This window comes from Electrophorus electricus, chromosome 20 (assembly GCF_013358815.1).
Source record: "Electrophorus electricus isolate fEleEle1 chromosome 20, fEleEle1.pri, whole genome shotgun sequence".
NCBI classification, from domain to species: Eukaryota; Metazoa; Chordata; class Actinopteri; order Gymnotiformes; family Gymnotidae; genus Electrophorus; species Electrophorus electricus.
In genome coordinates, this window is record NC_049554.1 from 6,808,079 (window position 1) to 6,875,166 (window position 67,088).

General features: G+C 38.7%; 3 protein-coding genes across 5 annotated transcripts; 1 reads left to right on the forward strand and 2 right to left on the reverse strand.

Moving 5' to 3' along the window:
- Nucleotides 1–2,600: 2,600 nt before the first annotated feature.
- sp1 (sp1 transcription factor) lies at nt 2,601–24,203 on the reverse strand. Of its 2 annotated transcripts, none has more exons than XM_027016588.2 (6): nt 24,134–24,203; nt 23,041–23,120; nt 10,446–11,775; nt 6,392–6,533; nt 5,906–6,099; nt 2,601–4,199 (listed from the first exon to the last, which is right to left on the reverse strand). In XM_027016588.2, the coding sequence occupies exons 1-6, from the start codon at nt 24,138–24,140 to the stop codon at nt 3,886–3,888; spliced, it is 2,067 nt and encodes a 688-aa protein (XP_026872389.2). In that variant the 5' UTR covers nt 24,141–24,203; the 3' UTR covers nt 2,601–3,885. The 2 variants fall into 2 exon arrangements, with proteins under 2 accessions (XP_026872389.2, XP_026872390.2); XM_027016589.2 differs by having other exon boundaries at nt 23,041–23,115; nt 24,134–24,196.
- Nucleotides 24,204–28,701: 4,498 nt separating this feature from the next.
- Nucleotides 28,702–59,596, forward strand: nckap1l (NCK associated protein 1 like). Its single transcript, XM_027016596.2, has 31 exons — nt 28,702–28,846; nt 32,179–32,289; nt 32,396–32,488; nt 36,170–36,226; nt 36,344–36,486; nt 39,423–39,513; nt 41,269–41,406; nt 41,911–41,959; nt 43,745–43,901; nt 44,087–44,143; nt 44,244–44,340; nt 44,719–44,828; nt 44,922–45,054; nt 45,963–46,044; nt 46,300–46,358; nt 47,795–47,940; nt 50,023–50,155; nt 50,552–50,671; nt 50,962–51,098; nt 51,533–51,664; nt 52,233–52,451; nt 52,814–52,944; nt 53,306–53,403; nt 55,333–55,426; nt 56,393–56,475; nt 56,654–56,734; nt 57,473–57,566; nt 57,658–57,774; nt 58,446–58,555; nt 58,716–58,805; nt 58,927–59,596. Exons 1-31 carry the CDS (start codon nt 28,745–28,747, stop codon nt 59,041–59,043), a joined length of 3,381 nt encoding a protein of 1,126 aa, XP_026872397.2. The 5' UTR covers nt 28,702–28,744; the 3' UTR covers nt 59,044–59,596.
- Nucleotides 59,597–60,741: 1,145 nt separating this feature from the next.
- On the reverse strand, nt 60,742–61,518 carry LOC118240387 (long-chain-fatty-acid--CoA ligase 1-like). Of its 2 annotated transcripts, none has more exons than XM_035520603.1 (3): nt 61,478–61,518; nt 61,264–61,352; nt 60,742–61,122 (listed from the first exon to the last, which is right to left on the reverse strand). In XM_035520603.1, the coding sequence occupies exons 1-3, from the start codon at nt 61,503–61,505 to the stop codon at nt 60,979–60,981; spliced, it is 261 nt and encodes an 86-aa protein (XP_035376496.1). In that variant the 5' UTR covers nt 61,506–61,518; the 3' UTR covers nt 60,742–60,978. The 2 variants fall into 2 exon arrangements, with proteins under 2 accessions (XP_035376496.1, XP_035376495.1); XM_035520602.1 differs by having other exon boundaries at nt 60,742–61,152.
- Nucleotides 61,519–67,088: the final 5,570 nt, after the last annotated feature.

Sequence of the window (67,088 nt, forward strand, 5' to 3'; positions counted from 1 at the left end):
TAACTGAGAGTCCAAATGGGTGGAAATGGGTGAAACAGATGCCTCTGATGTATAATCCTGGTCCTGAGATGGCTGTAGGTGAGAGACGTCAAAGTCATTTATCCGACACGTCAGATATAGCAAGTTAATGGCAGAAGGGCTGAAATAAGAATAAAAATCTAACAAAAGAAAACGGAAGAGAAGCATCACAGTGTTTGCAGTAGCTGCGGGACAGGGCTATAGGGTTAGGTTAGGGTGCAACTTTATGTACAAAAATATTAAATGTACAGATGTGCATGTGTATGTACAGTAAGAGTTCTCAAAGAATTTACAATATACATATGCGTAATTGTAGTACACACACACACACAGTGAAGTAGGCGACAACTGTGCTTATGATCAGGATTAAAGACTGTTCAGAAATCTGACGGCCTGTGTATAAAAACTGTTCTTGAGCCTGTCTGTCTATGAAAAATGCTGGGAAGCCACCTGCCAGACAGCAGCCTAGAGATCAGGTTGTGTTTTGGGTGTGAAGTCTGATGATGACCTTTTGACCTTCCCTTAGTCACTGTATGTGATGGATGTCTTGTAGGGCTGGAAGTCTGTTTTTGGTAATTATAGCTACTGTTCTCACTACTCTCAGGAGAGCTTTGCAGTTGGTGATAGAGCATCTGATGTACCATGCTGAGATACAGAGTGCTCTCAATGGTGCATCGGTAGAAACTGATGAAATATTGGAAGGCAGGCCAAACTTTTCCAGCCTCTGGAGGACGTAGAGTCACTCAGGTGAAGACTTCACAATTTTGTCAGTGTGGAGGGACCAGGTGAGGTTATTGTGCATCACATGAACATAGAGGAACCTGAACCTGCTGATACTTTCCATGGTTGCTCATGTTTGCGTACATGAGCAATGCATTGGAGCTGTATCTTTTAACTCATTCATGTGCACAAGGAGTACAGAAGGGGTAGTACGCACACATCCCTGGGCTACCTCTGTGCTCAGGGTCAGCATGGTCAGTGCTGTTTCCGATCCTCACCATCTGGAGTCTGCCTGTCCAAGTCCACGATCCAGTTGAACAGTTCAGGCTTAGATCTTTGAGTTTTCAGATAAGCATAGCAGGAATTATGGTGTTGCAATGCTGAACTGTAATCAATGAACAGCATTCTCACATTTTTCTTGTCCAAATTACAATCATTATTTTAAGTCCATTAGGCATAGTGCTAATGAAGAAAGTTTAGAATCATATACCGCGTTAAGATGATAGTCTTCTGATGTCTACAAGATTGATGTGCTTTCCGCCAGTACATGCACAACACACCACAAAAACATCGAATCAGAAAATGGACCATGTATGATGCATGTTCAAGCATGGAATATGTAAGTCTACACTAGAAAGCCAGTTGCGGGAGATCCAGAGTAAAAACATGCATGTTGCACTGGACATGAAACATGGGCTAAAGGGGCATAACATGAACTGTGAACTTTTTCATTTTATTCAAGCTTGGTCAGATACTCTTGAAGAGGATAACCAGGGATGTCACTGTAAGATGGAACAAACCAGAACTTCCCTGTAGTTTTACGGCAAAGCACCTTTACGATGTGAACAAACCAGCTTCAACAGCACCTGTACAACATGCACAGCTCTCAGAAACTGGACGCAAGTGGCTAATGCAAGGCTTAATTTGCGTAATGGAAAGAGGGAGTGATGTTCATAATATAGATTTTCAAAGTTAATTTTGAAAAATGATCACAATGTTTACAAATTGTTATAATTACAGTTACATATTAGTTACAATTATTATTTATAATTGTTATTTGTCTTTGGTTATGGGGCCTATGAAATGTTGGCCATTGGTTTTCTAAAAAGCCAAAATAAATAAATAAATAAATAAAAGTAATGTGTGAGCTCAAATATCAAAGGTTCCATTTCAATTGCCTTATGACTTGTATAAAAACAATGTTATTATTATTATTATAATAAACTCTTTTACTGTTGAGTTTTAAAGTATTCTTGGAATGGAAAGTATATGGAGGTTTAAAATTTGGTACTGAGAACAACTATGAGTTAGAAGGTAGACCAGGTCCATACAGTAAAAAAGGTTAGGTTACAAACAGTATATAAGGGTTAAAAAGTGCAAAGTAAAAGAATTCTCTTATTAACCTATAGTATGTAGAATGTTTTTATTTTGGGAATATTTATCATCTTAACGGCAAAGCTTGTTAGACTATAAAATACATAATGGATATGTTAGATTCACTGCAGTTTATTGGACAGTACTGCAGCAGAACACTGTTCTTGCCTGGCAAACCCATGACGTCGCACGACTATCAAATAGCACTGATCAAACTAAGGTAAGTATCAGCTTTAATCTTGTATGGAGCAGGTTTGTCCAATTGCATATATTGGTATACTATCCAAGCGGCACTTAAGATCACCTTTTAGGGAATCAGAATGGTCCAAAATTAGCCAACCTTGTCTCAATAAACCCACAAAATACCCCTGAGGTTTTGTACTGTCCGTAATAGTTTTTTTCTTTCTCTGGCAGAAAAGGGAGTGTGTACACAGTCTCAAAGTGAGAAAAATAATATACCCCCACCCCAGGTTTTGGCATTTATGTAATAGCCATAAGACAAACCCAATTGCCCCATACACATAATTAAGAGTAACATAAACAAGGTTCTTAAGATATCCAGATTTAACTCAAAACAGAACAAACAAACAAACAAAACAAAACCCCACATCCACCCACATATCACAATCCTAACATGTCTCCATCATGACTGTGAATTAGCCCAGACTATGCTGGTTTCCATGCAGTGTAACAATGTACAATTTGCCATAAAATGAACATACAATTTATGACAGCCTCAATCGCTTCAGTGTTTTGCTGCCGTCTTGAATTCCCTGCCTTAGCTTTCCCATAAACACTGTTCTTACATTTTGTTAGTTGGGGGACAGGGTGCAGGACTACATGGCTTCAGCTTTCACATGTGATCATTCTAAGGAACTTGGAATGTTCATTAAAAATATGATGCACCATTTATAAAGGCAATACTGAACATTAAATCAAACATTTCAGTTGTTCTTCCCCCTGAAGTCTGAGAAGTGCACAAAGTCATCTGCTGTCTCCAGCTCCTTTAGAGAAAGGAATTTCCATTTGAACTCCAATACATTTAAACCACATCATAAAAATCTGCATATGGAAGTTAATGGATTTCTTTCCAGGTCAAGCAACCTTAATTAAAGGGGAAAAAAAACTGGATTTATTTTTTTTTTTTTTATAAAGAAATTACAAATATAATGGCACAGTGTGATGAACAGCCAGTAACTTCTCAACACTGAGTGAAATCTGTTCATGCCTCTACAGCAGGGTACACACTGGTGTAGACAGAGATTTATCTTAGGCAAGATGATCTTTTAAATATAAAATATTTTAAGATTGTGCATGAAAACAACAACCAAGACCATCTCAATTCACATAATTTTCATGTTTAGAAAAATATAATTTATGTACAAAAACAAAGCAAAACTCATTTAAATTATTTACTACAACAAATCTATCAAAGCATGATGTCTTACATACGTAGAATTTACCATTAAAAAAAGAGAAACTATTTATATACATTTTAACAATCTTATATGAGCAGACCTGAACATACAGGGATCCTATACTCTTCAAAGTGGAGAACAGTGAAGTGCATGCTGCCTGATCTAAAGTAAAGCACCATGCAAAGTAGAATAGTGGGGAAACAAACTAGGGTTAGGGTTAACCCCATTCCTACACTTACAATGGCCACTAAAACTAAAACCCTGATGCAATATATCCTACAGGCAGTAATTCTATGCCAAATCCCAGGCCCGTTTACCTTATTTTCATGCTTAAGTACTCATTATAGCACCTTCCTTAAAAGCCATTGGTATTTAGGCTTACAGACTGAAGATCTCCTATTTGCATTACGTTAATCCCGCTGCTGGCTAAGCGTGCGATGCCTTCTGGTGACAATGTCTCCATGGTTATGAGAGTTTGCTGGTCTGTCCTCGAGCCACCAACAGAAGGGTGTTCATTGGAGACAGCGGTGGTAATGTTGCTGTCACTGGAGACCGAGGTCAAACCACCAGTAGCGCCTTTCTTTTTTGTGTGTGTCTTGATGTGCTTTGAGAGATGGTCACTGCGCATGAAGCGTTTGGGACACTCAGGGCAGCAGAACTTCTTTTCACCTGAAAATAATGACCAACAGTGCATATACTGGAGAAAAGGAAGTCACACAATCAAGCTACATGGCTCCACTAGGATTAGAGCTCATGTTAGGAAATAATTTCTCATAACATTTCAATGACAACCAACAAGCAAAAAACCTGAATAATTTCCTTTAAAACTTGCAGTGTCCTTTACACATTTCTTGACATTTTGTCCAAGGGCTGTGAAATGACAATCCTCCATTCATTTCTGAAGATATTTGCTGTACCAAGGTTGTGCGTCACTTAAAGACGTTTTCACACAAGTATTTTTCCCCAGACCCAGGACCATTTGCTCTGTATGTTCAGTCAAGTCTCAAAGTTGTTTTTGACTTGAGAAGTGATCCAGAGACACAATCTATGGTCCCCTTGAAATTGGTGTCTGGAGTTCACTCATTCACTAATGTGGCTACTTCTATTTATTGCATCACTTCCCTTTTCAAGATGCATGATAGCGGGGATACATGATAGCAGTGTATTTCATGTAAGATAATCTCAAGTCATCATATGGCTATCACTATGCATCAGTACATGGATATTAAAACCGCACTTTCATAGGACTGAAAAGTTACGGTAACGTGTTACTGCACACCTTAGTGATGCAAGTGTGTGTACTGAGAGCACAGTGAAAAAATGCACATCTTGTGATGGCCTGCTTGCCTAAAAACTCCCTCATAAAACAATCAAAAGCTTTGCTTGTATGGCTGCATGTGGAAATGCTGTGCATCCAGAACAAGATGTTCTTCACCGCTTGAGTGTCTTGTATCCCAGCAGTACAACAGTGAATAGAAGAACCTAGTGCTTAACATTTTGCAAACCTGCACCTAGAAAAGTGAAGTATGAAACTGAACCGATCCTTGGTTCGGAAGGAATTCCTCTGTGTGAAAGCAAAACAGCAATAAGCCTAAAAATGAGCCTAGAATCGGTCCTGGGTAGGAAGTGTGAAAATGCCCTTAAATACTGCTACATAGCAAATAAACCATTATAATAAACTGACAGCTTGTGCTATATTATGTTGTATTCATATGGTACAATTCTGATTCATTATCGGCCTGCCAAACTTAATTCTAATACAGCTAGAAAACTGAACAATTGATTCTAAAATTAGGGTTTGCTTCCAATTAGTAGCATGGTAGTACAAAAATTTAGAAAAATGTCAATATTAAGGGTTGCTACCTTACTGCCTTTAGGAAACTTTCTAGAGGCTTGGATATAGACAACTGCAATGATGAAATATTAACATTGCATGATAATCTAAATAGTTGTAGTGTGGCTTTTTAATAATGAAAAGGTGCTGAAATTGCATTATGCTTCATTCTTAACAGAAAAAACAAATAGTCTCTGCCTTTAAGAACATTAAAAGTACCCAAGGCTAGTTCCATCATGCTGTGTTTTGTGGGAGATTAAGGTTGACAATGTCAAGCTCTATTAATGTGAGCTCTGAAGACAAGTATACGCATCAATATTTTCTAAACTGAACATTGCTGAATATAAAGGCTGCTGAATGGCAATTACTAGACCAAAATAGGAAGAAATGCTTACTAAATGCATGTAAAAGTACTTCTATATTAAGCAGAAATGGTACCTTTTCTTACCATGAGACTTACTAGCTTAGCGCTAGCAGAACTACTGATTAACATTATAGCACCATGTCCTTTTGGATCATAACTCAAACACGTTAGAATCACCTGTGTGCGTTCTCTTGTGTCTTTGCAGTTCATCGGAGCGTGTGAAACGTTTTCCACAGTATGCCCAGTTGCAGGCAAAGGGTCTCTCTCCTGTATGCCAACGCAAATGTGCTCGTAGATGAGATGTCTTGCCATATACCTTTCCACAACCAGAGATGTGGCAAATGTGCTGTTTCTTTTTATTTGGGTCACTGCTGTAATCACAATCACAGCAGATTTGAAACCAATTCTAGCATATTCATGTGCAAATTAATGTCAAATGAGCATATGATACATTAACTACTTAAACATTTTATAACAATTGACATGTTTACAAGGGTAAGAGAAACTATGAAGTAATTATAGTGTGAAATAAAATGATTAACAAAGATGGCATATTATACCACAGATCTTCAAAGCTTAAGGCTTTGAGGAAACCTCCCATTTTACAAGGCATATTGAAAATTCAGAGTGTCAATAACATTTTAAAGCAGGCATTAACCATACCGGCCTTCCCCATCTTTGCAGTAGGGGCAGGTGCAGGCTTCTCTGCGTGTGCGTCGGCTAGGGGGTGTAGGACTGGTTTCTAAACTCCTATCTAAAACCGTAGAGTCATCCAGAGTCTCTCCCCCTACACCACCCTGCTCACCTAAATACAAACAAACAGACAAACAAACAAACAAAAACAAACAAACAAATAGTTTAGATAAAACAAGGCCTGGTTCTGTAAAACATGGATTTGTCGTCAGCATCATAACATAATACATAAGAAAAACTGCATGATTTTAACATTATTTGCTATATGGTTTACTTTGGCTCATCATTGGGTTTAATTTCTTAATATGACACATGCAGCAATAAACACTTACGTGAAAGGCTAGTTTGTGCTCAACTAACTACTTAGCTTAATCTAAGCCACATAGGACTTATTTAATAAGAGTATATATAGCATTCCCATCTTTATTACTGTTCTGAATCAGAACCAAAAATTGGTACACATGTGGGGAAAGTGCATTTGTACATTTTTTTTGCCTGGAGTTTTTAGAACCCAGAGTAACCATGTCAAAGCATCCCACTTTTCCGTTGGACAATTTTTTTTTTTATTAATTGGACAACTACAATCCGTTTTGATATAGCATGTACAAAGAATGTGCTGAAAATGACTTGAGCTCTGTTAGGGAAGTGTAGCAAGGCAAGGAAAAACTCCCGATAGGCATTTGTGGCGGCTGGAGTGGTTGTGCATCACCTGCAAGGTGGAATGAGAGTCACGGTAAGCAAACAGGCCAATTGGCAGAAGGATTTCACCCATGTGTGAGTAACAACTGCATGTGTTCAGTGAGACAGGGACAATATGAGAGAAAGCTCCGACTGAATGTAATGAAGCCATCAGAACCAAGGGACAGAGGTGTCCTAGTCCCTGACCCTGACCCTAGCGGTTTTGTTTGCTTTAAAAGACAGAATTTATTTAGAAATGGCACCAAAACATGCCATAAAGGCAGGCAAAGGGCATGTGTCCTTTTTGCCACCTTGTGTTGCAAATGCCAATGCAGGAATAAAAGTGCGGAACTCCTTCCTACATCACCACTCTGCAACACGCAGGCTGTTGCAGTATTTCGGGACACGTAAGAAAAATTAGGCTTTCACGCCACAGAAGCCTGAAGGTGCTTGTTCAGTTGCTCATCATTTCAATATTGGGCTACAGGAACTCATGTCATGCAGGTCTTATGAAACAGCTGATTTAAAAAAAAAAAAAAAAAAAAAAAAAAAAAAAAAAAAAAAAAAAATCATCTTTGCTTTAACCAGAGTGAAAAAGGTTAGCGTACATGTTGCCTAGGAAAGAATTCTGTCTCAAAGCACAAGATGAATAGAAACAAACAAACAAAAAAAAACAAAAAAACCTCCCACATACACAATTTTCTGTGAATGTCAGCAAAAACTTTCCACCTATAAAGACCATCCAGAGAGCACGCGGCAAAAAAAAAAAAAAAATCCAATAAAATGTTAGCTTTATCAATCCAAGATTTATATTTGCTAGCTGAATAATTCTCTCAGATATTAAGATATTAAAAAGGATGCAGAACCATTTAGCAAATTGCATAAACACCATTTGAAGTCCTGTACCGGAACACAGTAGTATTATTCGCTTTTTTGTGATTGGAATGTGTATTAAATAAAGGTTTGGTAGTTTTGATGGGCCTTATAGACTTTACATACAGCTATATAATCCACACCATACTTCACACTAAACCTGTTCTGTGCACTATGGGATCACAAACACCAGCTAATGGATACCTTGCATGTGACAAATGTAGTACAAGATGCCACACTCATGAGCAAACCTCATGGAATGTCCACAATGTGGAAGCATTTCGCGAATAATGCTGGAAGTTAAAGCAAAAACAAAAAACACACCTAGTGTTTAAGTAGTATGCTGGAAGGTTGCCAGTTCAAGCCCTACCACCAACACAAAGTTGCCACAGTTGGGCCCCTGAGCAAGGCCCTTAACCCTCAATTGTTCAAGTTGTATTGAGTCATAATTGTAAGTTGCTTCGGATAAAAGTCTCAGCTAAATGCCGCTAATGTAGAAAATATCAATAGAAGACTACAAAGCATCTTCTAGCAAGTATGCCAATAAAACAAAATAGATATTGGCAGCAACAAGCACTGCAGTGAATGCTAGCTAGGTGAGAAAAAACCCATACATCAATAACACAAAGTACAAAAAACATGGTATTAATGCATCTTTAGTTGCAATCAACATACTGTGCAAGCAACTGCAACTCAAATGAAGCAACTGCACACATTCAAGCTTGGCAGTCATTTCTGCAAAATTTACATGTTTACACCTACAAACAGAAAACTGCATCTCTTGTCGAGTATTAATCTTTTGTAAGCAGCTGGCTCAGCTAGAGCATTGGGTAACTCTAATGAAATTAAATAAATGAGTCAGTACTCTCTTATTCCCTGCCCAGGCTTAAAGCAGCAACGCTTTTACAAAACGCTTCATGAGATGCCTGCTTGTATGCATGTGTAGCATACTGCTTTTATTTAGCCTGCTAGCTAAAAAAAAAAAAATGGACTAAGCCAACTGTTGCCTCACTGACCGCAGAGCTCTATAAAAAACTAGTATCCATGTAGGGGCAGAACACAAGCCTGAGATGAGCACAGTAATTTGCTTAATGAATGAACAGTCAAAATTCCACTCACTTCTCAACACTGGAAACACTAAGAATTATTTAACTACTTAACAGCTGAACCAGGTAACTATACAAGATAGTCATTAAAAAAAATAAACTGCATGAAAAGACATTTAATTATGTTCCTCACTCACTGAGCTGAGCTGTAAATAAGATGAATAGTCAGTTATATGGTGTTTATGATTTACCCTTGCATAGTTACCAAAAAACTGGATTATAAAATGTTACCACAAACCTGCCACACTGAAAACTCATCGCAAGCCTAACCGTTGCGGTTGAAGATTTTACCCTTTATATACCCCGCCCCTTTTCTGCGTCACACTCAGGCTTAGGGTACAGCAGCTATATATTAATTAAAAATTTAATCAATTATTATTGATCATTAATGAACACTGGGGGTCTGAATATTGACCATGCCTCCAGAGAGAGGTGACCAAAAACCAATTAAATTAAGACATGATAATCAATGTACTTGGTGGCTTCTGACTTATTCCAGGCTGCCTGGGTGAAGGCTAGAAATGCAGATTTTCTTCTGAATTTCAAACTTAAGTGTGTGTTAGAAAAGAGCAAAGAGCACTCACCAAGCACTATCTACAGATCCTACACTTTATCTATATTTATCTTGCATATATATATATATATATATATATATATTTTATTTTTTTCCCCTCACATATACAGAATATCTAGATTTCTCTATGCACCCGTTTTCTTTTCCTGTTTGGACAGAGCACTCTCCACCATTTCACTGCGAGTTATACTGTGTATGACTATGTACGTGATGAATAAACCAAACTTGAAACACTGACCAGCCACTTTATCAGAAACATCTACATTCTATAGGTGTGTGTGTTACACATTTCATCTTAGCCCTTATATGTGCTCAACTTTACCAGCTTAACATCTACAGCCATGTCAATATGGCTGCTACTGTTGTGCTGTGAATGGTTCACCATCAAAATATCGTTTGGTTGGCAGTGAATCTGAAGTCGTAAACTGACCAGTGATTAGGTTGGAAGACAGCTAACGAATTGAGCATACAAACAGTTTGGCTGTAACTATGTTAAGGTTACTAATAAGACACTCGTTCCTAACAAAATGGTCAATGAGTATAGTTAAGACTTTTTACTAAAGTGGCTGGTGAAGGCGAGTGAGTACCGTCAATCCCACTAAATCGCATAAAGCAGTAAACACTCCCTATAGTGACATTCTGCAACTTAATTTGATTTCATTTATGAATATAATTGACAAAGGCTTTTTGTTATAACCTGAAAATTCTGTAGAAGTGAGAAAGTCAAAATAGCTCACTATTAAAGAAAATCTAAACATGTATTTTTCCCCTCTATGTGGATAGGCAGACTAACCTGTAGTGTTGGCAATGGTGATGGGAAGTCCCTGTAGCTGATGCATCTGCAGCCCAGCATTGCCCAGGTTGATGGTTTGAAGGCCTGGCAGCTGCACAGTGGCACCTGTGCCAGTCTGAGTCAGTGGAGGAACTGAATGCACTGGTGCCAGGGTAATCTGAGCACCATTTGTGCTCTGCAGCTGTACGGTCTGCCAGCTAACCTGACCATTAGGGCCTACAGTGCGTAGAAGAATTGGGCTGTTAGGGATAGTCTGGATCTGCAAATTCTGCACGGCATCCTGAGAAAGGGTGTGTGTTGCAAACACCTGACCACTGGAAGCAATCATGCTCGGTTGAATGGCTTGCAGTGTAGGTGTTCCCTGTAGGAGCTGCTGAGGCTGAATAACAATCTGGGGCTGCTGGCCATTTCTGTTTTCAGACTGGACTGAAGCTCCTCCAGCTATGGTTGCCAAGGTGGCCCCTGTCACACTGTTGCTGTGGGCTGATATCCCACCACTATATGAGGCTGCAGACTGTGCTATGGAAGTGGTTGAGTTGCTATGGTATTCAGCGCTGGATGTGGAGGCTGGTGTCTGTTGGGCTTGGACTGGCTGCTGAGCGATATCCGCAGTTCTGCTTGAAACGTCTTCAGTTTTCACTCCGTTAGCTGCCCCAGCACTCAGTGGAAGGAGGGTGACATTACCATTTAGTGATACAGGCATGTTGGCAAAGAACTGTGTCTGACTAGGCAGCACAGTGTTGCTTAAAGCCAAGTTATGAAGTGGAATGGTCTGCTGAAGCAGGCCAGGAACAGTTAGGATGTTGCCAGCTCCTGTTCCTTGGTTGGCAGTAGCCGTAAAGAACTGCTGGCTACCGCTGGGTGAGGACATGAGCTGAATCTGTGCTGCACCTGCAGCAGAGGAATCTTGGGATGCCTGAGCAAACTGGAGATGCTGCCCATCCACCGTCTGAAACTGGGGAATGACTTGATACTGGATATTGGGCATCATACCCGATAATGTGGTAAGCACTTGCTGGCCCTGTACGCTTGGAGCAGATGCCACCATGCTCTGTTGCTGCTGATGTGCGTCTGCTCCAGTGGTCACTGCATGTTGGTTTTTGTCTTCTGTTGCAGGGGCTGCTCCTTGAGACATACCAGAGCTGGCAGCTGTCTGAGCATGAACAGGAATAAGCTGCCAGCCACTGGTAGTGTGAGAAAGTTGCGAGTGGTTTATCTCAAGCCGATGGTGCTGATTCAGGGTCTGCTGCTGTTGCGTTGCGTCATTCTCATCTATTCGACTGCAGGTGGCTGCCAGCAGGGCTAAGGGAGACGGCTGCTGGGCGATGGCCTACGGGGGAGAATAAGCTCTGAAATATTGCTTCAAAAATCACTTTCACTTTTTCATGTTTAAGGAAATATAAAGGCGTTAATACAATTGATTAGCCCTCCTATAGTCATGTTTATATAACAAACACTAAAAAAGATCCATTTATACATGACTGAATGTTTAGGCAAAAACTGGATTAAATGGTCACAGTGTTGCATTAATTAAAATGATAAACGATTACACTCCCAATGTAAAAATAGGGGAGTAGGGGAAACCATTTTCTATATATAAATAAAATACAAAACTTAGCATTTATTAATCTTTTACTTTAGACTTACACTGGGATTGGGAAATTGGCCCCACTTATTAATTTCTTAGGAAACCTGAATTCTATATTTTAAAATCATTTACTACCATCATAAAGTTCAGTGTCAAATGATATCAAATTAGAGTTGTATAATCTGAAACGGGCGCTACAATGATAAACGTTACAATTCAGCCACATTACTTTAAAATATCAACTGGCACAGAATATAAATAACTATTGGTAGATCCAATTCTGGGGCTTTTCTGAAGGTTGTCCATTTTAGCCTTTTTTTATGGCACGTAAATGAGCTGCCAGCTAATGTGTTTTACAAGGATCAATCAATCGTTTTTAATTAAAATCCAAAGACTTCTATTTATCCATTAGATGTATATTTTTCTGGCACACATGTCTAATCTCCATGATGGGTCCCATAACTGGCAATATCCATGTCTACACCGTCAGAAGGGTGTTGATTTTGGTGTATACAAGATCAATGCTCTGGTCATTTTCTACATTTCATTCTAGACTCAAAATATCCCTAATTTTCTTGTGTAGGCGATTTGTTTTTTGTTTTGTTTTTTTCTTCAAATGTTATGCCCCGCCCCCCCACCCAACCCTAGCTTTTAGTCTTTTTGCCAATTCCCAATTAACTGTCTCTCTCGTCATACAACAGCTACCAACCTCCACCAAGACATGTGAAGCCAAGCACCTCTTTACAAGCTACAGTGCATGCTGCTACACAGGACAACCGAACACCCTTGCCCTTGACAGTAAGCACAACCACACAAGACACCCACAATGGGATAAAGATGCTTTTATTGACAGGAGACAGTAGTGCCACCCCTCCCGCACAGTTTTGCCAAGGCTTGCCCTGCTTTAGTATTTTTTAAAACATGCTCAAACCGACTTCCACTGACAACTCAGAAGTTTGCAGCACCTGCGTGACACAAGTAGCCACTTAAAATACAAGGAGAAGTGGGGAAGGTGGAGGAAGTCCGAGGAAGGAGGGGAGAAGTGGGTGTCTCCCAGGTGGAACACACTTGCCCCCAGCATCCCATTGGGTTGACGACTTGGTGATTTGCACGTCTGCTAAAAATCGTCTAGTCTCATACTGATGAGAATGCAACAATTTCACCAAATAACTGAAGATTTTTTGGTTTCAGGTTACACTTCTAGATGGCTTTGTCCGACGTTTTCGCTGCTGAAACAGAAACGTCAGGTCGGCGGTTCTGCTGATGAAGTGGACATTTGTGTTCACACATTATTGGAACAGCCCTTAAAAGGCACCAGAATTCCCCTCGGGGGAAATACAAAGTGGATGATGGAATGGCAATAATTTCTGAAACGCAAGGACTGACAGCACGCAAGCCAGCAAACCCACAGCAATAGGGCAAACGCTTTTTCTCCAATAAAGATACCACTTCCTCAACCATACACGTACATAACCTGGTACAAAAAGTGAAAGCATGTTGTGTGTTAAGTATTCTTCATTGTTTAACTGCAAAAGACCAGATGGGGGAAAGTAAATATACTAGAGAAGCTAGATTCCAATTCATCACATTATTTTTTCACCCTTTTCCCCCCCCCATCCTTCAGTTTTTACATCGCTTCTCCTGTTCTAATTGGATTGGGACTTAATGACGCAAAGACGATCTGCTGTTCTTTGGGAGTTTCCCTTAAACTTGAGAGGCCAGTCTTCAAGATACTCAGGACTTAAATTGTTCCTAACAACCCAGACTAGAATCAACCAAAAATAAATAAATAAAATATAATAACAATAATGATATTATTATTATCATTATTATTATTATCATTATTATTATCATTATTATTATTATCATTATTATTATTATCATTATTATTATTATCATTATTATTATTATCATTATTATTATTATCATTATTATTATTATCATTATTATTATTATTATAAAATAACTTTTAAAAAGGTTACTTAATTTAGTTCCGAACCCGATTACACCACTCTCTGGTACTGGTCAGTGTGTGTGGAGCAGTGGCAGACTTGTAGAGACTTTATACCTTCAAAAGCTCAGAATGGTTACAAACATGGAACATGTCGCATGCTAAGGACTCAAGGAAGTTTAAGACTTTCTTTAAAGAGCAGGTTAACCTTGATTACAATGAATCTCACTCTAACAAACCCCCCCCCCCCCCAACTGCTTATGTCATCTTTACTCACGTTCAATCCATTCCAGTTTCCATCATCAGATGATTAATGTAATCCATTTCACTCTTGTAACTCACCTTGCACAGCATGTAGAGCAAAGTAGCTCACATACCACCCAAGGGAGTACACATAGCATCATAGTAACACGTAAACTGCTCTGCATAGGTACTTCTGCCAAATGCTTTACACTACATAGTTACCCATTTCAATGATGTCTGTGCCAGGCATCCAGCTTAGCAAGTACTTAAATATTTGAGCTTGAGTACTTAAATATAGACGTGAATATTTGCATATTCTAAAATGATAAGCAAAAACGTTAAACACGCTGTATTATTTAGAATGTATTCAAACAAAAGCAATGGAACACAAATGAAAGGCGACAATGACAGAGCAAAAGGCAAACAGGAATTTTCTTGCATGTGAAAGTTCTTGTGAAGAGACTGAGGAAAAGCATGTTTTGGTGGCATCACCAATAAATGTGAGTGGCAGCATGCAGCTGCTTCAGTCAACAGTGTTGCTTACGCACAGTTCCAGAGGTGAAAAAGTGGTCAGATTAAATGCAGATCTACCAGCCCAGACATTTTCTGGCTAATATTGCAGTCTCAACGGTGCGCTCCACAACACACCAGAGCATCACTCCCCTGAAGTATGCGTGTTACAAAATGGATAAGGAGCCAGCAGTTAAGAAGTTAACTGCAGTCATCTGCAGGAGTTATAGCAATACAAATGCCCTCAACTGCTCTGATTATGCTGCAAATCACACTTTAAAATGGTGTGTTCACCCACCGGATGTACCAACATGTCAATTTAATTATGCAAACCAATACAAAAAGGTATCATGATGGTGAATTAGGATAGTTAGCACCTCGCCGAACCATCAGTTAATTCCCTCTAAAAGCAACTGGACGCAAGAAATTCAAGGTTTAAGACCTGAAAATGGACAGGTATTTCCTAGTTTCACAAGGTCGGTCTCTACAACTGGGTCCAACTCAGTTCCATGTGAATGGCTCAGTCTTCATCATCGGCTTGTTTCTATGAAGGAGGTTGTGTCTGCATAAGTCAGAACCATTTTAGTGTGTACGCACAGTTCAGAAATGAGACCCTTGATCAAAGTGGATATGAACCGCGCTCAGAAGACACCGTGAAGAGAAAAAGGCAACCTTAAAAAAACCCCACACACACACACACACACACACACACACACACACACACACACACACACACACACACACACACACACACACACACACACACACACACACACACACACACACACACACACACACACACACACACACACACACACACACACACACACAGTTCAAAAAGCAGGTAAGAAAGTTTCTGGTTTACTAAGAACCACCCAGAATTCTTAGCCAAACAAAGGCTAAAATTAGTTGGGAGTTGGAAAGCCTACACAACCACTTTCTGATCCCAGATGCAATTTACAAAGTGTTCACGTACATGGGCTACACACATTCAAACAAGGTGAACATGCCTGCACAAGAGCACAGATCATTCTTGCTTTGGTAGGTGCTACCATCATTACCCTGAGGCAGAAATTACTGCCATTACACAGGGCCCACAAGGACAAAGGTTCAGCCCCCATCCAAAATTTGCTTATCACGTCCCTAAACATTCCTTCCCAGAAGCTACTGACCATTCAGTTGCAGGACTAACCGAAAGCTGTTCAGATGATTCAGGAGTGCATTTCCGATTAATCTGTTGGTAAGCGTCTGAACTCAGAACCACTGATGACCACATATTAAAGGGTGAAGACCAAAGCAAACTGTGTGCAGCCACAGAAGGAATACAGACTCCAATTGGGGACCTACAAGTGTGCGCCCCCACATCGTCTCCAACAAAGTAATCGATGCATTGGGTCAGTTCCCAGAAACTAAGTCTCTAAATTAAAAGAGAGACATGCACACGCCAGAGATACTAAGCAGTTTGATCCCACAACGCCAGAGTACAATATTGAAAAACGTATTACAGAAGTCAAACAGCTTTGTTGACTTGCCTCATGCAGCCGAGGAAAGCAAATTAAAAAATTTAAAAAATAACCTTACTGCATTCAAATATTCACAGAAGCATAACCATGTCACAGCTGACAGTTACTCTCAGCTTTGTAGCATAGCTAAACAGAATTTCTCTCTGTTAAACATTACCTACCATCTCAACTATGAAAGGGGGGAGGAAAAAACAAACAAACAAACAAACAACAAAACACACACACACACCTTGTAACAAAGTTTCCCAGCTCTGAAATAATGTGTCTAAAATTGGAAGGCACTGAATATCAAAAGAAATTCACACACGGACACCCCTCAGTTACTGCTCATGTTGCAATGACAAACACATTCCACAGATTTCTCCATGATAAGAAAGATACCCCACATGCTTTAACTCAGACGGAATGGAAGGGCCAAAACCATCTTAAATCTAAAGCATCTGAATATCCTTATGACCTGACTTAAGTGAATGATCTCAAGTCCATCATAAGAGGTCGAGGAACAATTAAGTGGCCTACAGCTCCAACCAGTAGTGGACATGCAACCAGTTGAGAAACAAACTTCATACTTGTTTATATTGTAACGAATCAGCTTGTAACCATGCAGTTAATTTTCTCCGTATTCTATAAAACCTTTTACCAGATGTTGATACTAGTGGTGGTAGTAACTTCCAACCACGTTTCTGTATTTTGTTAATATTACAGAATGTTTCCAAAGAGGGTGAACATGGCATTACCTTCACTACAAACATTCATACCTTTATCTACATTTTCAGCCTTTACTGCCTTCTGTTGCTACCAGCATAGAAATTGCAAAGTATTAATCAGAGCACTGCAAACCATATAATAGGAAACCAATATTATTTACACAAAGTTGTTGCCATTTGTTTATAAACCACCCCTTTGACAAAAAAAAACAAAAAAAACAAAACAAAACAACCTGTTGCATGTGACATACTGTTACCACTTGGGAAATGTAAATGACATGTCTGGCAATCAAGTGCATCAGAAACTTTATAATGTGGTCCTCTCCAAGAACAACCCAACAACCCAATAGAAGAACCTAGAAGAACTTCTAGTAGCCTTAGAAATGTGCTCAGCACAACAACTTCAAGTATAGTAATAATACATAATTGATTTTGCTCAAAGCAGGAAGCAACGTCTCACTTAGACTTAAACACAGCTGTAATCAATGCGAACTAATGTGGCTTGCTTTGGTAATCCACAAATGACATACATATCATTCCCTTCATTTTATGTCACAAGAATCCCTATTAAATAAGACACTGGTGAACAGAAAGCCAATCCTTAAAGCAATTAAAACAGCACAACCTCTTCAGCAACTCTCTGAGCAAGTAGTCACATCTAGTCTGGACAAGTTAAAACTGTACAGCAAACTTCATAATCCCTGAATAAAGAATTTGTTTTCAAAACACAACTAAGGTTATACAGTCTAATCAACATGGAAGGTTGCTCATTAAATGCATCCCATCCAAGTAACACTTGTACTTAGCATGATGTCCTTTATCTCATCAACAGCCATTATCTAACCACTGTATATATAGAAGTTTCCATCAACCAATTCTTTGCAAATTTTGAACACACCCCAAAACAACTGGAAAGGCTGAAAAGGGGAACACACACACACACGATAGAATATCACTAAAGCAGATGTGAAAAGGTGATGGAAAAAAAGTTTTCAAATAAATGATTATGGTGGCCTACCGTTTAACTTACAGGCAGAGCACTCGTAGTACGTTACATACCGAACAATTTAAAACCGCTATTTTTATATGGATAATACTTAGAAGCCACTATAAAGCACTGTATGGGAACATGATTGTTAAAATTATCCCACCTACTTCAAGTAGGTTTGTGTGTTCAAGATAGTTGCGTCATGTGCACAGGTGGTCAAACCAACATGTACATGACGAAAATCAACAGATGGTCTTCCACAACTGCCTGCAAAACAATTGATGGCCATCCTTTCGATTTACATAGTCCCTGTACCTGACTGCTGGATGGAGGCCTGGGATGTGGGTGCCATCCAGTTTAATGCCTACAGTCATACCATAATTAGGGGAAAATACTGTGCATGTCAGTTTATTTGCATAACTGCAGTGGCTTTAAACGGCATGTTTTCAATAAATTTTCATAAATGCACACATTTGCAAATCGTTCGAAAGAAAACCCTGCCAAAATAGGTACAGCCTATTCATTTTTATTGTGAAATAAGTTGAATAAAAACAGCACCAAGCCATAACCATGACACACGGTTATATCCGAATAGGGTGAATAACCACCCTAGGCTCGGATGACACAATGTCGTGACATGCATTGTATTAGGTGATGGAAGGTAGCTGGAGGCACTTGTGCTCATTCCAAGTACAGCAGAGCACTGAGGTCCCTCAAATTATGTGGTTGTGGGTCAGCACGGTGAACCTGACGATCCAAGCGTTCCCAGATGTGCTCTGCTAGTCTGAGTTTGGGCAAGTTAGCAGGTCTAGGAAGGACACAAAAGTCACCATCATGCTCCTGAAACCACTCATACGCCAACCTTGTGTGTTGAGGTGGGCCATTATCCTGGTGACAGCTACCATCAGGGAAGATCTTCAACATGTTCGGGTGCACATGATCTGCTAGGATTGCCAAGTGCCCGATGCTGTTCAGAGACTAACGCGGTTGTATTAGTGGTCCAAGATCATGCCAAAAAACAACCCCCAGATATGTACACTGCCACCAACACACTGCGTTTGGCACACAGTTTTTCCTTGAAAGCAGTCCTCATGCATTTGGCAGCACATGCGCTACTGTCCATATATAGACAATATACATCACAAACCCGGATTCGTCCAAGAAGCAACATTTTTCCAATCATCCAGAGTCCAATTATGGTACTCCCATGCAAAATGGAGTTGATGAACCTTGGTTAACATTGGTGCCTTAACCATGCCTTTGCTTCGCAGGCCCAGATGTAACAGTGTTCCCTCAGTGGTGGTCCCTGACACTTTCCACAGGTTAACTGGTTCACTATGGCACGCTGATTGGTCAATGGGTAAGACGTCCATTACCCGATGGGTAAGAAGTCCATTCTCAGTACACCTTCACTACGTCAGCTCTAGAACATCCTACAGAGTTAGCAGTTTCTGCTACCCTATTATCATGGCCTTTTGGACATCAGTCATATCGTGTCTTTTGCCCAGGATGTTAGTTTTATACTCTGCTACAACTGACTGATGTGCTTATTTATACATTCAGCAAACCCCGTCAAGTGGCATCAGACATTCTGAGCCAAGTTTGTTCCAACCAACATTCACCTTATGCACTAACGAAACAAGGGCACCGTCATCTTGTACATTTTGTCTTTTAAAGTCTGGTTAAGCGCTAATGAAGGTTAACAGTTAAGAACTACTGATCATATGTGGACATTGTTACTAAAAACCACCGTTGTACACAAACACATGCTAGTATAGCCATGGCAATGCCCAATATAGTTGATTAATAAAATTTACATCCCTATTAATCATCAACATCAAATGAAAGATAAATAACTGGTGGTCAATTCCATAACCCACGGGACATACATTTTGGCATTTGATATTATGTATGTGTATGCTGATTAATAGACATTAATTCAATTTACGATAAAATGCATCTAAAATTAACTGTTAAATATTAAGTGTTCTAATTGTATGCTTTAGTAAACTTGAAAATGTTAACTATTATTAGCAAACCAACATTAGATTTAAGACGTTAGGTTAAATTTAGGTTCCCTGTACATTATTTCTAGCCATTTTTCCATGTTGCCTACCCAGCTGGAAGTAGCAGAGCGTTGCTGCAATTTTAACCATCATGCCGTTCTAGTAATTATTTTGAATGCTCCCACATCGATCCCATTTTGTGACCGTTTTATAGTAGTGGCCAATATAAACAAGGGGTTAAAAGACAAAATGACGAAGTGCAACATCTATATGTTCAGGGACAAATAGGGTGAATATAATAACAGATGTCTGATAACTGCTAACACACCTCTGCTCTACAGCGCATTTTGGAACAATTCCAAATCACTTGTCATACACTGTTTGAGCCTAGTTCCTAGTGACTTCACCAAATCAGGGCACCAAGTTGGATCTCATACATCTTTAAAAAAGTGCGATAAATCATTTTTACGACCCAAAAGTAATAAACAACATTTATGAAAGTGATTATTTTTCTATAAAGTGAAGTGCAAATGAGATTAAGCATATTCCTCTTTACTTCTCAAATGAACCAGTCTGTGCTCCATAGAGCAGGCCCCTTACACGGAAGCAGCCATGTTTAAAACAGATTTAGTACAGAATCTCAAAACATGCAGGCCACTAGGTGTCAATATAATGGCTGACTCATAATGCCAAGTAATCGGACAAAATATTTATGATCTCCCAGTGTGATGCTACATATTCTGTTTATTACTTTGTAGCTCATTTATGTAACTTCATGTCTTGCACATTGCAAGCCTAGAAAACATTTCACTGACCTGCACACAAACGTGACTACTCATTTTCATTGTGTTCTCATTGCTTTTCTGTACCCAAAATGCTGTACTACCAATAATTATACATTGTGGTACCAATTACTTGCAATACCAGCAACATTGCTATAAAACATAGTTAAAAGCACCCATTGCCTTTAAATACAAGGTGGCTGTTTAATCAAGTGGCTGGCGAGTTTAAAAGGTATGAGTAATATAGCTGGCTGAAAAGGTAGTAATTAATAACACCTTCCTAATTATACTCCATTTTACCCAACCCTCTCGCACATCAAGTTTATGACTGCCATTTTCATTGCATGTACATTCTTCTTTTGGACACACCCTCGTGATTTAGGCGTCGTGTGTCAACCTGTCCCTTGGAATTAAAGGGGCTCTAAGCTCAATTGCAAATACTAAAAAATGTCAATGATAAAGATGATGCGAGACGTGATCGTTAACAAAAGTTACAATAAAAAAATATATATTACTCAAAATTCAGAGTTAAAAGCTGTGCTTAAATCCGGAATGGGTAGGTTTTAGATTGTATAATGATTGACAGGAGATTACCCATGCAACATAAACATCTTGCATAAAGTGAACACCACAGAGATGGAGCTGTAAACCAATCCTCCAAAGCTCACTCCATCAACCATGTCTTCAGATTGGTCTCAGGAACGCAAACAAATTTTAAGAACTAGGTGTGCATTGACTGGCACAAAAATGTCATGTCATGACAAATTGAATACAGGGAGGGGTACTTGTACAAAATAAGATATTATATTGCTCGAATCTCCAATAATGAAATTTCTTTCTCCCATCACTTGTCTTAGGTAAAGGACTTTGTAATAATACCACATTCACTATTAGATGGTCTAAAAGCAAAATGCATCATCATTTGCAGCCCAACCCTTTGGAGAGATTATAATCCACCTAGTCAAGGTATTAATTACACCTATAATTTAGTCACAAATCACATATCAACATTTAACAGTAAGCACAATTTATACATCATGCGTACAGTAGAACCCAAATGTTTTTTTAAAAAAAGCATGATGTACAACGCGCATGATAGAGTCTATGGTCTTAATGCAATTGTCAGGGTTGTGTATACCTGGTGGTATTTTCTCCATCTAGAAACACAGCAAGAGGTGGTAAAATGGATAATGGAGTCAAAACACCACCAAAGAAGGTACGCTGCAAAAATAATACAATGTACATTTCCGATGCCTGTACAGAACTGTAATGGAAAACATTTTCTGTTTTCATTACACTTTGTTCTGTTGCGGCACGTTTAGTGTAGCATCTTGTGACATCACATCCTGCGTTTGGTTCGTTTAATGCCCTTGCTTCGTGTTCATGCTTCAAATGAACTGTAACAGAATTCGTTTAGAAACAGACCGAAAGCCACTCATCAGACAGTCCCAGGTTGCACCAGAGTTCGAAAGGAAGCGTTCACACTTAGACCACGGAACCACACCAGAGTAGTCGCACCAGGGTTCATTTTCATCGAACCAACACTACCAACTCTGAAGACAGCGGTAATAACAAGACTAGTTTTGTGATAGGTCCCCTTTGATATTAAAGTTGAAACTTTTTTGGGGTTATATATACCAATATTAGTAACAAATTATATATAACGATATATTATGCAGCCTATTAATGGTTGTGAACACAAAACCTTAGGGAGTTTGATCGACAAGCATGTCTGTCTGACAATAAGAAAACAAGGCAATTATAAGTGTGCCAATGGCAAATATGGAGTTCTAAAAGTTATTAATAACCCATTTTTAATAGTGGAATCTGCTATTGAAGATTAAAAATGTGTTAATATTTGGAATGTGCAGTTTTTACTCCAAGTTACTAGGGCCATGATGCATTGCTTTTCTTGCTTGATTTTCTGGCAACTTGTGGTAAGAAATGAAAAGTGGAGCAGAAGACCGATAGGCACACCCCACATGCCCACACTTCACTTCCCCATGCACAGCAGAACCATGCGGTATACAGTCATTTAGCGAAGGCAAACGTCTACAACCACCTAGAGATCAGGGTAGTGGCTGTACAGGAACTGCCTGCTCGGAGTTAAGCTCCACTACTTCCCCACCCCAGTTAGCCAACTGCATGTGCACAGCGAGACTAATAAACTACCCTCTAATGCACTGGTATGATATGGAGAGTTTATCTCCTACATTCAGGTAGGAAGTTACTGTTTTACAGATTAAACAAATCTACATTTCCTATAGTTTATGACCTTGGAAAGGCAGTTTACTTACTTGCCCTTTACTGGAGTTTCGCTTTTTAAGGAAGTCTCCATCACTTTCCAAAGCGGCCATTTCATTTTGCTGCTGCTGCTCTGTTTAAAAAGAGTCAACGTCTGAAAATGAAACTTTTAGAAACTCAAAAAGTGTAATGCGCAAGTATTTATTAAACTGGTTTCTAATATTGCTGTGCATTCTGTTAATCATGGGGCGTGAAATAAGACAATATTTTTAAAAAGACGAGCTGTTATCTGCCATTTCTAACAGTTAGCTAGAGATAGCTAGCTGGCTACGTTAAGACATCGATAGGTGACGTTTTACTTTAGCTAACCTAGCTAGGTTAGCCAACGTAGGTTAGAGTTGGGTTGAGGGTTACCCCTAGCCCTAGCCCTAGCCCTAGCCCTAGCCCTACATGCAGAGCTGGCTGTGAAGCAAAGTTTATTGGCTATAAGCTCTAGCGTCATAGCTAACGTTAGCTAGGTTATCTAGCTAGTGTCACTTTGATCTAAAGTTACAGAAATGTTAGCTAACTACAGTTAACAGTTTATGCTACAATGGCTAAAGACATGACGCTACTAGCCACCTTGGTGTGGTCTTCATAGCCGATTTAAGCCAACATACCAGTCTTGGGTTTAAAATGACTGAAGTACTGGCCGCTAAAGTCGAAACTCCTGTCCAACTACTACAAAAAGTTAGCTAACTATCTTGCTAGTTAGCTAGCATGCAGTGCATACGATGCCATTCTTTGTTAATAGCCTTTCTCTAATTTGCTGGAAAATCTAACAAAAGGTTTTAACTTATAGTTTCAATTGTCATCAGAAATATTTAGCTAGAGAAGGTCAAAACTGGTTTTACTAGCTAGCGCTGACTATAGTTAGATAAGTTAGCGTTAGCTTTCGTAGCTAACCTATACAAGTTAAATTACACTACGAGCTGCTAAACGAGTTTGGGAGCTAGTGAGCTGGGAATAAAGCTCACTTCACTAGTCAAACCACCTTAAAACTTTTATTGTACTATACAATCGTCTGTACAAGGTTTTGGTTCACAGCCACTGTGATTTAATGCACTTAGTTGACAACTCGGTTTACAAACAAAAAAGTACACTCACCACTCATTTTAAGACGGGAGGAGTTCGAGTTGGCATCAAGTACCAAACAGACCGAGCCTGCGAAATAACAGTGATGGACAGACAAAGTAAAGAAAACAGGCCAATCAAAACTCTTTATACTCCATTCTAAACAAATTAGAGTCTTTGGTATAAACCCCGCCTACCTCTGTTGTGAACTTTAATCGCAGAAGCAGCGTGCGAGCAACGCAACCCTTGCGCAAATTTTACGATTTACGTGCGTAAGAGCTAGCCGCTGTTATTTATTATATGAAAGTCAGTGAAATTACGATAAATCTTGTATTATTCGAAAGCATTCTGAATTTCTGCTCCACTGCGTCTGGATACAGGACACTGCTTATCAGAGTAGCAAAAACAATATATAATAATGCGTATATATTTTTTAAGGATCTGTTAGAGTCTTTCTACCAAATTGTTAAAAAAAAAAATCTACAGGGAAAAAAATACTATAATACAATAAATCATTTTTCCTTAACAAGAACAGACAGTTTACCTAAGCCAGTTATGTGCCCAATGATTTATGGAGTAATGTGTTCTGAGTTTGCAGAGAAGTAAATCACCAATGTTTATTTGTTTCCATTAACACATTTCTTCCATTGAATATAAAACTACATGTATATATATTTGTCTATCTGTATCTCTCTCTCTCTCTCTCTCTCTCTCTCTCTCTCTCTCTCTCTCTCTCTCTATATATATATATATATATATATATATATATATATATATATATATATATATATATATATATATATATATATATATATATATATATATATATATATCTTATGAACATTCTTTAACACTGCTTCTCATGTGATAGACCACATGATCACAAATTCTCCATCAGTTCAGCTTTTTTTATACATACTATCCTTTTGGTACAAGATTTATTAAACAGAGGGTGACGATCATAATGTAAGACCTATTCTATCTGCAGGTATAGAGAATAAATTCTCTTTTATTGTCACATTGCACTTAGACAGGAGTGAAGGTGAGTGAAAATCGTATCCCCACACAGCATTGAATACATAAAATACACTCATCATCATAAATATATACACTATCATACACACTATGAACATTATCATACACACTGTCATTTATACATCATACACATTTCGCACTATACATCATTCACTCTATTGTACATATACATCAAATACTCTGTACACTACACAATACTCACTATAACATTCACATTTAATATACATAAATCCAGAGTAGAGATGAGTGGGGTGCTGGCCACTAGATAGTGTGCTATCAGATAAGCATGACTAGGAATTGTATGGGGGTGAGAGAGAGATTGTCCATGTAAGTTGTATGTGTTTTGTGTGATTTCAGCCTACATCAGCATCACGAGTACCTACTGGCCATTCAGCAGCCTGATGGCCCGAGGGAAGAAGCTGAGTCAAAACCATTACCATCGGAGGGAAGAAGATGAATCAAAACCAGTACCATCTGAAGGAAGAAGCTGACTCAAAACCAGTATGATCAGAAGTCAGTGAGAAGAGTCTGTGACTAGGGTGGGCAGAGTCTTTTGTGATAAACTTTAACTTCCTTAGACAGCTCTGGGTATAGAACTTCAACCCTGGTGATGTTTTGGGCAGTGTATACCACTATCTGCAGAGCTTTGCCATCAAAAGTGGTGCAGTTATTCAAATCAGGATGGTCTCAACAAGTGTACAAGTGTAAGTTTACTTCATACCAAACCTTCTCAGCTTTCTATGGTATAAGAGGCACTATTGTGCCTTCTTCAGCATACATCCCGTATGTTAATCCATGCGAGGTCCCCTGTAATATGTATACCAAAGAACTTGAAGGTGCTAACCCTCTATACTGTAGCCCCAATGATGGTAATAGATATGCATATTTCCTGTTTCCTGAAGTCCACCATTAGCTGCTTGGTCTTGTTGATAGTAATTGTTACATCCTGTGGTTATATGGCTTTACTTTTAGTCTGATGTTGGACACTGCCCTTTGCCATTCCTTCTGCTTTTTGTGCTGGCACTCTCTCTCTCTCTCTCTCGCACTATCGTTTTCTCTCTCTTACATGTTGAACTGCTCTGGTGGTGATGTGTCTGCTGCGCCTCATCACATGCTATGATTGTCTGTAGCTTGACATGCCTTTGAAACATGTGATGCCTACATGGGGCACCGCAGTGCACGGCGTGGCCTATGATGGGTGATAAGTCACAAGAGTTAACATGAAGTCATTCATGCTGCTCACGTTCCTGTTAGATCTTTGGTGGATTAGTCAAGCTTGACGATGACAATGTTCTGACAATGTTGGCATCATGATAGTTTTAAACGGTCTTCTAGTCACATTAAGCAAATTAAAAAATGTATATTTTTCTGGTTTGTTTTGTTTGTCCTTTTTCTCCTGTGTGTCTACTGTAGGATAAGTTGCCCATGTGTTTTTCAATAAAGCCCATGGTGCGATTTAAGTGTGAATAGCTTTGTTGATCATGATGAAATTTGTTTATCATTAACAATGGGGTTTTTCAAAATTAAGATGATATTTGCCTATCTGGTGTTTACACTGGTGGAGTCTACCAGGTTGACAGGAGTGTGGGGGTTGGACATTCTACAGGTAAGGGCACTGTTGACCTGCTGGGAGGAGACATTATACATGCAACCTTCATACATCTGCTGAGCTGTTCATGAGTCTGCAAAGCGAAAACACAGGAGCTTGTGGGAGCTTGTTGATGGTCATACTAGTTGGTATATTAGCTGCTGTAGCAGACTAGTGTTCTGAAACCCTTTGGCAATTAATTGAGAAGAAATACCTAAGAGATGGAAATTAATCACATTCCTTTAATGTAGTAATCCTGTGAACTACATGACAGACGCATTTAAAATAGATGATAGTTATCTGTAATGGAATAAATGTTTTAAGTTGTAATCCTTTTGACCCTGTGTGTAATGAATACGTAGCCAGTGTAAAGAAATGAGAATTTGAGTGATTTCATATGAGAGGCTTTTCTTCCACACACAGAACTGCTTTCTCTGAGTTCAGTATGTTTGGTATGTCAGATCAATTTGCTTTTCAAGTTTGATGATGGCAGGGAAAGAGCTGGAGTATATTTTACGTAGGCAATCCATATGATAGTCCCATGTTATTACTATTATGTGTTGGTTCAGCTTTGTGAAGCAAGCGTGTATACTGAAGCCATTGTGAAAAATGTCTCACCCTGGCCTGCATGGCTAAAACCTTTGTCATACGAGAATGGCTTCTTATTTGCAGGTGTTCTTGCCAGGTGAAATGCCATCTATCCAGAAAACACAAAAAGATATTAATAATAAGCAGCAACAGATGAACACAGTGGGTAAAAGTTTGCAAAACCTACACCCTGAAAAAGCAACATATGTAATTGCACAATTGATCCATAGCTGATATTCATATATCCATATATCAACCATATATCAGCTGATATCCATATATCCATATATCAACCATATATCAGCTGATATCCATATATCCATATATCAACCATATATCAGCTGATATCCATATATCAACCATATATCAGCTGATATCCATATATCCATATATCAACTATATATCAGCTGATATCTATATATCAACCATATATCAGCTGTTATCCATATATCCATATATCAACTATATATCAGCTTATATCCATATATCAACCATATATCAGCTGATATCCATAGCTGATATCCATATATCAACCATATATCTGCTGATATCCATGTATCCATATATCAACCATATATCAGCTGATATCCATATATCAACCATATATCCGCTGATATCCATGTATCCATATATCAACCATATATCAGCTGATATCCATAGCTGATATCCATATATCAACCATATATCTACTGATATCCATAATGCAGTGAGATGAGTAACAATGAAACGATATATTGCAGATATACACTACCTAAAACTGTTATTCTTTCACTCAAAAAACAGGGGAATATAATAATAAGAAAAACCTATAATTATACATCCATATGCACACATAAATAACAAATAATGGCAGAAAACATGAAAAAGAAAAATCTTCATACATTTTATTAGGAGACACAGTATTGAGATTAAAAATATACCAAGCCTACCTCTGTAAGAGGAGTTTTTCATGGTCTCCACCTCTTGGGGACTGACTGACTATTTCCAGCCAGAGATTTCTTATCCCTGTTCCTGATGATGTATTTGTGCTCACAAATTCTGGTTTGTAATTGACGATTTGTTTAACCTATAAGGGCAGACCAGTAGGTGTATGTTAAAAACACAAGTAGGTTATGCCACATGTAACATGCTGCAGATAAGACTGCTGGGAGAGATTTGGTGTTATTGGAATTCTAAATTACATCTATTTTAGGTGTACTTGGTTATGTTCGGTGAATTGTGTTTAGGGTACATATAAACAGTTCAAACTTAAAATGTCAAAATGAGCTCATTCTGTGGATGTTAACATATCGTGTGTTGTTGCGTGAACAGCTCATACTCTACTGGTGGTAAGTGGCCCCACCCTCTCCACCAAGAGCTGGTTACTGCCATTTTCCGTTCCTGACTTCCTTTGTGATTGTCTGTTTGTGTAAAGTGCTGGGGGCCACAACACTATGGCCACAACTATGGCTTACCAACAGAAATTGGCAGAGAAACTCCTTGTTCTTAACGACAGGGGTCAAGGGGTTCTAATCAGGATGAATCACATTAAAAAGGTAAGCGTAACATTTTCTCTAGTATGAAAAAGGGAACACGGAGGGCCGTAATTCTTACATCTGAAGATACATTTTTCTTTTTTTCAGTGTGTATGCTTTTACCATTTTACCATCTTAAAGTCAAATAGCCCTACTGTTTACTTTGTTTCATTTTTCAAACAGTTGTGGTTACATGGTTAATTATGTTGAGGCTTTATGAATTAGATTCTTTTAAAATTTTTGCAGAGGAAAAATATTTTAATTTATGTAATGTATTCTTGAGCATGTAACTTTAAATGTACATTCTGTATTTGTGGAAAAAATGTTGAGAAGATTAGGAGGAAGTATAAACAGGAAACCAAAAAATGGTGTCAGCCCTTTTAGCTACTCACAGCCATCTGAATGCATCTGTGCATCTTGAACATTTGTTGTGTGGTTCACTAGACATATTTTACTTGAAAAGAGAACTTAAGGGCTTTAGTTTGAATTCTATCATCTTAAATTTATAAAATCTTAACTGTACAAATTCAAAACTTTACAGGACATATATTTGACTTACTTTTATCTATACAATTTTAATATGCTAAATTGAAATATATTTCGGTTTCAGTTTCAGTTCTTTCTTTCAGTTCACTTCAGTTCTTAGTTGCATAAAAGGCTTTTCATTCATTTATCTATGCATTAATTTATTGATGTATTAATTTATTCATGTGTTCTTTCAGGATTTGTTTAACAGGTTCCTTTTACGGTACAGGATCAGTTTTCACATGTTAGGAGTTTCACTTATTAGTTTCAATTATTGGAAGATTTATTCATGAGGCTGTAGGTTTTGTACTATACAAGAAAAAGACTGTTTGTCCTCCCTTTATTCAAATATTGGCATATTTATCAGCCAGTATCAGCAAATCATTAAGTATTACATTCTGAATTTCTACAGTAAATAAGATACTAGGTGATATCACTCAGTTCATAACATAAATTGATTTACTCAGTGACAACCAATCACCAAACTATTAATTTTATCGTACATAATAATAATATAGTATAACTTAATCAAGTAATATATGTATGATAATATATATTATGTACTCACACACTGTTGTGTGTGTATGCTTGAGCTCAAAAAACATTATGTGATCTTTTGACCAACAGTTGGGCCATTCCTCTGACATTATTTTTAACATTATAACTGGCTGTGGTAGTTTCAGGAGTATTTTTGTTTGTTTTTGTTCTGCACAACCCCCATCTTTGGAGGATGTATAGTCCTTTTTTGTTAATAATACATATTTTATGAATCTATGAGGTCTTCAGTGAGACAGAGGACATAGAGAAAGGACAATATACAATTACAACAACAAAATAAAATAAAAATTGAAAAAGAACCAAAAGAAATTCCGGTGTGTTTTTGCTAATGCTGCATCAACAAGCTACTTGTAGCTGGCTGTAACTGTATTGTTGTGGTTGGCTGTAGCTGTAATATTGCAGTTGGCCGTAGCTGTAATGATGTAGTTGGTTGTAGCTGGCTGTAGCTGTATTGGTGTAGTTGGCTGTAACTGTAATGTTGTAGTTGGCTATAGCTGTAATGGTGTAGTTGGCTGTAGCTGTAATATTGTAGTTGGCTGTAATTAATGTTGTAGTTGACTGTAGCTGGCTGTAGCTGTAATGGTGTAGTTGGCTGTGGTTGTAATGTTATAGTGGGCTGTAGCTGTAATGATGTAGTTGGCTGTAGCTGGCTGTAGCTGTAATGTTGTAGATGGCTGTAGCTGTAATATTGTAGTTGGCTGTAACTGTAATGTTGCAGATGGCTGTAGCTGTAATATTGTAGTTGGCTGTAGCTAATGTTCTAGCTGGCTGTAGCTGTAATGGTGTAGTTGGCTGTGAGTGTAATGTTATAGTTGGCTGTAATGATGTAGCTGGCTGTAGCTCTAATGTTGTGCTTGGCTGTAGCTGTAATGTTGTAGTTAGCTGTATCTGTAATGTTGTAGTTGGCTGTAGCTGTAATGGTGTAGTTGGTTGTATCTGTAATGTTGTAGTTGGCTGTAGCTGGCTGTAGCTGTAATGTTGTAGTTGGCTGTAGCTGTAATATTGTAGTTGGCTGTAACTGTAATGTTGTAGTTGGCTGTGGTAGCGGTAGCTTCAGATGTTTTTGCTGATGGTACAACAGCAGGCTCCTCACTGCTAGGCATGGCGCTAACATGTGCTTGCTGCCCCCGTCTGCAGTTAGTACGGACTCATGTGGACCACTTCAAACACTGATAGATATGCAACTTTATTTGGATAGCATGTCTTACAGTGGACATCAACAAAAAGCAATTTTATGAAGAAACGATTAGAGATACTTTATGAGCAACTTGAGGCCACAGTAAAAATATTTCATGATACCAAAAAGGAATGACATTGAATAATTACTGAAATTCAGCATAATAACAGAAAAGAAAAAAGGAAAGTTCATTCAGAATACTAAAACAAGATTATGCACTGGTCTCATATACTGTAGGTGTGGTGGATGGGACAGGCTTTGTGGTAACCAGTGCACACATCAAGCTAGCAGAAAATGTAAGGTTGTTGGATCTACAGTCCTCAACACAGTGTATAGCATAACACAAACAGAAGCTTTAGCAGGTCTTATGTAAAAAGTGAGGACCAGAAGGTAGCACAAACATTAAGACTTCGGTCCTGTTCTAGACCAGTTATGGTTGGGGTTAGGATTAGTTCTCTTCTACTCCCCTGTGAACAAAGTTTGATAAAGAAAGCCAACATGGACATGAAAAAAATTGTAAAAGTATAGTCTGTCAGACACGCCACTAAATACATCCGAACTACACCACTGTTTGACTTTAACACTAATAAAATCTCTTTAAAATGTGCATGTCATAGATAGCTAGTGTAATTTTGCCCCAGTTAAGATCTTAGCTTCAACTGATTTTAATTTCATCTTCAAGGATCTCAAGTTGGCCAAAAAGGATATTTGTGATATTACAGTAACATTTCAGTTTGTTAAACCTCTATATGTCCACACATACTCACCAATATGAAAAACAAAAGGCTTGGCTAAACATTTTTTATACTTGGGTTATAGGTTGTGGAGGGACTTTGTAAGAAAATGTTCCAGCCTCTGTTATAATTCTTTTAGTTTTTCTGAATGCTACATTTGCTTTGTTTCACATCAGTATCCTGCTGCTGGACTCAAACAATGTACAGCTAAATTGCAAAGCAGTTGGCATAAGAAAATTGTGTAAATATAAATTTGTTTGCACAGATGAACAAAATTAAAATGAATGGTGTGTATAATATGACTGCTAAATGATTATTAACTGACTAAATACAAACTATTAATGTGTTCATTGTCTTAGACTTGCACAGATCCTAAACGAAGACCATCCTTCCTCGCTGACAAGTCAATGGAAGGAGTTGTAAAGTACATCAACAGAAAATTCCCCAACATAGATTTAAGGGGAAGCAGTGTAAGTATTTTATTTTTTAAAACAGTAAAACCCATTCATTGTTAATGGATTGGAGCAGTATCAGTGGTTTGATGAGGAATTAACTTTTCTCCCCAAATGTGTGCAGCAACAGCTGAGCAACATACAGAAACAGAAATCTGCAGTATTGGAAGGCTTGAGCAGTTACTATGAGTCTTTCATTGATGTCATGGAATTCAGGGTAAAATATTTAAACATACACACACATTCATATGTATATATGAAATGTTTGGACACTTTATTCTCTACTATATTCTATATAGACTTTATATTATATGCTTTATATTCTATATACACTTTATTTTTGTATACTATAATAATAATAACTTACATAGAATTTTACAATTACCAAAACCAACAAAACAAAACAAACACACACAACTAAATTCCTGATGGCTTTCGAGGATTCTTTTTTTTGGGGGGGTGGGTGTCTTCCCATTTGTAACATTGTCTCAGCCTGCTTCCCAAGGCTGCCTCCTGTTGGGTAGGTGTTGTTGTGCTGCTGTTGTGGTACTTATAGGTGTTGTGGTACTTATAGGTGTTGTGCATAGGTGTTGTGCTGTTGTTGTTGCACTGCTCTGTAGGTGTTGTTTTCCAGCAGTGCATTTACATTTACATTTCTGCCATTTGGGAGATGCTTATCCAGAGCGACTTACAAAAGTAGTTTGTCATTTACTCATAGAATACATCCTAGCCAGTACAGTAGGTTAGAGTCCAAGATAGCATTGAACTAGAAAACTGTTGCAATACAGGGATCGGTGCTGTTGCCTAGAAATGCAAAATACATAAGCTCTATAACAGACAACAATAAATGCAATAAACAATACTCTAAAATAAGTGCAATGCTGATGTGTAAGTGTTGTTGTGTTGTTGTGTAGGTGTGTTAAAGTGCATAATGATTGGCGGTGACATTTCCCCAGAAATGTTAAGGGCCCGTATCCTACAATATGCTTTTATTTTAGATTTTTCCTTGATGCCACTTACAATGTTTGTGTGGATTTATGTCTCAAGAACAGGGTTAGGGTTAGGGACAGTCACAACACATTCTCAAATGACCATTTTCCACCTTCTCTCGATCCCTTAGAAATTAAACAGGAGCAGCTGTGGCTTAGTGTTTGAGGTACTTGAGGGGTAACCAGAAGGTTGCCCATTCAAGCCCTTAACGTTCCCTTAACCTTTAATTGCTGAAGTTGCATTCAGTCATATCTGTAAGCCGCTTTGGATAAAAGTGTCAGCTAAATGTAACTGTTGAAACTCTTACTGTGCCTTTAAAACAGATATAAAGCAAGTGAGCTCTGTTCTGATTGTACAGTATACCCTGTATTGTGCCTCATTCAAACAGCACTCAGAGCTTTAACACGCTTTGAAGAACTGCAATATAACTGGACAGGACTAAACTGCTGTAGGGCAGAACAGGCATAGATAAGTTTGCACTTGTGACATCAGAGAAACATTGCTTTTGTAACAATGAGTGATTGGGACGTGGATGTATATGCTGAGAAGAGCAAGATTTATTATAGACAAATCCAGAATCATAATTATTAGTACAATCCAGGGTCAGTGAGCCAGAGTCCAAGAATACATACAATACACATCTTTTTGTTTTTAAAGAAACAAAACACAAAAGGGGAAGCAGGCTATAACAATCACACTGGCAACAATAGGAACAACTAACCCTAGTGATAAATGAGACTTGGATCACATGAATGATGGGCAGGGAAAACACAAGGTAGTCTATTGTATCTCTGTATAGAAATTCTCTATGTTCAGTCAGTCCTTGCGAAGACTCATTTACCTGTCATATGTTTTCTGTTCTCTGTGGTTCTTGGATTTTTGCTTTTTCCCCTTTGTAGTGGTTTGCCTTACTGGGTTGACTTTATCTTGACTTCCACCTGGTTTTTGACTATGACTTGGTTTGCCCTTATCAGATTAAAATACTCTGATCACTGCATTCAGTTCTGTCTCTGTTCACCAGATGCTACACCTACTTAGTTTGTGTGTTATGTTTAAGCTGAGGTTTTTTTTTCATATTGGCTAAATATTGTGCATATAACACATAAGTTACAAGCATCGCATTAGATTTGGTGATCACTTGGTGATTAGTAGATACAATGTGAAAATATTCCAAGATCTTGCCCAAAGTCACTTACTACACTTCTTACTCTTCATTATATTTACCTTGCAATTAGGTGACCGATCAATCAGACCAGCTGGCTATCTAGATATCCCACATTGTGTAACGTTGTGGAGTTAGAGCAGGATGCGGGGACAAGTTTCATGAAATATAGACATACGTTTATGAACACACAAACCACGAAAGACGTAGCACGTAGGCTATCATGGCTAAACACTGACACAGTAACACAAACGATAGACTTTTATACATGCATACTAATGACACACAACAAGGATCAGGTGTGGAACACGGGGGGGGGCGTGGCCACACAGACGAACACACGCACACGTACACACACACATACACACACACACACAAAACACACACGGGGAGATGTTTGGGAGGAGGGGCCGTACCCTGACACATTGCCTAGCTAACAACTTAGAATATAATTGATATCAGACCAAACTTTACTTTCATATTAATAATGCAGATTAAGAGAGAGCACTGATTTCACACACAGATATGTGAGCCTTAAAGAAAAGGATATATCGTGAGCTATTTTTCATAAATGTAATTTGAGTCCCACACCGCAAAATGTGTCTGTTCACTGTTCATTATGTTGGTGTACTGTGCAGTTGTGTAACTTAATTCACCAGTCCTCCCACACTTGACAGGTTGGGATGTACAAAATGTAAAAACTATTTTAAAATGTAATGGGAGGAACGGTGATGCATATAATGGAGTAAAAGTAAAAGTTTGACGTTGCAAATATACTTGAGTAAAAGTATAAATTACACTCTTTTAAAACAGCTCTTAAAAGTACAATTTGTTCAAAAAGGTGCTTAAGTAAATGTAACAGAGTAAATGTAGCATGTTACAACAGAGTAAATGTAACGGAGCAAATGTAGCGTGTTACAACAGAGTAAATGTAACAGAGTAAATGTAGCATGTTACAACAGAGTAAATGTAACAGAGCAAATGTAGCGTGTTACAACAGAGTAAATATAACAGAGCAAATGTAGCGTGTTACAACAGAGTAAATATAACAGAGTAAATGTAGCGTGTTACAACAGAGTAAATGTAACAGAGTAAATCTAGCATGTTACAACTCTGTTACAAATGTAACAGAGTAAATGTAGTATGTTACAACCACCTCTGATGCTGATTAATTTTTCTTTAAAAGAATTCATCATCAGTTGTTAATTATGTGCTAATCTTACCTTCCATGTTATGATACAAACCAGAAAGTGTTCCCTAGTTTGTACTCATCATGCCTTCCAGCCTTGGCACTACACTACCCACAAACCCTTAGTTCGCTGCAGGTCACCTGATTATTGGTCACTCTTGTTTCTAGTTACGCCTCTGTTATCTCCCTATATAAGCCCGTCTTATTTTGTCTGCTAGTCACACATTTCCAACCATTTGTATTTACTCCTCTTGCTGTTCTGGTTATGAACTCATTTCCCTGCATTTTGGAATAGTGCTTGCCTATATGCCCTTTTGGATCTGTTCGCTTATCGTCTGTTATCTGGATCTAACTACATGTAAATAAATACATCAAAAATGTTTTACATTTCACAGCTACATATTTTGGTTTTGAATGAACTTGCTGTAAATTAAAAGATGAAGTGCATTGTCCTATTATCGTTACTGAATAAGTGGCTTGTTTTACTCAAGGTATCAAAATAATAAATCAGTGTAATGATGTTAATTCCACATATACCTCTTACTTGTTTATTTCAGGACCACGTTTATGACTTACTCAACACAATAGATGCCTGCCAGTGTTTTTTTAACATAGTAAGTATTGCATAAATTGAAGTATTCAGACCTAGAAATAGAACTTTCTGTAAATAACACTGTCAGTTTTATTTATAAATATGATTCATGGCATAACAAGTACATTCATTGTTTCAGACTGTGAATTTTGACTTCACCAAGAACTACCTGGACCTGATCATTACCTATGCCTCAGTCATTTTAATGCTCTCACGCATCGATGATAAAAAAGTGCTGGTGGGAATGTATAACTGCGCCTATGAGCTGTCAAATGGAAGCAGGTAAATATGACTATTTGATATTTCATTTGTCTCACTTGTTTGAGGGAAGTGCACACTCAGACTGAGTAATAATATATTATGAGACTATTTGTCAGGCGCCACAATCTTGGACATTCCCATGTATAATAAAGCTGCATTGTCACATCAAATCTGTGAACATCTGGACTCCATCTATATTGCAACACAGTAATGCAGGAGGCCATTTGTAACTTTGAATTACTAAATTACTATTACTGAATTACTAAAAGGGGATCACAGAATTGAACAGAACTTTAATAGAGCTTTTAGATCAGAATTGAAAAGAACGAAGCTTTTATGTCATTAACACAAGAGCTACCTGGAACAACCGAGCTCATTTTGTTTTCTGCTTCTGTTATGGCTGCCCACCCCTGTCTCCGTGGTTTCTCAGTCTCATGTCTGTTTTGATTGACTTCCTTATTGCGGTTCCATTCCTTGGATTTGTTTTCTCCGCCCCTCATGAGTTGCACCTGTGTATTGTTTAGTGTTCGCTAGTCCATGTATTTAATCCCTGATTTTGTGCTGTCTTGTTGCTGGTCATTGTGAATCGAAGCCTCTGTGTGTTAATCCATGTCTTTGTGATTCCTAGCCTGCATGTTTATCATGGCCTCCATGTGTTAATCCGTACCTTGTTTGTGCTATTCCTAGCCACTGTGTTAGTCCTAGCCTTTTACTTCCAAGCTTTATGTTTTGTTTCATATAGTTTAATCATGTATTCCTGAGCTTTGAGAATTGGCTCACTGCCCCTGGACTGTTCAAACAACTCTGGATTTGCCTGTAATAAAACTCATCTCAGCATATGCATCTGCTTTTTTACACACACACACACACACACACGGCTCTGGTACCGGAGGTTGGGGGTTTAAATCCAAACTGAGGCATCTCCAACAAGGTCCCTGACATAAGGTCCTTTACTCTACCCACCTACCTCACTAACAATGAGGGTCAGAAATAAGTCACACTGGTTTGGACATTGCCTGGGTCAGCAAGAGCAGGGTCAGAGAGGGTGACGAGGGTATATACAGAGGATGTGGGAACTATGGATGCTTTGATACCCAACATCTAGACTAACACCAAAACAACTAGTGGCTGAGTGTGGCAACTGCTGTCATAACTAGAGATTGACCAGATACAACTTGAATACTATGTCATCATCATCATCATCATCATCATCCCCACACCCTGAAATTTGGAACCAAGGCCAAATGAGCCCCTGTACCAAGCTCAACACCAGAGCTTCTGACCTGAGATCTTGGTTAAGCTGGGAACCAGTCATAGCAGAGGACCAAGACCAACTAAAGTACCTGCAAAGCTGTTGCAGGACAAATCACTGAGACCAACCAGATAATATACGCCACAGACTGAGTGCAACGCTGAGCGGTCAGGAGGTGGAAGCAAGCGCAGAGAAGATCGAGATCTATTAGGGGAAAATTCAAATCATGGTCATTTGGATAGTCCAGGGTCATTGAGCCAATACTTAGAATATGGAGATACATGACAAACACACGAAAGCAAACAGGAAGCAGGCAATAACGAATGCTAGGAAGAACTCGGAGGCTAACAAACATGAAGGCACAGAGTACAAACTTACATGCAGGCTTTCAGATATTCAGACATTGAATGAACAGCAGAGACACAGGGAACCAGACAGGATTTAAATATATGAACTATTTAACTCTAAACCAGACACAGGTGAAAGTAATAACAGCCGTGGAAAAACAGACGAGGGGGTGGAGAAAACTAAACCAAGGAACAGAACAACTAGGAAGTAAAGGAAAACAGAGACATGACAGGGAAACCATGGAAACAGGGAAGCCAGGAGGTGAAGACAAACATTTATTCACACTAGATAAGACACAGAGAAACAATAATCATTCTGGCATTCACATGAAACAAACAGAGCAGCGTGATACAAATGAAGAATGATAAACAAGCACATAAGCAGACACACAAATTATAACCATGAACGAGACCATTAACACACATGCAATGCCCTACAGTGACAGACAACATGCTATACAACACTGGGGTTTAAATACAGACATAAACGATATGAACAACAAGGTGCAGGTGTGTGACCACAAGAGGGCGTGGTAACAAACAAGGGGGCAGTCACAGAGAGAAGAGTCAACAGTAAACTCCCACTGCACGTGATGGGCCGTACCACGTGATAAGTGAGAAGGGGAGCATACCATTACAATTATTTTGAGGTTTTTTGAGGTAGTAAAGGTTTAGAAAGTCATATTTGGACTGATTCTGGGGTACCTGTAGTCTCACTGGCAAAACTACCCCTCCTCAATTTTGAGGAGTTTTGTTCTCTGAGTAGTTTTGCTCACTTATGAGGGCTTTGCTCAGCCAGTGAATATGGGCTCAGCTGTGTATCATTATAGAATCTGCTCTCAGAGTTGGTTTGTTTTTAAGCAACATGTATCCTACTGGTTGATCTTGTTAGCATGTGAGTCTCGCTTCACTGCTGCATAGGTGTTGCCTTTGCAGAACAGACGGTATTGATTACACTCGGGAGAAAAGGTGTGCATGTTTTCCACTGGAGCAATGGCCCATTCAGGAGCATTTCCCATGAAGAGTCCATTTAAAATTGTGAAGGACCTGAATTGTGTGTGAAACTGTTCACTGCAACAAGAATCCCATGCATTGGTCCAAGCTGCTGGTGTATTCTCCATGCAGTGCTACAGCATCTACAGTGACAGCCAGCAAGGGTCAATCAAAGTCAAGCCAAAAAGAACAGTCCAAAAAAGAAAAAGGAACTTAGGAAGAGGCACTACAATCAATACGATTATTTATCTGTGCAATTGTTACTCATGCCATTTCAGAACAACTAATGTGTACTTTTGTATGTTCATTTTTGTATCATTCATATCATCTTTTTTAGTTTTTCATTGTTTATGTTACTTGCACAGTGACCCATCTTACCCTCGCCTTGGACAGATGATTCTGGAATATGAACATCCTTTGAAAAAACTCACTGAAGAGTTTGGTCCCCATACCAAGGTAAATTGTGTTGAGATTTTAAAAAATCAGTGACAAGTGAGAGAAACCATGAACTAGAATGTCATCCGTAAATGCATTTCTGTTTTGTTCGCACGGGGAAGCAGAGTATTTGGTGATTTACTCTGAGCATAGTAATGTAACATCGCAAGCATATGAAACACATGCTGTGGTGGAGGACCATCTGTTGGTCTTTGCTCAGAATGGTGAAAAGAATCAAGAAATTATTGTGCAGAAGACAACAGAGTTTCCACATTATTAGTCTTGCAACGAATAGTGAGTAAGAACAGGACATAACAGGAAAACCAGGGCTGTAAATACACAGTCAGATTAGAGCCAGATGAGACACAGGTGCAAAAAATGAAACACGGAGACAAGGCAAAGACTAAAGCCAGGTCCACACTGTGCAGTAATCAGCCCTGATTTGCTATCATAGGCCAAATCGTGCATCACACACAAATATCTTTGCTCATGAGTTAAGATCAGTGGACACAGAATGCACAGTGTGACGTATTCTGTTGCCGCCTGTTTTGTGCCTCTGTGAAAAAAGAAATGACTTTTGAATAGTGTCTGAAAATGTATATCAAAATTACAGTGGAACGACTCCTATGAGGTTCGTCTACAAGCCACCAATGAGAGGAGAGCACTGAGTGATGTGAACCTCACGAGACAATGAAAAATACTGACCATAGTGAAACATAAATAAATGTGGCAGTTGAAAGCAGCGCAGTGGTTTCTTGAGGCATAAAATTGCACTATTTTCTTTTTAGATACATGTACACTGAACATAGTCATTTCCTTTAATTCCATTTCCTCAAATTTATTGTTAGAGAATCTCTATGGTCTGACTTTAAAAACACGTGATATCACACAGTCGGACATAGAATTCTACCAATCCTTTACTGGCATCATCTCATACAGTCTGACATATAAGACCACTGAAATCACACAGTGCCAGACCGGCTTATAACAAAACAAAAATAAAGCCACATGGGAACCACAATGCTAAGCAGGATACTGTGACAAGCCACAGCTAAAATGAAATGTAACATTTTTTTGTGGATTACATTTACCTGATACTTTTATCCAAAGCAATTTACAATTATGACTGAGTACAACTTGAGCAATTGAGAGTTAAGGGTCTTGCTCAGGGACCCAACAGTGCCAGCTTGGCGCTTGAACCAGCAACCTTCTGATTATAGTACCTTACCTTAACATGCACATCCTTGAGACCAGACTAGGATAGAAAACTGGAATAGAGATTGATTGCTTATTTCTTTATTTTCTCTCTCTCTCTCTCTCTCTTGCTCTCTCTCACTACTTATTCTGCTCCTTATTGTTTATATTGTTATTGTGGTGTCCATTGTCATCCAGAGGAGGATGAGGCTTGGTTCCTCTCAAGGTTTCTTCCTCATGCTCTAGGGAGTTTTTCCTCGTGACTGTCACCCTTGGCTTGCTCACTGGAGCCTTGGACTTGGACATGTATAAACCTGTTTATACATGTATAAACAGCTTTGTGAAACATGTACTGTAAGGGCAGTGGTAGCTCAGTGGTCAAGGTACTTGACTTGCAGTCAGAAGGTTGCTGGTTCAAGCCATACCACTGTTGGGCCTCTGAGCAAGGCCTTTGACCCTCAAGTTGTACTCAGTCATAATTATAAGTTGCTTTTGATAAAAAGTGTCAGCTAAATATAAGCGTATAAATGTATGAATAAATATGGCTTTGTGTTCTCTGCCTTTTTGCCTCCTGATGGCCAGTCAGTGACAGAAGCCTTGCTCTCGCTGCATTCGGTTTATCCTCGTAGGAACCTACCAGCAGAACAATGGCGCAATGCCCAGCTTCTCAGCCTCCTGAGTGTTCCTGCCACAATGCTCAACCCTGCTATGTGTGACACTGTGAGTATGCTTTCTTAACAGCACATAGCTAATATCATATAACTTCCCCAGCACTGATGAAGTGGTAATGTTTTAATATCCTTGGATATATTGCTGTAAAATTAACTTCCTAGATCCTAGAAGATACTAGGAGTTAGGAATTAGTTAGTCTTTGAAATTAGTTCAGTAAATCCAAGTTAGATACAAAAATGAAGAAAGTATCAGGACTTAAAAGTGCTGTAATTCTCTCTAAGAGCTCCATTCATTGAAATCTCAGGATAAAAGATGTAGTATACCATATACGTGTGCAAAAGTGAAATTGCACTTGGTAAAATGGGTCATTTGAATTCCGACATTATGTTACCAATTATCAGTTTCACTTACCGATTTGTAGTATTTGCAGTACTCTCTATATAATTTTCATTTGAAATAAGCAGTGCTGGTTTAGATCATTTAATATCCTGTATGCAATATATTGTGATCTACTAGTAAGTGGTACTACTATTTGTCTTTGTGGTCTTACAGATGGCTTGTGAATATCTATCCATGGAGGTGATGGAACGCTGGATCATTTGTGAGTATCTCTTTTATAAAATAGCCTTAAGTCACATTGGAATAATTGTATTGCTACATTATATTGCATGCTACATTTTATTGTGTTGTTAACCCCCCGCCAACCCTAATTGAAACATTTTCAAAACTCATTTGCCACATTTTAAAGCTACTTTTGCTTTTATATTCTAAAGGTGAGGTTGGGGTTTTATTTGAAAACGGGACACTTGTCTGGTACCAGACAGCCGCTGACACAAACTAATCAGGCCCTAATCAGTTATCAGTTATTCTGGTGGTGGTTTCTGCAACCCTGGTTGGGATTCTGGTGGTGGTTTCTGCAACCCTGGTTGGGATTCTGGTGGTGGTTTCTGCAACCCTGGTTGGGATTCTGGTAGTGGTTTCTGCAACCCTGGTTGGGATTCTGGTGGTGGTTTCTGCAACCCTGGTTGGGATTCTGGTGGTGGTTTCTGCAACCCTGGTGGACAGTGCAGGACATCATAACTCTCATCCAGAGTCAGATATTTCCCCTGAATCGGGCCGTGTGGCTACTCTGTCCTGCTACTCTCCTCTTCAGGTGTCAGAAGGTCCGTGGACAATGCAAAGTGGGTGATAAAATAATGTTTCCTTTAACGTCTCACTCCAGACTTATTAAGGTTGTTACCATACAACCTAAAAACTAACTATGATCCCAGAACAGATTGAAATTGTCAATGAAATTCAGAAGAAATTCACTGATGTGCTGCCCATGTTTGTGATTGTGGAGTCATCCACGATCAGAGCTATGACTGCAGTGATCATCTCAGCCGAGAGCCACTAATTATTTGGCCTTCTGATGTTAGCCTGCTTAGTATTTCTGTTCTCGCTTGCTGATTTGTCTTTTGCCTTTGTGCAACTTATCAGTACTTTGCATGGTTAGGTTCTGTTTAACAACTCAGATTGAGGCTTCAGGGAGCTCAATGAATTTTATAGCCTTTGCTTTGCTCATTGTGCTATGCTGACATTAGCTTCATCTGACTCAACTTTGAATAAAATTATGTTTCTGAAAAGTATCGGTGATTCGTGGTGTCTCCCAGGGTGCAATTCTTCTAATTTAATGTACACATGCTTCCTCTGGGCAACGTCTTACAAGTCTTTGGTCTATCTTTCTACAGCTGCACAGACAACACTCAGATTTAATTGTCAGGTTTACTTGACACACTTTGTGATGTGCTCAATGCACTAACTGGATGGACCACAACTTTCTGCAGCTAAATAAAGTTAAAACAGATTATTATATTTGTGAAAAGCAACAAGACCTCTCAAAAGCCCTCAAATTGAAATAGCTGGATCATAACCTTGGTGCAGAGGTCTGAGCTTTTTTTTTTTCCTAAAAGTTGAACTACTTGACCAGACAATGCTGTCTAACTGTCTCCAGCAGAACAGGTATAAATCAATCAGTTAGGGGACAATTTGGTCATATCCAAATATTGGTCTGTTTTGGTTAAATTTGAATTGTACCTGAATTATGAAAATGTACATGTTCAGTATAGTGTGGGCCCATTGTAATAGAACCTCCAACATGCTGTATAGCTGGTCTCAGGTCTTATCTGGCTACCCAGAATAACAATGTCAAATAAAATGAGGATTTTCCATGGAAAGATTATGTGGTTTTCTGTAAAATCACCCCCTCTCCTTGAAAAAAGTGTTTGTTTGTTTTTTGTTGTTTGTTGTTGTTGTTTTTTACAGTAACAGTGATCTTGCTAAAATGTCATTACTGTAAATTCTGTCTTGCTAGATATTTTGATGAATTGTGTCTTGTGTTTGTCAGTGGGCTTCCTGTTGTGCCATACCAGCCTCAACATAAATGCTGCATCTCAGGATTTATGGAAGATGGCTTTGCGCAGTGGTCTCTACGTCACACTCATCAGAGATGAAGTCATTAACATACACAAGCTTTCAGAGGAACACCTTGATGGGCTCAAAGGGTACGAGGAGTTCAGACTACATTATGTGTACTGTATATAACGTGAGACAGGTGATATAGCTCTTAAAAATGCTGAGGCTATAGTTACCAGTATCTTAATATATTATTTGTTGGTGGTTTTGGAACAGATTTCAAGTGAGGATAGTGGTGTAAATAAAGAGAATGTGATTCGTTTCTTCTTTGTAGATACAGCAAGCGTCTTGCTGATATTAAAGAGTGTAAAGAGCATACCATTGTGAACTGGTGAGCGCTACATACAAAAACAATTAATCATGCTGTGTAAGGCATTTTAATGAGTAACGCTAAATGCAAAACAAACTCTCTTTTGTGTCAAATATTACAGTGGGGCAACACACAGAGAGAAACGACACTTCCTGAGGCACGCTTTGAAAGAACTCATCAAAGTGTTAGAGGATGAGCCTGCGCTGCTTGGACCCAAGGTTTCCATCTTAGCATATTAGTGGGTGACCAAAGTGAAGCAAAAAGAATAAGGAGAAAGTCATGTCTCCTTGTTTCTATGTATAACTTATATAATATATAATATAATATATAACTGTTCATGCTGAAGTATATGTATAATGTACATGTTGAAGCATATATATAACGTACATGTTGAAGCATATGTATAACTGTTCATGCTGAAGCATATGTATAACGTACATGTTGAAGCATATGTATAACTGTTCATGCTGAAGCATATGTATAACGTACATGTTGAAGTATATGTATAACGTACATGTATAACGTACAAGTTGAAGCATATGTATAATGTCTGATATAGTTTCCCGTATTCCTTTCTTCTTTCTTTATTCACTAAGGTGTTATTCGTGTTCATGGCTCTGTCATTTTCTCGTGATGAGGTGCTCTGGCTCGTGCGCCACGCTGAGAACATCCCTAAAACCAAGACACCTGAAGACTTTGCTGATGTGTAAGTTTAAAGTGTGCAGTCTGCAGACTTACAGTTAAGTGTCTTTATGCAAAGTATTTCTAAGTGGATTTTTTAAATATCTGGGTTCTGCAGGCATATGGCAGAGCTTCTCTTCTATATGGAGAGACTGCAGGCACTCTTGGGTCGCTATAACTATGTTATTCAGCGCTATCATCTTCAATATCTGTCCCAGTTTGATGCCCTAATACTCAATGACACCATACAGGTATATCTTTTTGTCCTTTTAATTTAACATAAATACATAAATGAAAATCATCATTCATGAAAAATTAATTAAGGGCACATTATTATTATTATTACTATTATTATTATTATTATTATTATTACTATTATTATTATTATTACTATTATTATTACTATTATTATTGTTACAATTATTATTACTATTATCATTACTATCATTATTATTATTACTATTATGATTATGATTATGATTATTACTATTGTTAGTATTACTATTATTATCACCATTATTATTAGTAGTATTACTATTATTATTATTATTATTATTATTGTTACTACTATTATTACAATTATTATTACTATTATTATTATATTACTATTATTATTATTATTATTATTACTATTGTTAGTATTATTATTATTACTATTAGTATTATTATTACTATTATTATTATCACTATTATCATCACTATTATTACTATTGTTATTACTATTATTATATTATTATTGTTACTATTATTATTACTATTATTATTATTATTATTGTTGTTATTATTATTATTATTATTATTATTACTACTACTACCACCTTCATTATTCATTTTTGTTGCTGTTGTTTTGTAACTCATCTTTGTTCAGTTATTTGTGCATGTAAAATATCACTGTGCCCTTTTCTTAAACTGTATCTGCTAAATGTACTTATTAGAACTCATTAGAAACTACATGCAGAGTTGTTTGGTCATTTGAAGGCTGCAGGCTATGAAAGAACCTTGGGGCAAATGTGAAGTGACTACTGAGGGTAAGGGTTAGGGTGGGGGTTACAGATAGGTTAGTTTGGATTTAGGTTATGTTAGACTAAACCCAGAGTACTAAAGTACTAATTGTCAATCACACCCCTTCTGTATCTAACACACCTTAAACAATTTCCAGAGTATCTATGTCTGTCCTGAGGAAGAATCAGTGCTTATGACCTCATTTGTTTCAGCCCTGTCTGCACTGACCCTCAAACAGTGTAAGAAAATCTTTATCTGACTTTATCTACATCTAAAAAGTTTGTGAACCTTTTGCATTACCTTTCTGCATGAATAGCTCCTTAAATATGACTTGGTTGCACACACACACACACACACACACATATATATATATATGAGATATTTCTATGTCTAGACATATTTCACTGCGAGTTATACTGTGTATGACTATGTATGTGACGAATAAACCAAACTTGAACTTGAACTATTTATCTTTTCTCCCGCTTGTCTACCAGTGGAAGGTGGTAAAGAATTTGATTTCAAGGCTGTCAGAATGGACTGGCTAAGATTACAGGTACTGATGTGAATGTTATTGGATTTCTAGATTTGATATCTCATGGAATATTTTCCAGTAAAGCATAGATAACACCATATTTTGGTTTTATTTAACATTCATCTTATGAAATCCCACAATGCGATTTACTCTGTGTATATACACTGCCTGGCCAAAAAAAAGGTCACTACCTGGATTTAACTAAGCAAATAGATAGGAGCCTCCCATTGGATAATTACTGCATGGGTGATTTATATTTCAGTTGGCAACAAGTTATTTAACCCTAACGGATGCAGTGAGTAGCTTCTCATTTGTTAAACAACCATATCGAAAGACACATCCTGTGGTCATGGAAAAGATGTTAATCTGTTTCAGAAGGGTCGAATTATTGGCATGCATCAAGCAGAGAAAACATCTAAGGAGATTGCTGAAACTACTAAAATCAGGTTAAGAACTGTCCAACGCATTATTAAAAGGACAGTGGACAGTGGGGAAGGAATGTGGGGAAGGAATGCGGTCAGGAAAAAATCCTGAATGATCGTGATCGGCAATCATTTAAACATGTGGTGAGATCAAATCGTAGAAAAACAACAGTAGAACTCAGGGATATGTTTAATAGTGAAAGTAAGAGCATTTCCACATGCACAATGCAAAGGGAACTCAAGGGATTGGGACTAAACAGCTGTGTAGCCTTAAGAAAACCACTTGTCAGTGAGGCTAACCGGCAAAAATGGCCTCAATTTGCCAGGGAGCATAAAGATTGGACTCTGGAGCAATGAAAGAAGCTCATGTGGTCTGATGAGTCCAGATTTACCCTGTTCCAGAGTGATTGGCACATCAGGGTAAGAAGAGAGGCAGCTGAAGTGATGCACCCATCATGTCTATTGCCTACCGTACAAGCCTGTGAGGGCAGTGCTCTGATCTGGGGTTGCTGCAGTTGGTCAGGTCTAGGTTCAGCAACGTTACGTGCCCAAAGAATGAGGTGAGCTGACTACCTGAATATACTGAATGACCAGGTTATTACATCAATGGATTTTTTTTCCCTTATGGTACGGGCATATTCCATGATGACAATGTCAGGATTCATCAGGCTCAAACTGTGAAAGAGTGGTTCAGGGAGCATAAGACATCATTTTCACACATGGATTGGCCACCACAGAGTCCAGACCTGAACCCCATTGAGTATCTTTGGGATGTGCTGGAGAACACTTTGCACAGTGGTCCAAATCTCCCATCACCAATACAAGATCTGGGGGAAAATTTAATGCAACTCTGGACAGAAATAAATGTTGTGACATTGCAGAAGATGTGGAAACGATGCCACAGCGAATGCGTGCCGTAATCAAAGTTAAAGGCAGTCCAATTAAATATTAGAGTGTGTGACCTTTTTTTGGCCAGGCAGTGTATATAATCCCACAATGTGATTTACTCTTTGCATATATACATATAATCCCCAGGCCTACACCAGTGTAGGCAAGGCCACCCTACCCTTGAAGGAGTATCCAGACCTTGCCAAGATAATGAACATGACCCAGTTCCACACCAAGATGATGGACAATGTGGATGAACTTCTCAATGAAACAGCTGATCTCTCCTCTCTGTGGTAGGTTAAAATTTAAAAGCAAGCCTGGTTCTTTTTGCAGTGTATCATTCCTAATCTCTTAATCTTGAAGTGTAGGCTGAACCTATAAGACTTTGTAGTGAGTACAGTTAGTAACCAACATGCAGTAGCAGGAACCACTTAAAGCTACGTAAGTCTTTTGTTGTAGGAATGCATTGCATCTGCACATCTTATGTTCAGTCTTGCCCTAAATACTCTCATAATAGATAAACTACAAGAAGGTGCTTCTCATCAACATTCCCATAATTATTAACTTGACAATACTTTTTAAATAGAACAAAGTTACAAATCATGAAGGACAGGGCTTTTTGAACCACAACTTAAATTACAGTGCATCCAGAAAGTATTCACAGCACTTAAATTTTCCACATTTTCTTATGTTACAGCCTTATTCCAAAATGGATTAAATTCATTTTTGCCCTCAAAATTCTACACACAATACCCCATAATGACAAAGTGAAAAATGTTTGTTTGGAATTTTGAAAATGTATTCAAAATAAAAAAATAAAAATAAAAACACATGTACATAAGTATTCACAGCCTTTGCCGTGAGACTCAAAATTGAGCTCAGGTGCATCCTGTTTCCTCTGATTATCCTTCAGTTGTTTCGACAACTTGATTGGAGTCCACCTGTGGTAAATCTAGTTGATTGGACATGATTTGGAAGGCACACACCTGTCAAAATACGGTCCCATAGTTGACAGTACATGTCATAGCACAACCAAGCCATGAAGTCCAAGGACTTGTCTGTAGACCTCTGAGACAGGATTGTATCGAGGCACAGATTGGGGGAAGGGTACAGAAAAATTTCTGCAGCATTGAAGGTCCCAATGAGCACAGTGGCCTCCATCATCCATAAATGGAAGAGGTTTGGAACCACCAGGACTCTTCCTAGAACTGGCCACCCGGCCAATCTGAGTAATCAGGGTAGAAGGGCCTTAGTGAGGGAGGTGAACAAGAACCCAAGGGTCACCCTGACAGAGCTTCAGCGTTGCTCTGTAGAGAGAGGAGAACCTTCCAGAAGGACAACCATTTCTGCAGCACTCCACCAATCAGGCCAGATGCAAGCCACTCCTCAGCAAAAGGCACAAGACAGCCTGCTTGGAGTTTGCCAAAAAGCATCTGAAGGACTCTCAGACCATGATAAACAAAATTCTCTGGTATAACGAAACAAAGATTGAATTCTTTAGCCTGATTGCCAAGCGTCATGTCTGGAGGAAACCAGGCACCACTCATCACCTAGCCAATACCATCCTTACAGTGAGGCATGGTGTTGGCAGCATCATGCTGTGGGGTTGTTTTTCGGCAGCAGGAACTGGAAGACTAGTCAGGGTCGAGGGAAAGATGAATGCAGCAATGTACAGAGACATCCTTGAAGAGAACCTGCTCCAGAGCACTCTGGACCTCAGACTGCAGCGAAGGTTCATCTTCCAACAGGACAACGAACCTAATCACACAGCTAAGATAACAAAGGAGTGGCTTCGGGACAACTCTGGGAATGTTCTTGAGTAGCCCAGCCAAAGCCCAGACTTGAACCCGATTAAACATCTCTGGGTAGATCTGAAAATGGCTGTGCCGCAATACTCCCCATCCAACCTGATGGAGCTGGAGAGGTTCTGCAAAGAAGAATGGGAGAAACTGCCCAAAAATAGGTGTGCCAGGCTTGTAGCATCATACTCAAAAACACTTGAGGCTGTAATTGCTGCCAAAGGTGCTTCAACAAAGTATTGAGCAAAGGCTGTGAATACTTAAGTACATGTGATTTTTTTGTGTTTTTTATTTTTAATAAATTTGCAAGAATTCTAAACAAACTTTTCACTTTGTCATTATGTGTAGAACTTTGAGGGGCAAAAATGAATTTAATCGATTTTGGAATAAGGCTGTAATAACAAAATGTGCAAAAAGTGAAGCGCTGTGAATACTTTCCGGATGCACCGTAGTATTAGAAATATGTCACCAAGTGCAGCATTATGTCACAAAACTCATAATTCAGGTCCATTCACATTTGCTATGATCAAAGCCGGAGGCAAGTTGATCCTGAGTTTGTATTGTTTATTTTTTCAGTTTTTACACACGTGTGTTTGAGAAGATGTTCTCTCAGAGCAGTGAAGAAGTCTCCATGCAACGTTATCTTATGGCTTTCCCCATGGTCTGTACCCACTTCAGCCAGAACACACACCAAATGTGTCCTGAAGAGGTCAGTAATGAGCAGTGTTTTCATCTTGTGAAACCTGCTTTGATATGACTGCTGAGATATCACTGATTGTTTGTGACAGGGATTTTGTAGTGCCATTAAATTATATGTGTGTTTCTAATGATAAAGTGCTGTTATTACTGCCTTGCACTGTGTGTGTGTGTGTGTGTGTGTGTGTGTGTGTGTGTGTGTGTGTGTGTGGTTTAGGCAGAGGCGATGTGCAGACAAGCTCTGAGACTGTGTGTGTGTGTGTGTGTGTGTGTGTGTGTGTGTGTGTGTGTGTGTGTGTGTGTGTGTGTGTGTGTGTGTGCGGGTGTGAGTTGTCTAGGCAGAGGTGATGGAGAAATAAGCTCTGAGATTTTCTGTGTGTGTGTGTGTGGGTGTGTGTGTATTGCTTAGGTGGAGGTGATGGAGAAACAAGCTCTGAGACTGTGTGTAACCTTTATGGAAGAGATTGCCATTCAGACCTGTACAGTTGTGCTGGAGATTTCTACTGAGCAATGCAACCTTCATGAGCAGGTTCACGAAGCATGAGCTCTTCAGAGACCACAAATCAAATTAATTCCTTTCTACATTACATGTATAAAATGCCAGTAAATTCCAAGCACCACTTATTAGATAAAGCCTGTTCATATGCTGGCTGGACACACAGTAATGTCCAGAAATCTGTTGAGGGCTGTCATCTGATGGTGAACCATCAGTCCACTAGACTAAATGCACAGTACTATTCCAAAGCTGCCTTGAGTATTCTCTGATCTTCTCCTTATTGTGAGAAATGCCTTTTTTCCTCTCTATATTCTATCCTTCAGTTATTGCCAAAGCATTCTGCTGAAACCATAAGCGCAGCCCGCAACAAAAAGATGAAGAAACCACCTCCAAAAAAAGATGCCCCTAAAAATAAACCAGGAGCTGAGAGTCAGAGGAAGGACAGGGCTGTCGTCACCAAGTGAGTCTGACAGCAACCACTAGGCAGTGTTAGGTGCATTCATGTGCTTCTTCAGGCCAACAACTTCAGCCATGATTTGAAAAGCAATGAGAGAATATTCATAACCTACATAAATGTGACAACATACAGTTATGAAGCACACATACTGTTATTCTGAGAAAACATGTAAATCACTTTAAATTAGACCATCAGGCAAATTCTGTAAGGCTGTTTGCCAAATGCTATAATATAATATGATATAATATAGAATACATCGTATTATGAGAATGTGTTGCTTTTCTTACAGAAGCATCTTGAAGCATTGTTCCATTTTGGTATATAATGACATCAAACGTACCTAATTAAGGACCATGTGCTAGTGATGGCATCAAACGCATCTAATTAAGACCATGTGCTAGTGATGACATCAAAACATTGTTTTCTCTTTTCCTCAGCATGGATAAGATGCACCTGACCCTTACAGAGCTGTGCACTTCATACAGCATGTGCTCTGAATTCACCGTGTTTAAACACATCTTCGTGCCCTCTGAGTTTCTGCTCACACAGTTGGAAACGGGCCTCAGCAAGTAGGACTTTACTGGGACTACTTTAACTTTAAGTTATGGTAACATCATGTACAAAGAGGCTGTTGTGACTTCATTTGTAACAATATTAGCTTTACTGACTCATTTGGTTAATTTGTTTCAAACGATGTGGATTAGATGGATTAGATATGGATCTGCTCTTTGTCAAGATCTTGAGCTGAATAAGCTGTAAAGAACACATTGTCCATGCATGCCTTCCAACCCTCCTGCTTACAGGACTTACAATAGGCAATTAGACAACAGACAATTACAGGCAGACAGTAGTTCAAATGGGATCTTCTTCATTCTACATCATAGTCTAGTTACAAAAAGTTACTATTAACAATTTGCAAATCAATTAAACATTTTCTATTTAACTATAAACTATTTAAAAATTTGACCACCATCATCTTAAGGGAAGAACATGGTTGTGTCCTGACAAGAATCGAGTTTCTACTCACTTCACATTTTAACTGTTTTTTCCACAAAATCTTACACACCTTCCTTTCAGCATGTATATGATATGCCACAGCAGAAAAAAAAACTTAGACTAACTGACGTGTGTTTACAGGATCTTTATACGGATGGCCCATTATAACCAAACCACTCAGGAAATCGCCCGACCCTCTGAGCTGCTGGCGGGGATCCAGACTTATGTGACCAGTCTTTACACCCTTACTCGATACATCAACGTGGACATTACCAGACTGGTGAAGAATGTCCTCTTACAGCAGACACAACCACTGGATTCACACGGCGCACCGACTATCACCACGCTCTACACTAACTGGTTAGAAGAGATTCAGTCTTAACAGCATACACTAACACTTTCTCCATCACCTCAGCCTAGACCACACACACACACACACTGATCATGACTATCAAAGAGCAAAGATTTAGAATCAGAATTGAAATATCCTGGTATCTAATTATTTTTTTTTTTTTTTTTTCATTTTCTATAGTTTCAACTTGATAACATACTAATTGAAACTAGTAATAAAAAAGGTTGATAACTGAGCTAGCAAGCACAGATTGCAGCAGCTGTAAGAATGGATATGGGTTATTAATATTAAGTGAAGTGTCAATTTTTAACAAATTATATGATATGTTTTTGAAATAGTAAGAACAGTTCCTATTCTCGGTGTGATACAGGTACCTGGAGAGCTTGCTGCGCCAGGCTAGCAGTGCCTTCATTGCGCATTGTCCCACAATGCACTGCTTTGTCAACCACAATGTTGAAAATGAGCAGAACTTTAAAGCAGACGAATACTCGGATATTTGTGGTAAAGTAAATCTTTGACTGGTTCAGACAGTCTGCACTTACTGTAATTACTGTAATTCACTGTTATATTATTAGGTTATATTTTTTTATGTATAAATTGTATAAATGTTTATTTTTTAATTTAATTTCTATTTTCATGTCTTTTATTTTTTGCAATATTAATTCATTAAGGAACATACAGTATACTTTAAAACATTTACCTAAAAGTTCCTCAAACTTTTACCATATAGTTTACTGTAATATTAACACACATAGTCTTGCAGACTAACACTTAATCATGCTTATTCATTTAAATATGAATCTTGCGTTGCAAATATGCAAATAATGAGTATTTGCATATTTACTTTTACTTGTGTGCACAGAGATGCGAGCACTGGCTGAACTGATTGGCCCTTATGGACTGAAGTTTCTTGGCGAGAACTTGATGTGGCACATTACATCACAAGTCAGCGAGCTGAAGGTTTGTGGAACATTGTTAAAAAGTGTTGATGATGAAGGAATTTGTTTTTTAAAGCCTCATTTGTGTGTTTCAACAAGCTAGCAAACATTTTTCTCTGATATATATTATACTTGGGTATATATACCTGGGCTGCATCCAAGAGCAGAAAAACTGTTTGAAAATTCTGAAGACATTGGAGATTTCATTCAGCTTTTCCACATGGGGACAGAAGCAAGTTGCCAAGATCATTAAGCTCATTAGGCTCGTTAAACTCATTAAGCTCGTTAAGCCATTACTCATGTTACCATAGAATAAATAAGACATTGGGAGGTGCAGTAACAGTTAGTGTATTCTACAGAGGTGCTGATATTTTTGTGTCCAAAAAATATTTATCCAGTTACAACAAACAAATAAAAACATCTGTCATAAATCCAGTACTGAGGAAATACTGCCCTTCAGAGTTTAGTTCCAGCCTTATTCCTAACCTAACCCTAACCATAACCCTAACCTTAACTCTAACTCTAACATAACCCTAACCCTAACCCTAACCCTAACCCTAGCATAAGCCTAACCCGAACCATAACCCTAAACCTAACACTAACATAAGCCTAACCCTAACCCTAACATAACCCTAACCCTAACCATAACCATAACCATAACCCTAACATAAACCTAACCCTAACCTAACCCTAACCCTAACCCTAACCCTAACCCTAACATAAGCCTAACCCGAACCATAACCCCAAGCCTAACACTAACATAAGCCTAACCCTAACCCTAACCATAACCATAACCCTAACCCTAACCCTAACCCTAACATAAGCCTAACCCGAATCATAACCCTAAACCTAACACTAACCTAACCCTAACCTAACCATAACCATAACCATAACCATAACCATAACCCTAACCCTAACATAAGCCTAACCCTAACCCTAACATAACCCTAACCATAACCATAACCCTAACCCTAACCCTAACATAAGCCTAACCCGAATCATAACCCTAAACCTAACACTAACATAAGCCTAACCCTAACCCTAACCCTAACCTAACCATAACCATAAACATAACCCTAACCCTAACCCTAACCCTAACATAAGCCTAACCCGACCATAACCCTAAACCTAACACTAACATAAGCCTAACCCTAACCCTAACATAACCCTAACCATAACCATAACCCTAACCATAACCCTAACCATAACCCTAACCATAACCATAACCATAACCATAACCTTAGCCTAACCCTAACCTTAACCCTAGACCCCCTTCCTCTAGAGCATTTCCGTAATGTGATACCCTGGCATAGCAACCACTTTTAATAGAGCTAAAAGTTCCAAATTTACATGCTGTCACGGAATGCTCCCCTCCCCTCTAGTCACGTGGTACGGCCCACCACGTGCAGTGGGACTTAATCGTCTTGTTTGTAACCACACCTTTGTACTTAGTACACACCTGCACATGGTTCAGTCCTGGAACGTCTGTGTGTGCTTAAAACCCCTGTGGGAGTGTGCTTTGTTGTCGTGTATTGATCATGTTCACGTTAGTGTTAATGTTCACATTGTTAATGTTAGTCGTATGTGTATTCATGTTCACCGTTTACGTTATATGTGAGTGCCTTTGTCTTCTGTGTTTTTCAGTAAATGTCTGTCTCCATCGAGGGAGTCTGTGCATCCTGCTCCTTGCCCTGTGGCACTTGAGCCATTACATATGCTGTTTAAGCGTTGTCACTAACTTTACATAAAGTACTAATAATCTATTATATAGGTTCCATAAATATTTTGCATGTTGGCAGAAAACTACTAAGGTTTACTTCGATCCACTGTCCTAAATTCAGAGAAACAAGGAATTATCAGCAATTCAGCTTTATATATGCAGTTAATGGTTAAATTGTGGTTTCAGTTCAGTTTGTTTTTAAATGTATTTTTTTTTTCTTTTCTTTTCCAGAAACTTGTCTTTGAAAACATGGATGTCCTGGTGCAAATGAAAGCTAACTTTGATAAACCTGAGACAATGCAAAACCTTCAAAAGAGGCTGACAGGTAAAATGTTAAATTGTAACCAAGAGGCTGTTGACACTTGCAAATATACTTATTACCCACTTTATTAGAAACACCTCCCTTGCACTTCCGCTCACTGACCCCTGTTCTATAGGCATACACTTCCAGGACTGTCCAGCTTCTGTCTTGCATATGATCCTGTATATGATTCCCATCCAGCATCCTGCATCCTGCTATTAGGTGCTGGATTGTCTCAGAGGCTCTTTTGCACAGTCTGCATGTTGGGTCTTGTTGGGTGTAATAGATGCTTCCATCAGCCTAGTCCTTAGTGCTTGATCTTGTCCTGCCATGATTTTGCCTTGGTAGCCATTGATAATATGGTCTTATGTCAGCTCATTTCCATCACTTGTATGTGCACATAATGGCTGGTAGGACAAATGAGTTTAGGGGATTTATCTTTTTATTTTTACGCAATTATGTCATTAGCATGCATACAGGCTCATGTAGCATAGCTGGTAAAACAGGTAGAGTATGGTGCTAACAACTCTAAGGTTATGGGTTTGATTTCCAAGGACCACCTACCTTATTATACAGATAAATGTATGTAAGTCACTCCTAGAGCATCTATTGTGCAATTAACCTGGTCCTTACGACATTGTCTGCTGACAAAGAATAATGTCCGGAAAGTACGGCTAATCGTGTCTTATACAGAAATGGTCACACTGAAATCATCAAGAACAGTAGAAGGCATGCTGGTCCTTTCACACACCACAAAAACCTGGACAATGGCTCTTGGGAACTATGTGCTATTGTAAAAGTGTCATCAGTAATAGATGTCTCTCTGAACAGAGGAACAGCTAGTTTTGAAGTCCATAGATCAAATCCTTGAGTGCTTTTTGCTTGTTTAATTAGGCCTTAATTGCTTAATAGTTTAGCAAAAAAAAAGTAGTTTGCCAAATGTATCCAGCATCCAGTATAAACCATTATTTGCTTTCTCTGTTTGAAAAGGCTGCGAGAATGTGCTGAAGAGAATGACAATCATTGGGGTGATTTTGTCTTTCCGAACAATGGCTCAAGGGGCACTAGAAGAGGTAGCTAATTACGCTTATTAAATAGATGATACAATTATTCATTATGAACCAGGTTTTATTGTGTATGTGCATTATAAAACACATCAACTGTACAAGCAATGGTCTGTGTGTAAAATGTTATCATCCGTTTTCAAACCTTTTTGCATCTTTTGAATTATTTGGGCATTTTCTCCTACAGGTCATGCACAGACATTGCCCATTTCTAATGGGGTCCATTGAATGCCTAAAAGACTACGTCTGTACTGACACAGACATCAAGGTAAGAACCCCCACTGAGGATAATGATCTGAAGTTTTCACTGCAAAAACAAAACCTAATTAAATGTGGTAAAGGTTACTGTAGTAATGCATGAAGTAGAAGAGTAAAAACTTCATTTTATTTGTTCATTATCTTTTAAACAACTTTTTACAGTTCACTTAAGAGTGCTGTTTATAAAAGCTGACATAAACCTGCACAAATAATTACAAAGAAAATCATTTCAATCTGTATCGGCCGCTGAAACAGGAATTTTGTCATTTCATGTAATGTTGTTATAACATCCATCTTAAATCACCTTCAAAGGACATATATGTCCATATAATATTTATAATGATACTAATGATACCACACTGATCACCTAGACATCTGCATCATCTAATGAAGAAACCTTTGCAGGAAAGTGTTGAAAAGTGCTGGTTAGCTAACATGGAATTCTGATCACAAGTGGTCACAGTAGGCACATTCGAGAATAATGGAAATGTCAGGTGTAAACCACTGACCATCTTAGCTGTCCATTTGTGGATGCATCACCCGTGATGGATGTTAATCCTCTGTATGAAAGCACCCATCACATAACTCATGTCATTCATTCAGGTCTGACAATATAAACAAGAAAACTGTGATAACTCAAAGTGTGTTCGCCCTACAGTAATCTTTTTGCTTACTCCTTGGCCTTTCTGTAGAATACATTTTGAATTAGAATTCTGCATTTCCTTTTTGTGCCATTGATCATGTATAGGTAGCACTCAGTGTATATGAACTGGCATCTGCAACTGGTTTACCATGTGACATTGATCCTGCTCTGGTTTCAGCGATTTCAAACATGCGTTCAGGTAAAATCCTTACTGTTTGTGTTTGCCACTCCACAAATTCAGTGATTGGGGGTTTAAAACATCTTTCTTCTATTAAAACTCTCGTTTCTAGACAATTCATCCAATGAAGACGAGTACAAAACCACCTGCCTGCTGCTGGTGTATATTGCAGTTTCCCTGCCCACCCTGTCTGTGGATCCAAATTCTTTCTACAGCCGAGAACGTGGAGGTAACGTAATAGGGGGCTGTTAAGACTGGGTTTACACAGAGGGTTCAAAACAGGGTGATTATCAATTATCAGTAGAGCGCTGTCATTTGGCAAAGTAGAAGACAGAGATCTATTTGAGTTAGCCACTGTTAAACCATTACAAAAAATAAACCTTACTCTCTAGTTGTGTGCAACTATTGGCCTCTCTGTTCTACCATTTTTGTACAAATTATTGAAGGTTTTTGTCCCCCAAGTTGCGAACTAACGTGGCATTTCAGTATGCATATCATGCATTTCATAGTACTAAAACTGCACTGGTGTGGGTTGATAATGACCTTTGTAAAGCAGATGACACTACTTTTCTAGTTTATAATTTTTCTATAGTTATAGTTTTTCTAAGAATGTAATATTGACCTATTTATTCATTACCTATTACAAGATGTGTACGCTAATAATGACCAGATTTGAACAAATGATCAATTTACAAATTTTTAGTAACATTTATCAAATGTTATAGAAAATTTATTAATTTCATTTTTATATACAAAACTTTAAAGTACCTGGTACTTCTGCAGGAATAATGAATTAATCGTTTTAACATAATCATTTTAACATAAACAGTCTTACTAGTTTTAATAGAAACAGTTTTAATAGAAACATTAATACATTTATGTTTGCTTTGTTCATGCCAGGTCACCAAAACAACATCCACTGTCTGGCAGCTGCAGTTAACCATCTATCAGCAGCCATGTTTACTGTTCAGAATAAGAACATTGAGCAGCATCTCAAAGAGTTCCTTCAGGTGAGCTCATCTCATGAAAGCTAAAACTCACCGGTTGTTGTGATATAATGCTCATCAAATCATTAGGAGATACATTTTGGGATTCATGATTCATCCTATATATGATTCTCCATATAATAATAAAACATTTAGGAAATGCCCCTTTGGTTGCTCTCAATAGGTAGCATCTTCAATCTTGCTGCAACTTGGACAGAACATGGACAAAACAGAAGTTAAAAATCGAGACTCTGTCTGTCTGCTCTTGGACATGGTAATCTAATTTATCTACATTCTGTATGTTATTTTTTATCAGTATGTTTGGGTGGCGTGTTTTGGTGTCTTCACTTTGGTTTGGGTATCTCATCTATGATGTCATGTTCATCCTGTTTTAGATTGTGGACGAGTCACCATTCCTAAGCCAGGACATGTTAGAAGACTGCTTTCCATATGTGCTTCTGCGCAATGCTTACAGAGAGGTGCACAGAGCCTTTATCTACACTATGGGTTAAACCTCCAGAACAACTTTAATGCATATTAAGGCAAAACTTTGATTTTAGCCAATTACAGCATAATTAAAGTCAAGATCTATTGGTTTAAATGTAATGTTGAAATGGTAACTAGCTGCCCACTAATATTTTCTGCAATTAACATTCCTACATTATGTTAGTTATAGCATACAGGGCTATGTCCTTCAAAGTAATTTCTAGGTTTGTAAAATTCATATTCAATAAAAATTAAATTATGTTATTGATATTAACTGGTTAATTTTGGTCTGAAAATGTAGTACCATATGCAGTATAATGTTGAAATGGTAAATGGCTGGCCACTAATATTTATGCAATTTATGCAACAGTAACGTATTATGTTAATTATATCGTAGTTAATTTTTTGTACTTGTTGGTAAAATTCACTTTCAATAAAAATCTAATTATGCTATTGATCACTGGAGTCTTGCTCTTCTGATAATATAGCAGCATATTCAGGAAAAGAAAGAACTCAGAACCCGTAGACATGGTCTTCTTTGTATCTCCTTACTTTTTTTCCCTGATAAAAAAATAACTTTATTATTTTTTAACTTTTGTAAGTGTACAAATGTATCCATTTATCCTCTCAGTACACTACATTTGTGAATGTGAATATAAGAACTTCAGAATCGAAATATTAAAATAAATCCACTCGGTTTTATACGAAACAATTAGAAATCTTCAAATCAATAGAATCTAAAACCACATGGGCCTGTTTTTCCTCTCTCATTATCTCATTCTCTCTCTAGTGAAAGAAATGTACTTAATGACAGAATCATGAACTTCACATTTTTAACAGCTTATCATTTCTCTAGTATGATTAAACAGTGGTGTAGACCAAACTCTGTTCTATGAAGTCTCGTTCTTGTTTACACACAATGCTACACACAGCTTTGGTCTCCTATGCATTCCACCCCATCATGCACTCTTCAGACAGACTCTCTCCTGAGCAGCTGTAAACGCTGATGTCTTTAAAATTTAGAAATCATTAGAGAGTGTTTTTAAATTGCTCATGGCCCTACAAATGGACATGCAGTTTGCTGCAGATGGGCAAAACTCTGCATATTGCATATGTAAGAATACTATGGGCATTAGAAACTTAGCTAGTTAGCAGAAGCCTACAATGGAATGTGATTGTAACATTACAGCTTATAATCATAAATCCACCTCCATTTAATGACATCTAGTGCTAAAAAATATTGCCATATTTACACACAATTTTAGGTAGAAGTGAGCCGACAGCAGATTAGTACGATCATTATAACACAATAAGGTTAGCTGTCAAGGTAGCCTCATTAGCTGATAAGCCAACAACTGAGAACTGGGTCCATGTCTTAGCTATGTCCAACAATCACACAAACACTCACAGGAGCTATCTTGTTTGCTTTAAACATCAAAGATCCGCAAAACATAATGCATGCCTACAAGTTGTGAACCCGAATCTTCTATTGGACCACACAAAGTTGGAACAGCCCTGTCCAGCATCGAACTGTTTAATTTATGAAGCAGTCCCCCATGAAGTGCCAGGCCCATAATAAAATATTTGGAATATTTGCTTCGGAAAGACCTACAGTCAAGGGGAAAGTAAAGGGGACAGTAAAATTGAGATTCAACCAATGATGTCCTTTGTGGCTTTACATTTAATTCCAGTCACCATAGATAATCTACAACTAGGATCTTCATGTCCCCACTGTCCAAAGTTTTGCAGATTTGTAAGGACATCATAAATCCCTCGAACCAAAAATGTAATCCAACCCTCAGCTCCATGTATTGTTCATATTATTATTCTCTTTTTCCTCTCTGTAGTCTAAAGCAGGACTAGTTAAATGGGCCATTTCTACAGAGTGTCATTCTGAAACACAAACCCTGTCATTCTGAAACAGAAACCCTGGCTACAGTTCTGAAAGGGCCAGAAGGCCGTCATCTTCCAACACCTGGAAGAACGGTAAAACAGGATCTGGAGGGGGCAGAATTTACCGGAAGCCACTTGCCAATATTTCCTGTATGCAGCCAGCCATCCTTATCAATGGCTTCCGCTGTCTTCTCTGGGTCATTCAGGTACCCCTGGAACACATTTGGCCCATTTACACACCCCTGAAGAACACACACACACACACGCAGATTTGTATATGACTTCTGGCAGGCCACAATGTCACATGCATACTTCAGTTTTGCTTCAGGTTTTTAAAATGAGCGGTGACTCACCTCTCCCTCCCCATTGGCTGCATAGTAGCTCATGTCTGCCACATCCACTAGCTTCACATAGTTACAGGGCAAAGGAGGTCCCACATGACCTAAACACACAGCCACGGTAGATGTGTGTGTTTGTTTGCATGCTGCAAGTATACTGGAGAAACTGTGTGTGTGTGTGTGTGTGTGTGTGTGTGTGTGTGTGTGTGTGTGTGTGTGTGTTTGTTACCTACTGTCCAGTCTCCTGGCATAGACATGGAACACCCTGCAGTGCATTTTTTCTGTCCATAGCCTTCATAAAACAGCCAAATAGATCACACACACACACACACACACACACACACACACACACACACACAGAGAGAGAGAGAGAGGAATCCATCAGTCTTAAGCTTATATTTTATTAATAATAATATAATATAAACGTATGATAATTAACGTGAATGCATAAATCAATCTGAGGTTAAGGTAATCTAACTCAAGATTATATGATCATTTAACCTAGGTTTATATAGTAATCCTATTTTGAGTTTACTGTAGAGGACGAGCTGTGTGTGTGCGTGGAAGTGGCTAGTCTATGTGCATTTGTCTCTTTGCGTGGGTCTTTATTTCTCACATTCATTTGTGCCCAGATGTTTTCTTCATTTGACTATGATCTGACATAACCGACTATGAGCGCACGTGAATAAATGTCTGTCGTTGTTGTTTTTATTTCTAGCATGTGTGATGATTCACTCTCTTCCCCATTTTGACTGGGGTTACATTCCTTTCTATCCCACAGGAAGTCTGCCAGGGGTAGGACCCTCCCTGATGTTGAGCACTTTTTGTTATGGCCTTTGTTACACTCGTCCCTCCTCTGTCTTTGCTGCGCGTGCTGGTACCTGGACTTTGCTGAAGATGATCTTGTCCCACATGCTGTCCTTCCTCACCACACCGCTGCGCAGTTCTGACTCTTTCCTCCGGGTGGCGAAGTCGAGCAACCAGCGCTTCGGAGGCCTTTTGGCCTGCCCGAAGATCTGTGTGTGGGACGTGGCGCGTTAGCAAGCACATGCGGGGTGTGTGTGGGTGTGTGTATGTGTGCGTGTGAGTGCACGCGTGTGTGCGTGTGCTCCTGACCTTGTCGAACATGCTGTTTAGCAGTCTGGGGACAACAGGGAACACTAGTGGGCTTGAGCGCCTTCCGATCATTCATGTTTCAGATCACCTTCAGATCGTCCATCGTCCACGTTTGTGTAGTGGGTAATATTTAAGAGGCTGTTTTCGTTTCATTCGGTCTATTCTAATTACTTTGTTGGATCAGTATCTATCAGCCGCATTATTTAAGGTGGACCAAAACATTCATACATATAGACAGGACTTTTCTTGAGAAACTTTCCTTGTCTTTGTGCTACTAAATTAACTATAATTAGTTGTTTTTTTTTTATAAGTTTGAAAAATTCAATAAAGAATAAAAATTAAAATAAAATAAATAAGTTTTTTTAAGCAGCCGATGTTTTCTGGCTTAGCTGAGACTTTACCATTTCACGGGCTGGAGGTTAGAGGTTGGGGGTTAGAGGTTAGAGGAAGTGCCTCACCATATCCACTTCCTGCCCGCATTGCATCAGAAACGGTTTCAGCATGAGAGCGGCAGGGCAGGTCAGTGTTCTCGTGTTCTTGAATTCAGAACTTGTACCAAATACAAATATTTGAACTTTCATTGCTGTTGTTATGGGCTTGAGCACTTCTCATGAGTTGCACAAAGTCTCTGCCTCTGAGTTATTCAGTTTAGCTCAGTCATCTAATATGCTGCCTGATATAAGCATCGACGCATCTTTAATCAAGTATTCGGGAACTAATTCAACAGCAGTATTAGAAGCATACTCAAACCAACTAAGCGCCCTAAGTACTGCCAGTGACTTCACGGACAAACTAGGCTCTATTCTGGTCAGCCTCAAAGGTGTAACAAACGCCGTGGGAATAGGTGCACTGGGCATCTCCTTCATACTGGATTTGGCAGTCACGTGTTTGGAGACAAGAAGTGAAAGTACCATGAACATGCTCCACCGCGTGTTTGCGGAGGAAAAGGCTTCAGATGTGAGAGACACTATGTACGAGTACATGAAACGCTTCCGTATGCATTTGCATGATCCGGTAGAGGCGCTAGAAGACACCAAACATCTTGAGAAACGGCTGAGTGAACAGCTCACCCGTCTCAGGAACTCCATGCTCCACGATAACCACATGAGCTCCCGCTCCATGAAGCAGTGGGCAAACGGCGCCGCTTTCCACTGTCAGATGCTCATTCACGTGGCCCGACTGAAGACGGAAAACATGAGCTCTCATTTTAATGTTTACTTGAGTTCTGTTCACGCTGCCATTGACTTTTACCAAAATGATCTACAAGACCTACTGAAGAAGTACAAGGATTACAAACATTCTACGTTATCAGTATTGCCATTCTGGAGTGGTGGTTATTACCATGAGTTTGACCTTTATAGCCACTCTATCAGAGACATGGAGACTGGACGCTCTCTGAATTTTTATTATGGGGGTCGATTTTATGACTTGTTTGTTGAATACGTCAACTACATGTTTACTAACTGGAGCCAAATCAAAGAGCTAAACGAGTATTTCACGAACCTTAAGGAGAACCTGGAAGTACTAATAAAACAACATGATGCTTTTAATGCAGGAGAAAAGCAGAAACTAAAGTAAAACTGAATCGTTTACATCGTAATGTCAGTGGCAGTAAGAACCAGACACATCTACAGTCTGTCTATATTACATATGTGCACATTTTGTTAAAGGTTTTCTTTGACAGGTTCACAAAGAAGTCGTTTTAAAGTCCTTTTTGTTGTTCTTAAGTGAGAAATAGTTGAATATTGAAAGAATTCCAATAATGCACAAATACTTATTTGTATAGTAAGTCTGTTAAATCACAATTCTAATCAATAAATGTGTTTATTTTATGCTTATACTTGCAGGAATGCAGTGTCTGCAGAGATAGCTGATGGTACTTTGTGTATATCTTAGCAATGCATCTCAAAGTGTGATTGACCGTTATTATACTTATTCATAAGGTCAAAAAAATATATAGATAAATCATTGTAAAGTGTCTCTAACCTCTTATAGGCTATAATCTCCTTTTTAAAAATTAAAATAAGTTTGATTAAAAAAACCTGTGTGTGTGTGTGTGTGTGTGTGTGTGTGTGTGTGTGTGTGTGTGTGTGTGTGTGTGTGTGTGTGTGGTTTCTCACTGTCACAATCAGTCCCTTCCATCTTCCGTGTTCCGTGTTTTCCCTGTTTGTGTATTTGGATTCCGTTCCATAGTTTCGTTTTCTCTACCCCTCATTTGATTTTCCACACCTGTCCCTCGTTTAGTTCATGTATTGAAACCGTGCCTTGTGGGCCTGGTCTTGGTTTACTTCATTGCGTTTATTTGAATGCGTGTGTCAGGTTCATTGTGTTTGATTGTTTTTTTTAAAGCCGTCTCTGTAAGTTTGTACTCCGTGTGTCCTCGCCTTCATGTTTCTTAGCCCTGCGTTTTTCCTCGTATCTGTTAAAGGCTGTTTCCCCTGTTTGCGTTCGTGTGTTTTAGTTGATCATGTATCTCCGTGCTCTCTGCGTTGGTAATATGATCTTGGACTACACTAACGACTATGATTCTGGATTTGCCCCTAATAAATTTTGCTCTTCTCCACACATTCATCCGCCTCCTTACAGCTCACTGTTCCACTCACACAGCAAACCTTGATTAAAGTTATGGTGTTCACAAATCATGTTCACAACATCAAAAAATGTTATTAGAATGTGACAAATATTATGTTCAAAAAACGTTTTGTATATGCATCCCTGTGTCCAGTGGCAGTGTGTGGTATCATATCTGAGGCACGGGTTAGGTTTGTGGCCAGAATGTGGATTTGTGTGTTACACTTGCAATATTGAGATGCCTGGGAAGCCTCCAGCCTAGTTCTCCATGGTAATGCCCAGTAGGGGTTGTACAACACAGCAGCTAAAATTCCAGCACCCACCCAGATTCTTTTGGTGTAGCTCAACACCCATTCTTTTCCTTCACCTCCCACTGTGGTGGAGGGAGGGAGAGTGAGCAGACTGCTCCACCCACAGCCCACAACTGGATCTCTAACTCATGCATAGACGATGCCAGTATTGAACCACTGACCTCACGGTGTAAGGATTGGCCACCCCCATGCCATCCGTTTTTCCATAGTTTCCCTGTCGTGTCTGTTTTCCTTTACTTCCTTGTTTTGGTTTTCCCTGTTCATATGTTCACCCGTGTCTGGTTAGTCCTTAATTGTTTTGGTTATTTAAGCCCCGTGTTTCGTCTTCCATCTGGTTGGATGTTGTGGTAAGTTTGCGCTTGCGTGTGCCTCGTCTGTGTATCACTTCGCCTTCGTGTTCTCATGTGTCTCTGTTTATTTTTCTTCCCCTCATTTATTATTTGATAAATAACCTCCTGCATCTGCATTGTGCTTCTCTGCTGATGCGTAACACACAGCTACAAGGCAAGGACTTTGTCCCACAAAGTCATACACAGCACCACTACCATGGTTTCACAATGCTCTTCACATGGGTGCACTATAAGAAGTCACTGAAAGAACAACACACCGTGCTGTGTTCTCAACTTTGGGCCTGACTCATGACGAGCGTGGTGATGAGCAGCGCTGGTCTAGGACAGGGGGTCTGAACCCCAGATACCTTTTGACCTCCTCTTCAGCTCCTTTATACTGAGGGTTGATATCTATGCTCATTCATTTATTTACTGCTGTAAAATATGGCTCCAAATTTTTGCTTTATGTGGAATACAGAAAAGCTCACCACATCCCAAAGCTAAGAAGGTAGATGACCTTTGCTCTCAAAGTTTGTCTGAAGCACTGACCACATTAAACAAGGTAAGATTACAGGAGTTTTAGTTAAACTGGATTGGTATGTTGGATCTCCCCCTGGAATAGTTTTACACAAAACTATTGTAAGAACTTATCATCTTACTGCATTTCCCCCCTGCTGTGTGTCTTATATTAAATGAACTTCATTTCTTGAGTTTTTAAAATGCTCTGCAGAAAGGCCTGATCTGCATCTGCTGTTTCCAAAAGCAAACAGTGAGAATACATGTATAATTTTGGTGTCAGAATGCTGGAGTTCCTTGTATCTTTGTTTAAAATGCTGATTGTGGAAGAGTGATTCTGTTAGTCAACACCTATTTACTCAAATGACTCAAATATGCTAATCTTCCCTTCTTAGTTCACCTTTGATGGGATAATCTATAGAATAAAAAATGAATTCTTCTTTCACAAATGTTAACTTAAACTAGTTTAACTTGATGTCACATGGACCTTTGTGTGTGTGTGTGTGTGTGTGTGTGTGTGTGTGTGTGTGTAATAAATAACACTTTAATTTTTTCTCATCATTCAGTGTGTGTGATATGGCATGTTTAGCTCCAAGAGGCTTCTCCCTTCACAAACTGCTTTGCCTGTATATCCTATGCATGTGTGGATAAGACACACATGAACATATACACACGTGGACCTAAAGTCTCTCACACACACACACACACACACACACACACACACACACACACACACACACACACACACACACACACACACACACGGCCCTAAAATCACAAGTCACACACACGTGAACCTAAAGACGCTGCCTTGTGTTCATTTCTCTTGCAAATGACAGCACAGGTTCCAAACGTTTGACTAAAATACAAATTTCATAACAAATCCTTAATTTATAGTACAGAGTTACTGGGGACCCACACAGATTTAAGTGCTGTTAGCTAAAAACAGATTCCTTTCATGTCCTTATCTCGATTTCCAGAGGGTTTTCCAAAAAAT

What these genes read in the sequence shown, in the direction of transcription:
- nckap1l (XM_027016596.2), top strand. Translation starts at nt 28,745, where the DNA reads ATGGCCACAACTATGGCTTACCAACAGAAATTGGCAGAGAAACTCCTT. An exon ending in TGCACTGACCCTCAAACAGT is followed by an intron (nt 46,045 to 46,299) that starts GTAAGAAAATCT and finishes CTTGTCTACCAG; the next exon opens with TGGAAGGTGGTAAAGAATTT. An exon ending in AATGCAACCTTCATGAGCAG is followed by an intron (nt 50,672 to 50,961) that starts GTTCACGAAGCA and finishes TCTATCCTTCAG; the next exon opens with TTATTGCCAAAGCATTCTGC.
- LOC118240387 (XM_035520602.1), bottom strand. Translation starts at nt 61,505, where the DNA reads ATGTCTATGCCAGGAGACTGGACAGTAG. An exon ending in GCCAGGAGACTGGACAGTAG is followed by an intron (nt 61,353 to 61,477) that starts GTAACAAACACA and finishes CTGTGTGTTTAG; the next exon opens with GTCATGTGGGACCTCCTTTG. An exon ending in CAGCCAATGGGGAGGGAGAG is followed by an intron (nt 61,153 to 61,263) that starts GTGAGTCACCGC and finishes TGTGTTCTTCAG; the next exon opens with GGGTGTGTAAATGGGCCAAA.
- sp1 (XM_027016588.2), bottom strand. An exon ending in GAAACTCCAGTAAAGGGCAA is followed by an intron (nt 11,776 to 23,040) that starts GTAAGTAAACTG and finishes TCTCCCCCGTAG; the next exon opens with GCCATCGCCCAGCAGCCGTC. An exon ending in ACACAAGAGAACGCACACAG is followed by an intron (nt 4,200 to 5,905) that starts GTGATTCTAACG and finishes CATTATTTTCAG; the next exon opens with GTGAAAAGAAGTTCTGCTGC.